General features: G+C 42.8%; 1 protein-coding gene across 1 annotated transcript; it reads left to right on the forward strand.

Moving 5' to 3' along the window:
- The first annotated feature begins 20912 nt into the window (after window positions 1-20912).
- SRD5A2 (steroid 5 alpha-reductase 2) lies at window positions 20913-46315 on the forward strand. Its single transcript, XM_053973676.1, has 5 exons — window positions 20913-21202; window positions 41341-41504; window positions 43291-43392; window positions 44330-44480; window positions 45016-46315. The coding sequence occupies exons 1-5, from the start codon at window positions 20919-20921 to the stop codon at window positions 45080-45082; spliced, it is 768 nt and encodes a 255-aa protein (XP_053829651.1). The 5' UTR covers window positions 20913-20918; the 3' UTR covers window positions 45083-46315.
- Window positions 46316-66966: the final 20651 nt, after the last annotated feature.

Raw genomic sequence — 66966 nt, forward strand, 5'->3', positions numbered from 1 at the left:
ACAAAGCCTTTTAGATGAACTGAGCCTAATGCAGCCTGTGCCCCCGTGTGCCTTTGGTCTCTAGGATGAGCTGAGCCTAACACAGCCTGTGCCCCTTGGTGCCTTTGGTCTCTAGGATGAGCTGAGCCTAACACAGCCTGTGTTCCCGTGTGTCTCAGCTGCCTGGTGTTGCTAGTGAGATAATGCAATAAATCCACTCTTCACATTTCCGCTGCATTTTGGTGGTTGCCATGGTTTCCTCTGTGTGTCAATTCACATGGTGGGTCAAAGAAGAGCTGGTCTTCCCAGGCTCTTGACACTGCTACTTGCCTTCTGTGTCCCACACTTTAGCCTACAGCAAAGCAGAAGGGAGCTGGTGCAAAAATTTGGGAGCTCAAGCCCAGACCACTTACCCCAAACTTTGTCATACCACACCTCCTGTAAGACTGATTTTGCTATTTTGTACTCTTGCTAGTGCCTAAGGCTCATCAAAAGACTGATAGTGTTAGTTCTATGCATCCCAGAACTTCCATGTGCTGCTTACAGAAAACTATTATTCACTTTCATATTTCTCAATATTGCCCAAATGGAGAAGAAGCCATCCCTCAAAAGAAATCCATCTCTTTAGGAGAAATTCCAACAGTACCACAACTACATGCTTTATATAGGGTGAGTCATAGAAAGTCATGGGAGGAAAATGTTTGAAATAAAACATGAGCTATGAAGCATCAGTTCAAATTCTTATCTACAGCTTTGTTAGAGACAATAAAGATGGAAAATAAATCGTCTACCATTGTAATAAAACCTGTCAAATGGCCCACAAAGAGTGTGGCACCAAAACACCATAAGTTTTACTGTCTTTCCTTGGAAAGGAAATGTTACCTAACATTAGCCAAGGCTAAATTACTGATCAGAGAGGATGCAGTTCCAAATGTTTTCCATGTAGCATCTAGCTAAGAGTGTTTCAAATCACTCCCCCAGAGTAAAAGGTCAGGAATTAAACAGTTTGCCAAAAGAACAGATACTGTCTATGGAAGAAACATAAAAATTAAAGAGATTACATTGATCAAAAGAGGCACTCAAAACACCAATAAACAACCTGGAATTACTTCCTGAACAGAAATACAATCAAGACAAAACTGCAAGTTCTACAACACAACTCAGGAAAGCTTCCCTTCCTTACTTAGTAAAACAGTCAGTGTGACTGTGTCTGCCCAAGTGCACCTCTGGCAAAACATAAATCTGTCAGCCCTTGGAACATGCACTATATAAAGAAGAGACCGACACTTTGAATAGTTCACAAAACACTTTTAACAGAAACTGAAAAGGAGCCAGTTGCTGAGCCTCAGACAAACTACAGAATCTAAAATGGTTGATAGTCACTAATCCCCAGCACCATCACCGGTCCAACACACACAGCAGTTTTCATTTTCTAGCCTGTATCATTTCCAGTTGCCAGGCTTTAGGTATAGAGACATGGACCTCAATATGTTGATCAGGTATGCAAAACAAGGCAAAATCCAGAAAAAAAAAATCAATCCTGTACCATCTTCAGATCATCCATAAAACCAACTGAGCATATCCTTCTCAGGGTGTGGTGAGAGCAAAACCATCCCTGATTCCCTCCTCCCAAGCTCAGAACTGTAACCCAAGATGGTTGTCACTCAGACCAAAAAACTCACAACTCATACACAGAGTAGACAGATATGAAGAACACTTCATTCACATTAATCACAAGAGAAGTTAAAGCAGCATCCTTAGGCCTTGCCATTAAAATTAGACTTCTCACAACTCATTTCAAGAGAAGCCCCATGTAAGTTGCAAGAGTGCCAATTTGCAGGTTTTTCTGATGCACTCAGAACCAGATGCTTTTGAGGGACATTCTTTTATGTAGCAATTCCTTCCCTCCTAAATAACATGATGGAAATTTGCCTTGGATATTGAGGTAAGACATGGTGCCAGCTTTTGGCTAAAACAATGCTGACACGTTGGTACAAAGATGTGCTTGAGTAAATTAATTTTAAACCTTGTCTTTTCAGCATCAAGTAAATTTATAGCATCTAAACTCATGCTTAGTGCAACTATTTTTCTGAAATAGGCTTGAGGATAACCACATACATTGAGATGGGCACTCAGAAACACTGAGGTGAGTCGGAAAGAGAGAAATGCAAGTTGTGTCACCAAATACCATGCTTTGTTCCAACCACAACCTCTGTCATTTGGATGATGACCCTTGGCAGACAAACCGTGAAGTGGAATGTTTTGATCACACACAGGCAGGGAGAATATTGACGAGCACCTGATCTGGTGCACAAGGAGGCCATTGTCACTGATGCTGTGAAAGTGTGACAGATGGCATGTGGCTGGACTTTGATGCAGATGGATTAAAGCCAAGGCATGTTAGAGGAGGAGAGACATATAAATATGGTGTGTAAAATGGCAGTAGACACCTGTGTTTAGGGACCTGCCTCCTGCCCTTCCTGTATTTCCTGGGTTCCTCTAACTGCAATGGTATCCTGACTTGAAGAGAAGGCAAAAGGCTATGAGATATTGACACTTGTGTTACTCTGCCTCTGGGCATGGGTGGCCCTTCCAGCAACCCAGTGTCACTCTGGCTGCACACTGTGGCAGCCCCTACTGTATTTTCATCACTATTTATGGCAGCTGCCTTATTTGAGGCTGCAGCTGCCAGGACAGCTAACAAGGTGAGTGTCACAGTACTGCTTTCATGAGACTTTACAAGGTGTTGTTAAGACTTGTTTGCTCTCACAAAGCACAGCGTCTGAACAAGATGTAAACTCTTCTGTGGAAACCCAGCACAAACTGCTGAGACCCTGAGATGCCAGTAAAAGAAGATGTCAGGACATGATCAGACCCTGAGGGTGCAAGCAGGCCCCACAGAACTGTGTTTACTTTCCAGCGAGTGTGTGCGTGTCCACAGGGCACATCAGTGGGGATTACAGTGCAGCAAGGTCTCCATCACACCTCTTGCTGTGTCTGCTGCCTCAGACTCACAGGCAGGGATGAGGCTGGCTGTGTGCACATCACAGCTCAGGGTACTTTCGTGTATAATTTCCTAGGAAATTAAAGTGGCCTTGCATTCTTTTTTACATCTTTTATCTGGAGGAAATATGCAATGAGATGAGATTTCCCAAGCATAGGAGGAGCTCCAAGAAGTGAGACTAGCCAAGAAGGGCACTGAGTGACCTGTGCCACTAGTTTCAGTACCTGGAAGAGCTTGAATAGGGGGTAAGGAAAGGCTGGCAGAAGGCACTCTAGAGCTGAATTCAGTGACCTGCACTTTACCTGCCTAGAGGCAAGTGAGGTCCCAGTAAAATTCCTCAATATGGGGTAGATGGGTACTACCCGGGTTCAGACAGCCTGGGATGGAGATAGCACATCTGTCTGCAGATAATCTGCAGTCAGTTCTCTGGAATCTGATGTGAGATGCAAGACCTGTTACTGAGATGATTAAGCTGTGATCAGATTCCGAGCTGGTGAAAAAATAAATTAAATCCCAAGGCAAATTCTTACATTTTGAATCTTGTAGACATAGAAACAGCAACACTGACATAGACAGGCGTAGACAGCAACATTCCTGACATTAAAAATTGCAATGCAACAGTGAAAGGGAAATGGGAAGGAAGAAAATAAACTGAGGGAGTTGGACTGTAATCTCCCATTTTCATTTTAAGTCATTCAAGTATTATTATTTTGAATTTTTTTTTTTAGAATTGATACAAATGAATGACATTTCAGGGAAATTGGTTTTCCACCTGTTTTTAAAATAGTGGAGGAAAACAACATTTAGTTGGTAGTAAGTGATATCACAGAGTCCTTACTAATCTTCAAACTTGCATTTAAAAATGTTGCATGGATGAAACAAACTCTTTAGGAGGAACTGATTTTAACTGAGTAAATTCCTGTTCATGCCAGCTGAAGCCATAATTTGGGTCAGATGTCTCGGCAATTTACAGCTTGTAATAGATGAAGAATTGTTGTGATTCACTTTGAAACACACGATGGGGTCAATTTCAATTGTCAAAATTCTTGTAAAATTGAAGCAGGGTAGGTTCCTGCTGACCAGAGATATTAATGAAAAACAGCTAGCAGCAAAAGAATGGAAAAAATGAGTGGCAAAATGCAAACCAGGGAAATAGCAAAAGCTTGAAGAGGAAGCCCAGTCCTTGGGAAATATTTTGACACCCAGAGTACGAACCTATCTTCAGTGGGATCTGTTGTCCCCATATTGTCAGGCCATGGGTGCTGTCAGAGCAGCAAGGGTTTTACATTGTCATGCACCAGGAACGTGTCACTGCTCCTCGAAGCAGCACTGTTCCCACGCCGAAAAGAGAGACAGTCTGGAGCCTGCAAATGAGAGACAGCCTCTGCTGGAATGTGCAAGGACAGCTGAGAGCTGCTTCATTTCATAAGTGTCTGGGATCTTCCAAGGCACCTTGGGTGCTTAGGTACCCATTTCTCACTGGCATCCGTTGGAACTACGGCGCGCGGCCTTCCCGCATTCCTTACAATGCCTTTAATAGTGATGGCTGGGAAGAGGCCATTTATTTTTGGGGGCAACCTGTTTGCTTCTCACATGGAAAGGAATATCAGCTTAAAAATATTCTCATCAAGGAAGGACAAAGCTACATGGGCCTAGCAGAGCTCAGCTGCCAGGGAGCCCCAGATCCATGAATACCCAGTGTCCAATAATTAGCATGAGTGTCTGTGGCATTATCCCACATCTGTCCCTGCACCTCAGGTCTGAGCATCCCTTTGGCAAGACTATCCAGGGAGATGCTCACAGGAAGGGAGTCAGCAGGGTTTCCATGGGAGCCAGCATGTTGTAGGTACACGTACTTCATGAGTCACTGCTCCAGGCAACAGGAATACAAAGCAGAAGTACACCAAAGCCTCCTCCCACACAGGTATCCCTGCTGGATGCAGGTCTGACTTTCTTAGACTTCCCTAAGAATCCAAAAGAAAATACTTCTAAAAGCACTTTAATTTCAGAAACAAACAAAAGCTGCAAAGTCATCCCATGCTTAACATCTACTAGAACTGGGAAATCTCCAACCTCACTCAGCATCCTACCATACACACCAATTAGAAAAATTAAGCTTCTCTGTGGTGGCAAAGTTTGCTTTGACTTGTAACAGTGACTGCTAGATGCCAGTCTTTCAACAGATGACAATTTCTTTGATGTCTTTCAACTGAGCAAAGAGCATGGAAAAATACAAAAGGAAACCCTATTCAGTCCAAAGTGACAGTGATATGGCAAGGGAAAAGACTTTACAAACCCAAAGAAAACTCGAGTTGATGTTCCCAAAATAAATCTCACTATTGCTAGCCACTGTTGCATAAAGCAAAGAAATGCTGCCCTGAAATTGCAGTTAAATTTAAAACACATTTTAAATTTAAAATAAAACCAAGTTAGATTACTTTTTTTGCTACAATGGTAGTCTTGGTTTTCATCCAGCACTTATCTTGTGAACCTTTCTGCTGCAACATTCCTTCACTGCCAAATCTGTTTTACTTTCTTCCACAGAGAAAAATGCAAGAATGCGGCGATGTTTCAATCAATTGTACAACAGACAGAAGTGGAAGTTCAGTGACACCATGGCTGAAGGTATGTATAACTTGTCCTTTAGGAAATGAAGACAAGTCTTTAAATGTAATTGTGCTAACCAACAAATGTTAAGCAAGTGCTTAGGTCTAATAAAATTTGTTCTTACTAAGTTTTGCATAGAGAAAGATGAAAAGGTAATTGGCCAACTGATCCACATTTGTAAATGAATAGATCAGTGGTAATATATTTGTCTCTAATACGTTTAATGTACTTTTGTCACCTTCCAAAGTTTGTAACATAAAATTAAAAGCCCATACTGGCTGAAGCTATACACCACAATAACTTACTGTAGAATAGGCTGCTGCGCTTTTAAAACTTGATTTTGGTAACATAGAATTAATTTTCAATACCAACTTTTATGTTGCTTTTTACCCAAATTCTCAGTTGGGAACTGTTACAGAACATAGCTGAGAATGTTATCTCTACTGTCCAAACAAACAAACTGGCACATTGATATAAAATATCTTCTTCTCATTACCTTTTACTATTAGATTCAGAGGAACTAAAAAAATGGGTACTTTTAACCTAAAAGGAATGATGTAGAATGAGATAGAGTAAGATGGAGTGTAAGTGCAAAAAAGAATTTAAAGTGAAAGAGAATAAGAAATGCCATACAGCAGGCAGCCTCAGGTAGAGATAAACAAAAAATTGGTTAGTGTTGGTTTTTTTTCAACAAAATAGAAACTATGTAAAATAGGATATTTAAAAATTTTTGAATGATATATTAATTAATGCTTTACAAATTTTAGCAGCTTCAGCATTTTTTCACATTTTAAATCAAAACATCCTTTTGAAATGCATTATTGACTTATGCTGACTAATTTTTTTCTCTTTATTTGCTTCTCTTCTCTTGAAATATTGAACTGAACCTGAAAACATGTTTCCATATTTCTGTCCCTGAATTGCTTTAGGCTACATGGTCTACACAGTACTGGAATAACTTCTCATGCCAAGATGTTTCAAAGGTAATTTGGTTGCATATATATTGCATCTCCCTCACTTTCCACAGCCTCACACTGCAGACATTAAATGGTCTGTTAGTACTACTGTTATTTTGATTTTATCTGCTTTCAGGATGACAGGCTTCTCAGTAAGTGGAAATCTGAGAAAGATCTCTTCTGAGCTACAGACCCATTTTTGAATAATATGCATGAATTCTGGAAGAGGGAAAGAAAAATGGAAACATGTCAGACATGGCTTGAAGCATTTGAGAAATTTTTGCCTTGTGTAACCAATGCATATTGTATTTTAGAATCTTCTAAAGGCAAATGTCTACTCGGTGGGTGGTGGGACAGCAGAAAGCTCCTCTTAGCAGGGCAGAGAAGGAGAGAAGGAGAGGAGAGGTGACTGCTCAGTGCTTCTGTCAGCTGGACAAGTGCATGGAGGCACTTCTATCTTCAAAACCAGGGTGCAGAGGTATCAGGTGTGACCCAGTACTTCTTCATGCACCAATTCACAAAAAGCCCCCAACCCTTTTAATGAGCTCATTATGGCACATTGTCGATGTTGAAGCTGCTGTACACGTGTTGTTAGCATGCTATGGTATTTGTAATTGAATACGACCTTCTGTGACATTGAAAATTTGCCTGTCTACCCCAAAAGGCATCCACATGTTTTAGGAAGGACAAGTGTGCTTCAATAAACCTTTTAATTAAGTACATATGCTCAAGAAACAAGAAAGCTTTTCTTGATTTCATAAATAGCAAGACAATGTCAACCCTGTGCAAAGCAAACTATTGCACAGCTTACTGAAGTCTGTGGTACGTGTGTAATGGAGAATGATAGTTGTGTGCCAGAGGGCCATTAGTGGTCTCCTTGTCTCGGGGTTGGGACCAGTGAGACAACTGTCTCTTCCTTCAGCTCTCTGTGGGGTTGTCATGGACTCCCTGCACTCAGGCAGCAGCTCTGGAGGACAACAGGAGCAAAGGGTACTGTGATCATGTTCTGCATCTCTCCTTCATGCCCATTTCCTTACACCGTCTCTCTACAGTTAATCTCTTGACTGCTTTTGAAACACCCTCCAGTTCTTTTGGTTTTCATCCTGTAACATGTGTCTTGTATTCCAGTCTTTTAGTCATGTTTGCCATCTCCTGGGAATGACTCATGAGATCAACACAGATTCCTCTGCAGGCCATGCTCAGGCAGGGGTTACCAGAACAGAGAAACCACACAGCTACATGGCATAAAAATGTTAGCCAACTGCCAGCAGCACTGCCAGATTAAATGGGTTTTTTCCCACAATTTTTTTTTTCAGTTTTTGAATTTAATTTCTTTTTGAGCTTGCCATTGTGGGGAGTGCCTGAAAATGGAAAGGCATTTTTCCAGTTAAATCTCCTGGCAAATTTCTGGTACCATTGTTATGTGTCCTAATGTAACACTCCTTTGTCAGATGAGTTCCATTGGAGATGTTTTGATGATTATGAATAGATGATATTATCCTTACTTCTTTTTGTACAGTCCTAATGCAGTTCACTGTTTTTGTCACAATACAGGGCATATTTAAGGAGTGGCTGTTTTCCCACTACTCTTGATATATTTTAGCATTCTGTGATTGCTGGGAAGAAGCCAGTGGGAAGGCATGTCTCCATGGCAAGACCCCTCAAGGCTGTTAGGATAGAGTTTGATCCTCCATCAGGCCTTCCACAAGCTCTTTGGCAAATGTTAATAACTTTCAGAGAAAAGTGGGGCTTACAGCACCAGGCTGTGACAGAACAATATATGTACATCAGCAGGACATTTTTACATATTTTACTTTCAACTCCTAACAAAAGAGAAAAAATCTTTCCAATTATTTCGAGAGAAAAAAAAGTGTTAAGTTGGGAAAAAAATACAATATCAGTAAAAGTCTTTTTCCCCCCATTTAAAAAAATCCTCAGTTATGACTGTGTTCTTTTGTAGTTGCCTCTAACATTTCAGTAGCATAAATTTTCTGTTCAAGTTATCATATTATAACATAGATGAAGAAAATTAAATTGCCTAAGTAAAATAAAACATAATGAAAAAGGGCATAATAGACCCAGCTTGTTTTTATTATTCCAGAAGATAAGCACTAACAATAATCATGCCTCTGCCTAATGTTACTGGTTCTACTTACTTGTAGAAACACATATTTACAATTTCATACATGCTGAATTGCCTAGGCATTTGTAAAAATACATGCTACTTTGACATGTAATACATGAATTCAGAATGTTTCCTAAGAGGCCCCAAAATTTATTTTGAGTTGTTCCTAGGTATGCACTAATTTAAATGCTCATTCTACTTTTAGAACTTTAATTTAAGCTCATTTGAATTCATATTCCACTTGCTATCACAATTAGACATTTTTAGAAATTCTATAAAGTTGAAAGTAGACATTTGCTAAGTTTTAAAAGTGTATGAGTTCTGTATGCTTGCCAATATGTAGAACTTCTTAAGTTATGGGACTTGGCATATGGCTTAATGCAGGCAAAGTTGTTTCTCTCCTGACATTGATGCCAAGCCAAAATGTTCTCAGTTTGTTCTTTTTCTTTATGTAGGTCAGCACTTTGCTAGAGTTGTCCTCTAATTCTGCCAAAATCATGTTGATCTTACTCTAATTCTCTTAATAAAAGCCATAAATTTTAATTTTAGCTCTAGGTAATGATTACAATACTTCTAACTTGAAAAAATGTACGTGGGTCTTCAAGAGACTGGCAAATGGCACATTTCTGAAACAGAGCCTAGATTCCAGTACTCTCAACAGCCGTGGAGAAGGCAAAACCTAGAAAAAATGTTAGAATATCACCACAAAGAGGTTATTCCCCTACTCTTCCCCCAGCCCATGCCAAGTCTCAGCATGCTGTGTTGAGCTGTGTTGGCTTCAGACCAGTCCTGTAAGATCCCTGTGAGAGGAGAGCACAGCTGATAGTGAAATGATCGAGGAAAGCTACATCTTCTGCCACTGTGACCCAAGAGGAGACTTGGCAGGAAGGACCTCTTTGCTCTGCTCAAGTGTTCAAGCTGAGCCAAGCCTCTGGAGAGGGCTGCTGGCAGCCCTGCTTTACATGGGAGGACATCTGCTTATAGGGAACAATGTGACTTTAGAGCTACTACTCCAGAGATGCAGTTTTTGGTTCACATGCTTACCCCCTCCTGTTCCTTTCCACTCACTCCACCTTTGCTCCAGCTCCTCAGATGTTCCCAAATGGACAGCAGGATGGATGGTATCACTGGATACCCTCAAGAGACACAAAAGGAGCACAATAAACAACATAGCAATCTAAAACAGTGAGTGTAAGCTTGATATACCTCTTGGTACAACCAATCCCTTAGGAAGGCAGGCTCAGCAGCTCCAGAAAGGAAATAATCAAAAGCCTGGAGTGCTGAACATAGAGATTTTGACTTCCTGTAGGATGGTCAGAGCAGCCTGGCAAAACAGAAATAAAGAGTATCATGGCCTCTCCCTTATCACTAGTGATATACCAGGCTTGCAAGTACACAAAAAAGGAAATAGAAGAACAACCAAAGATGCTTATAACTTAAGCAAGAAGAATGACAAACTATTCCTTAAAGAATACTGCCATGAGTAAATTAAAAGAAGTATGTTTCAACAGCAGAGTCACAAAGCCAGTGTGGCCCGTGGTGTTTAAGGTCAGGCCAGGAGTGTGCAGGCTCACAGGCTGTGCAGTCAGCAGTGCTCCATCACAGGCACAGCTCGCTTTGCCCCGAGGACGCGCGGGCTCTGCACGAAGCGCTGCTGCCAGCGAGGGTCTCGCAGGGCTGGTGATGCACGCTCCCCTCACTTGGGCTCCTTGGGGCTATTTTAAGCTCTCAGCTCGCGGTACTGTAGCGCTGAGGGAAGTGACAGTCCCCAGCACGCCAGCCTGCTCACCAGCCAGGGAATCGTGACTGCATGCAGTGCTATAATTGCCGTTTGACTAAACAGGCACACAGGGAGAAACTGACTGATCAGCTTGCTCCAAACTACCTGGGGAGTTTCTGGCAGATCTGAGAAGTGAACATAGATCTCCTGAGCACTGGGTAAAATATTGAAACAGTCTTTCTCTTGCTAAACTTCTGTTCTCTCCTCAGGCATATACTTCAGAGCAGCAAAATCTGAAGAAACAATATGAGAAAACAAACATCCCCAGGATCTCCTCTTGCATGATACTAATGAAATCTGACACAAAATGGTAGCTGATTAATATTCTCTTGAAATCTAAGGAAAGGTTGTATTCAACTCTTCTGAAGTCAAGAGGAGTCTTGTCAAGTAATCTCAATGCATTTATGATGAATTTAGATGGTGGGGAGGAGGCATGTAGCAAACAGAAAATAAGTGTATGTTAATCAGATGCTATGCTGATTAAACTATAAAAACCACAGATGTGTACATAAAAAAACCCACAAGACATAGCATTTGGTGTTAGCTTACAGTTTAGAGAATAGTCCTTTTTGCCGCACCCTGTCCCCTGATAACTACACTGAACACATACTTGAGGTACTTCAAACATCCTGTTTTAATCCACAAACATATTTAATCATATGTTCAGTTCACATGCTCTGCCTCACATTACACCTGTCCTTCCTCACATTTACCCCTTGCAGATCTAGCAGCCATCAGTCTCTGCTCAATTCATGACCAACCCTCCTTGTGTCTCCTCTCCAATTCCTGCTGGCACTTCAGGCACTGGATTTCAGATCTTTAGCTGTAATGACAAATATAAATTCTGTGTGCCTTTCATTATCCAGATGGCATTACCCTGATTCTTACTGTAACTGCCGGACACAACTCATTCTCATTCTGCACAATACTTTCATAAGGGTCTATCCACTGCTTATTATATTGTTAGAAGTGGAAGTTAGTAGACACTGGCAAATAGTGACCATGCAGCCAGGCTTTCAGTAGTTACAACACAGCAATGTGTGGTTCACTGTTACTAGTTCAGTGCCAAAGAATAACAGAGCCAAAAATGAAAACAAACTGTGAAGATAAAAAAATACACTGAGAACCAGTTGGAGATATAATCAAGAATATGAACTTTTAGCAGACCAAGTCTAAGGAGGCTGGTTTTCCAACTTCTACATTGTGCAGTCTTTACTGTCACCATTTTCCTATTTAAGATAAACACATTGAATGATTTACAAGAAGGTGTATAAACATCAGCAGCAAATTCAACGATCCAACTCACTAACTAATCACATAAAATGTCTTCATTAATCGAATATCGTATTAGTTTTACTGTTGCTGCAAATCTAATCAAACCATTCAGTTCAGTACATGAAAAGCTGAACTCTAAAGGCTGGGCTGTAAGTCTGTGTGTCCGTAGTTGTGTTGGTAGCTTTGTGCTTCTATTTATTTTCTCTGGCTTCTGTTGGAGAAGCTCACCCATGCTCCATATGACAGGTGGAAGTGGCTGGGTTACCGTGTCACACTGTTCTGGAGAGCTCTTTATTTCTAGGCTCTTTGCTGACTTCCTGAATGGTCAAAGAAGTGAAGAGTATTTCTGGTATGAGTAGCACAGCTTCATAATCTCATGCTTATAACTTGAACAGAAGAGGATTTAATAGATCCGGTAATGATTTCCTCTTGCTTCTCATAGACTCGCACTTTTCGGGGCCAGAAAGTACCTAATTCATCTTCTCTAAGTACCTAACAGAGGCCACTTCATTTTATCCAGCTACTCATGTATTGTATTCAGTAATTATGCTCACCTGAAGTACACTCCCTGGAAATGCAGACAGTCTTACTTGGAAATCACATTAAGCAACAGAGAATCAGCTACTGCTCTTTCAAAGTTCATTCGATGATAGTAATTTCCAGCTTTAAAAATCATGATTTTTGATTGGCATTGTCTGTTTTTTAACTCCACATATTGTTTTTTGTTACACATTTTTCTGATAAGCTAGAGAGTCAGCATCAAGTATTTTACCCCATGAAGGTATTTTCACATGTATAAAGTCACCTCTCAATTTTTATAAGTAAGTAAACTTAAATTATTGATGAATTGGGTTTTTTTCAACCCTGGAGTATTTTATAGCTCATTTCAGAACTTTTGGAAACATTCTTTATAATAATATTAATGGCAAATTTTGAAAAATAATTACTCTTGCAAGCGGCACTGTAACTTGTATGGATTTAAAAGAATCTGAAGCAACAGGGGAAAGTGGAGACAATTGAGAAGGTGAAAACACAACTGCCCTGTTTCATGTGAGGTCAGGAAACGAAGGTCCTCATCTTACAAGTCATCCCATTAGGTCCCACCTAAGTATGTTTATTTGAGACAGTTGTATGTATGTGCTTTAGAGACATAAATGAAGGGCTGATCTCTTGTAGTTTGTGAACACCAAACTTGCACAAGATGATGAGTAAAAAATAAGCAAGTAGTTGCCCTGTCAGGAGGGAGGATATCCAGGTTCCAGGAGTCAGTTTAACAGATGGCACCTGAGTGGCTCTGCAGATATTGAGACTGGAATGACAGCCATCCATAATTACTCCTCTTGCTCAGATATATGGTTCAAGGAAAAACTTCTCTTTCACTATTTGCACTCTGCTGGCTGGCTTATAAAATTGCAATTTGTACAGACACTTCAAAATCATAACAAAAAAAATGTTGATTTTTGACTACAGAATTTATTTGAGAAGCTGCTAATGGCTTCAGACAGATGTAGCGGAATAAAATAAAATTAAAAATAAGTATGTTCTAACAAACTTTGGCTGCATCTACACTGCTGACTTGGATGATGCTGTGAATGGCACTAGAGGGCAACTGTTAAATTGATCCTTGGCACAGTTTTGGCCTAAACCAAACAACCTTCTGTTGGGATTACAATGCGTGCTTTGGCAGTTACTATTGGCAAGGGTCTGTTCCCTGTAAACATTTTACATGCAAAATGTGGCCATGAGTCTACAGACTGCCTGGAGTATTGTCACTGAAAACACGACCCGCTCCATTCCTCTCACCGGGACAGATCACAGTCCAAGATACGCTTGCAATTCACACGCCAGTTATTCTCAGCTGTGTCACCAATGCTTGTTTCGGTCCTGGCTCGGATGAGGCTTATGCACTTGCCCAAACTAAAGTTACATCCATGATACAGCATCATCATTTTAATATTATTATGTTGAGTTTTGTCATAATCCCCTAAATATGGGGATCAAGAGTTTACATGAAGACATTAGATCCATTCAGTTCTTGTAATTCTGGAAGAGTAAACAATTGGAAATGAAAAACAGAGTACCACAAAGGACTAGCAATCTTAAATATAAATGTGATTATTATATGTGATGATAACCACAAAATCTGTGATAAAATCAAAAAGCACTAAAAGCACAAACAAATACATCCAGTTACTGAAAGAAATGTGTTACTAGCATTCAATGGTTCACTTGGTAACTTCCCTACCCCAATTTAAAAGGAGCTGCCACAGAATTTAACAGAATCACAGAACAGCTGAGGTTGGAAGGAGCTCATGGATGTCATCTGGTTCAACATGCATGTTCAAGCAGGGTCACTTAGAGCAGGCTGCCCAGGATCATGTCCAGACAGCTTTTGGATATCTATCTTCAAGGGCAGATATCTCCACAACCTTTCTGGACAGCCTGTGCCAATGCTCAGTCACCGTAACTGTGAAAAAGTCTTTATTGACATTCTGAATGAGCCTGCTGTGTTTCAGTGTGTACCCAACGCCTCTGTTCCTGTCACTGGGCACCACTGGAATGTTCCTGGCTCCATTTTCTTTACACCCTCCTTTCAGGTATTTGTGTGCATTGATGAGATCTGCCCTAAGCCTTCTCTTCGCGGGGCTGAGCAGTGCCAGCCTCTCGGCCTTTGCTGACACGGGACAGGTGCTGCAGGCTGTGAACCAGAGCGGCCTTTGCTGGCCTCTCTCCAGGAGCGCCATCTCCCTGTCACAGCTGGAGCGCACAGCCCGCGCTCCAGCTGTGGCCTCGCCGCTGGCCGAGCAGAGGGGCGGGATCACCTCCCTCCTCCTGCTGGCAGTGCTCCTCCTAATGCAGCTGGCACAGCTATATAGCGCAAACAGGTGATCGTACAGAAATATTCATGACAATGGGTCGCACTGAATTATCCCAAACATCCCTTTTTTTTTTTTTTTTTTTTTTTTTTTTTTTTTTTTTTTTTTTTTTTTTTATTTTTTCGGTTTTGAGCTACCCTGGTTTGTTGCAGGATACGGAGAGTTTGCTGGCTTCTGGGGATTGCTGCAGGTCCCGCTCCACCTGTGGAGTCTCCCTTTAGGAGATAATTTGGGTACTGGAGTGCTTAAAGGAGCCCAAGTGAGTCTGGTGCCTCAGGGCAGAGCAAACAGGCAGAACAAAGCAGCACAGCCAGCCAAGAAGGTGCGTGCTTGTTGTTGAGAAAATTTTCCACACCTCCCTGTTACAGAAAACAATTGCTAGAAGTTTAGCAAACCACAGACCTAAAGTATTTAACAAACTTCCTGTTTCTGAATTTGCTAACCACCACAAGAGCTCAGAACCAATAGGCTCTCTGATTTACATGGTTGAAGACAGGTCCTACACAGGCAAATGAGGTATAAAATTGTGTCTGCAGAACCTGGATACTCAGGAGTTGTTACCCAGTCAACTCTGTATAAGGACACCAGACCTAATCTGTCCATGTCCTGCTCTCTTCCTGGATTCTCCATTTCCAGGAGGAGAAACCCAGCAGCATCAGCTGGAAGCCGTGGCACAGCTCCAGGCAGGTCTCTGATGTTAACTGGAAAGAGGTGAGGTTCCCCAGGGAAGGCATCTGGCCTGCAATCCAGCATAGCCAGAGCTTCCACACGGAGCATGCACTGCTAGCTCACACCACACATGCCACCAGCCACAGGCTGGGCAGGCAGCAGCAGTGGTGCAGTGGCAAACCCTGCTGCTGGGCTTCAGCCAGAGAAACATGGCAGCATAGGGGCTGCTCTACCTCATTTGTTACTTCCATACTTGGCAGGTAAGGGAAGAAATACCAAAAATCATGATGGATGCCTGGCATTTCCCATAGTTTGGCTCTGTCTTGTGATGTTTTTAAATTTTCCAGCTCTAACCATACAGTCTGCCATTTTCCAAGCTTGGTGCCTGCTCAAAGTTTTGGAAAAGGTCAGCCAACCATTCAACTGTTTCTGAAAAGAAAATAACTAACCGAGCTAAAAGAAAAATGGTGGCATTTTCTTTGAGCTGCTCTAGAACCTCCAAGCTTTGGAGCATTCACATGAAATCTGTCAGGAGGTGGTCTCCCCATCTGGGACATGTCAAGAAAGAAGTCATTGAAAATATGTGGTTTACAAGGGTCAGGAGAAACATATTACAGTTTCTAACTAATTTCCCCAGAGAAACTGTCTGCAACAACAATGTCCCAGCTTCTGGCGAGCACAGAAACTGCAGTTCTGTGCTGTGTGGGCTCTGTGCTTTACACCAGACACCAGATGAGGAAAATTCTCTTGTGCTCCTCAAGCTCCCCCTGCTTTTCATTCTGTGATTCTCTGGCTCAGCTTCAGTGAGTTCAGACAGTTAACCTCAGTGTGTTTCCTCATCTTGTAATATTGAGTGGGTAGGATGTTTTAGTGCTAACAAACTGGAATAGGTGGGGCAGTGTGGGTGTAAAGGTACTGTCGTTCTCTGCTGAAAGAACTGTGCAGAGATCAGAACGTGGAAACCATAAATCATAGCAAGAGTAAGCACCAGATAAAAGAAGACTAATTAAAGGAGGTGGTGTCTAACTAGGGTATCAGATTCTGATCTCATGGCTTTTCTATATAGATACTGTTCAAGAAAATCTGAAGTAAAAGAAAAGCCTTTAAAAGCTCTAAAATATTAAACCTCCATCTATCCTTTGTGGGCTTTTGTTTGTCATAGGTTCTCTATTTTTATGTTCATTCCAGTAATGATGTGAACACACTATTAAAAATAACTTGCTGCAAAACTCTGTGTGCACTAGGTTAAAGTTAATTCTGTAAAAGATTTATTCCTCCTTCTTCACACACACAGAACTAATCTGCCCTGTCTTCCTCAAAACCTATTCTCACACTTTCATCAGTGTTAGGAGTACAAGTAACAGTTGCTTATTAAATTTCACTAACAAAGTTAATGCCCACTTCTCCTGTTTTATTTGCTTCTTTACAGTTGCTTGCACAACTCAAAGGAGAGGCCTTTAAAAGAGTTATACTAACCACATGTTGTTTGGTTCCTGCTCTTCCTATGTACAAACATCTTTGACTGAAGGGAAATGAAAATAATTTTCTCTTTTCACCTGCTGGATCTAACATCTAACACAAAGTGAAGTCATGCAGCTTCTTATGTCAGTGGATAAAAATTCCTGCTAAGTAGTAAAAGACTACTTGTGACTGAGAGGGAAATGTCTATATTGGATTATTAACTCAGTGCTCTTGTGGAATTAAAATTTTTATGAGAATAGCACAATAGCAAATGGACCAAGAGGAAATGGAGAGTTCCTTATTCAGCACAGGATATATATGATGCAAACCAAACAGTACATGGCAGTTGATGGTTCCCAGTATTTCCTAAATTCAGTCTAGCTACATTCATGCCAGCACTGGAAAGAGATTTGTTCAAAATTGCCCCAGTGCACAGGGAGATCTGTGATAACTACCTTACACAACTGCTGTCCTTATCGAGCATTCTCATTCAAAACTTAATCCTGAGCCCTTCCTAAAGATTATACCTGTGCAACTGCATTGTGGTTTAACCCCAGCCAGCCACCAAGTACCATGCAGCCGCTCACTCATGGAGTGACACCCCTGGTTGTACCCCTTACACTTAAGCTCCAGGCCCTTTTGGTAAAAGGGACAGACCACTTTACTTCCCTGTGCTCTGATCCTGGTTTACAGGAGCTCTCCCACATGAGTTTCCCTGGGCCCCAGGAAGGCTCTCAAACAGAACCAGTCTGTTCTCACGCAGAGCTGCAGGAGCACAGACGCACCATGGGGTCCAAAGAGGCACAGGCGTGTCAGAAGGTGACAGGCTGAGCTTGGGGAGTGCTACACCCCACCCATTCTGGGATTCTACAGTGGGCCACAAGGATTCTTGGCTAACTCCTGAACTTAGGGAAAGAGACCCACAGTAGCACAAAATTACCTTGATTTTCATCTGTAATTTTCTTCTGAAAAACCTCTGTAGACCTCTAGGTATATAAATGACCCCAGTTTTTCTCCAGGTGACTCATATGTATAAATATATACCTATGACATATGTAATTTTGTACCTCCCACACATTTTGAACAATTCAATTCTTCGGAAGGTTTGGATTTTTCTTTTTAAAGATAAAACAAGCCAAGAGTTCTGAAGTCCTATCAGACATGCCAATAAGGTATTGCCTTTACGTTCTCCTCCTCTCCCTTCAAATTCAGCAGGCCTAAAAACACTTTATTGCTGAAGTACATTTTTAACAAATACTCCCACTGAATTGTTCATTGTTGAGACAATAAAAGCATTCAGAATATCTTTAATTTACTGGAGGGGAAAAGAGTCTGAATTAAATGGTCTGTGTTTTGTAGCTTGATCATACTGACTTGGGATAATTTCAGGGCAGGATTTATTACTACCTTGTGTTCCTTTGGACTGGTGAAACAAATATCCAAATATGCTTCATGGAAAAAATAAAGCTTGGTTTAAAATAAAATTTTTTGGTAATCCTATACAATCCACTTTTTTTTTCAAAAAAAAAGGAGCATGGACCTTGCCACTTTCTTCAAACCCATGATGAATACAAAGATTTTGCAGCACTGCTTTCACCTTTCTCATCACAATCCCTCACATGGTACTTAGGCAAGAAGAAGGAATTCTCAGAAGATTTGTGCAGTGGTTGAATATGATGAATAATCATGCAGTGTATGTTTCCAGCAATGAACATAAATTCCATGGTACTTAGAGGAGTGTCTCTTCTGAACCTTAATTTACAGAGCAAGAGTGGGATTTAGTTCTCCTGACACAGTTCTCTGGACATCTTTCAGAGCCAGTGGAGAGAAACAAGCTTTTCTACATTATGATTCATTGATCATACCTCTCATTCATTACCTCTTTGGATGAGCTGAATCTCACCTTAAAGGTTCCTCCTTTTCTCCATGGACTCAAAACAGTTTCTGTCTGAGTTGCTCACTGCTTCACCACTAGAAGCATTTCTGTTCATTAGTCTTCCCCGGCAAACAAGTACAACTAGAACCCTTCAGCTTGAACCCAACCACCCAGGATGATGAACAGGGGGCTGCCTGAAGCTACCAGTGCTGTTTGGGATCACACCCTCTCTAGTTCTTATACTGTGCCTCTTTTAGGGTTTTACTTTGAATACAAAGCATTCTTTTGAAGTCATCCCCAACTAACTATTGAGCTTTGATATGGTTTTTGAAAGTCTGAGTCCATCACTGGTTCTCCTTCAGAAGGCACAATGGCAGAAGATTCACTCCATAAATGCCCCTAATGTGCTTCTATTGCTAGTGTGTCTTCAATTCACAGGGTCAGGCTAGAGGCAGTAATTCCCCATGAAACTTGCATATTATGGTTGACAAATTCTCATATTCAACTGTTTTGCTACACAACCATTTGTTTTGGATTCCACTTCTTGGTAATCAAAATACAGATGGAGATTTCTAAAATCTGTCCTACAAGCACCTTCCTCCACTGATGGTTCACAGCCAGGAACCATTGCTTGGACACAGGTACCACTGCTGCCAGCCTGTGACCATCTGAACTGTTTTATGGCTGGCGTAGCTGGCACAGTTCTGGTCCTGCCCTCTTTCATACACAGCTGGGAGATGGCATGTACCAGAGACTGTGAGCAGAAGGCAGCCTGCAAGCAGGCAGGCATCTTCTGTGGGGGAAAAGTGCTCTGGTATGTGGCTGACAGCCCTAGCATGTCACACATCTTGGAGGCTAAAAAAACCCTGACCTGTTTTACTCACTGCAACAAACATGACCTTAGCAACTACAGCACTCTACGAGGAAAAGGGAGAAATTGTCTATGACTGCGAGTTCTGCTCCCCGAAGTAGCTGCCCCAAACAGGCAGCATAACAGAACAAACGCCCCCCCTGAACTACAGGACAGACTACAGCTGGTGGTTTGGTCTCCCTCTGCAAAAAGGGAATCCCCTTAAGCAGAATGCAATTGAACCCAGATCTCCTACATCCTAAATCAGTGCACTCACCACTCAGACCTTGGATAAAAATCAATTACCACCTCTGCTCCAGAAGAGCAGTTTTGTGTGGCATACAATCCTTTGCAGAGCTGCATCCAACTGCTTTCTCAGTGAAGCTGCAAAATGACATGGATGACACTGTAATTTATGGCCTTGAGGTGATATGCTGTAATGGCCAGAAAAAATACAGAGTTTAATATTCTGCTAGCCCTCCTGCTGTAATTCAGCATCTTGTTAATCCTTACCAATTGAAGATCCCTGAGGAAACAGGCAAAGAAAAGGACTGTAGTTTTAGGCAAACTTTTCAAAACTACTTCATGTGGTTCAGACCAAAGGGTTCCTGAGCACACCCCAAATCTAGCGCCTACGTTAGGACCACCTTCATTAAAATTTGGGCCACTTAAAAAGTTTCAGCATGCTTGGGTTATGTCAAACGTGACCTAACTTGTCAGACTCGTGGCTCTTGGACTGTGTTTTCCGAGTCCTACCGCGAGCATCTACATTTGCTCATTTTCATCCGACCTTTGGCATCTGTCTGCCTTTACTCTCCACCTGCCCGCAGTGGAGCGGCACTGCCTGGCACCAGGCGGCTGCTCAGCCCTGGCAGCACAGATGGCCGGGCAAGCCGCGGGGCACGGTGACACACTGGGGCAGCGGCAGGGAGCTCCGCCGCTCGCTCCCACCTCGCCGGCAGCGATTGCCTCCTGCGAGAGTCACCCCCGCTCACCTCCGGGCCGCGCCCCCGCCTCGCCCCCGCTCGGTGCCGACCGTGCCGCCTCGCCGCCCGCCGCCCTCCCTCCCTTCGCCCGCCGCCCTCACTCCCGGGACGGACCGGACCGACGGCGGGAGGGGCCGGCGCGGACCCCGACAGTGCGGGAGGGACAGGGAATTGCTACCCTCCGGGTGGGATGGATGGTGGGGATGGAGGGGGACAGCTCCCCTTCGGGCGGAGCAGGAGAGAAGGATGGAGGGGGACAGCTCCCCTCTAGATGGGACGGGAGGGAGGGACGGAGAGGGTCAGCTCCCTTCCGGGCGGGTCGGGGCGCCTCGCCCGCTCCAGCACGAGGGGCTGCGCCCTGTGACGAGCCCGGGCGCTGGGAGGCAGCGCTGCGGGGCGGGGTGACGGCCGCGGCTCTAATAAGGCCGGGGCTGGCTCTGGCCGAGGGCTGTTTGCCCCCGCCCACCCCCGAGCATGCAGTGCGTCCCCGGGCTAGTGCTGGCGCTGAGCTCGCTGCTGGGCGCCCTGGCGCTGCTGCAGCTCTCGCTGCACCTGCGGGTGCCGTCCCGCTACGGGAAGCACGAGGAGCGGCTGTGCCGGCCGCGGGGCCGGCTGCCGGCGCGCTGCGCCTGGTTCCTGCAGGAGCTGCCCTCCTTCCTGGTGCCCGCGCTGCTGCTGGCGCTGCGCAGCCCGCCCCGCCTCGAGCCGCTCGGCTGCCGCCTCCTCTGCTGCCTCTTCTGCTGGCACTACTTCTACAGGTACCGCCGCCGGGCACGGCTCCCTGCCGCCTCGTCTCGGGAAACCAAACCAAGGGAAGCTGCGGGATCGGGCGCAGCCGGAGCCGGGCGGGCGGTGCGGCCGAGGCAGGTCCTGGCTGCAGCATCGTTCCGTCCCGAGTCCGGCTGGCCATCCGCGCCCCGGACTCCGCTGGAAGCGTAGGGACCGGCCGGGTGGGCATCTCTGCCCCGGTCCGGCCGCCGGGGAAAGGAGCAGGTGGTGCTCGGGTGCTTGAAGCAGGGGAGAGGATGGATGCTTTGAACTGTTCTCTTAGGGGGAGAAAAAAAAAAAAAAGAAAGAAAGAAAAAAATAAAAAAGAAAAAAAAATGTTTCGCTAAGTTGAAGCAAAGGTTTGGATAAAACTCATCCAAACATTTTGTAAAGGTACATAGGAAGCGCTTGTTGCGGGCAGGAGAAGCGCCGCGTGTGCGGCGCCGGGAGCAGCGGCGGCCGCCGAACGCAGAGCCGTGGGAATACGCGCGAGGATGGCCGAGAGCAAACCCACGGAGCGCCGGGAGCGCACGGCTCTGCCCTCCGCGCGGGGCGAGCACAGGCGCTGCGGGCGTGCGGTGCCACGGCACCAAAGTTGGTTCTCTATGCTCGATTCGTCATTCCCGCTCCACTACCGAAGTACCAATTTATGTTGGGTTTTTTTTTTTCCTTTTCGTATATTTTCTTTTTAGAAACCTGGTCTCGTCAGAGTCAACGAATGCTGTAACTGTAATTAATTCTGTATTTACTGATCAGGAGCTCAATAAATAGTAGAGTTTCTATCTAGTGTTGGTGATAACTTTGAAGAGACATAGCTCTACAATTGTCACCCAGTTCTGCAGTCAGTGGGACTTGGTTCTGGAGAATATCACCAGAATCCATCTTCTGCTCCACTTCCATTTTCTGTGGAGTTCTTTGATGAGAAAGTTGAATTTTGGTTATCTGTTTATGGAAAAAAAAATGGCTTTTATTCACAAGTGGCAATTGCATGTGAAAATGTTATGCCATTATGTAGTAAAGAGCAATGTAACTTCTGAGGCAAAACTTTGACTTGATTTGCCATTTTCCACCATCACTCCTATATCTGTTTTTTTAGTTTGCTTCATAGAAATAGAAAATATTCCTGTAATATTTGGTCAGAAATTATTATTTGCTACTCAACCAAAATCAATATATTGAAAATCCAATATCTCTACAGATAGTTTAGGGATAGAAACTCAAGGCTGTTCTGGAGAAATTTAAAACACAGAATGGTTTACGATGCTAACACTATTTTAGACATGTATTTGTTATCACTCCCATTGTCTTTATTGCAGGAGTCAGCTGGCGGACAAACCCATAACATATTTGGCTTCCAGAAAGCTAGATGTATTGATTATATGTAGTTATACAGAATTTAGTTTAATGCATTCTGTTATCAAGAACTTCTGATTGTTTGAGAAACACAACTATCAATGAACACTACTAGACAACTGAAAGAAATGTTACCCTACCAGTATGCATACAGCTATTGACTCTGTGACTTCTTTCCCAAATTTACTGCTGGACTCATGCAAAATCACTTTGTTTCCTTACGTTTTATTTCCCAGACAGTCCGGGGATCTTCTTGTCTGTTGCTGGAATATACTTATTCTCCTGTAAAAGTAAAAGCCCTCACTTAACCAAGTCTGTATAAAACTTTTCTTTCTAATACAGCATGTTATTCCAATATTATTCTCACAGGCTGCAGCCCCTTTTCACACAAGCCATTCTGACATTCTGCTGAATCAATTAATATTTGAAATGTTGTATTAAATATCAATACTCTGCCGTTGTGTAAAAGAGCAGCAAAATCACAAAATATAAGTTTTTCTTGGTTTTGCCCGACGATACTATAATACAGGCAGGTTCTTTGAGGGATCCTTGGTAGAATGACCTATGGCCACATGGTTTATGATTACAGCCTTCTTGATAACATGAAAGTTTTAACAATCAGCACAGATAATTGTTATCTACAATTTCTAGCAGGTAGGATAATTTGTTGTTACAGAGATTTTTTTAGACTGTAGCATATCTTACAGTTAAAAAGAATTTCTGCAGCTTTCTTCTTTTCCTGACTTTTTTGCTACCTTGACTTTTTAGTCCTTGGACCCTCTGCAGGCTGGGTCAAATTCTTAGCAATCAGTAAGTGACACAATAACTGTAATCTGGATTAAGCCTTTAACTAAAATAATGGGATTTACTCAGTCCTTGGAGGAAGACAACAGCAATGGAGGAGACATCCCTGATCACTGGGCATTCACAGGTTTTGTCATTCAGAATCAGCTCCAGTCTAAGCCCACCTGCAGCTCCTGGATTTTCTAGGTAGTACCTCATGGGAAATTAGGCTTCCCTGTTCCATGCTGAGTGCCACCACATCCTGGTGACAGTGCTGGTGGGCAAGCTGTCTTATTGCAGAGATGAAAAAGGGATGGAAAGAAGTGCACTTACATATTATGTGCACTTTCATATTATGGCTGTTTGCCTATAAAATGATGCTGAATAAATCATATTACCAAGGGCTACTGGTGACACTGCATTAGAATGTTCGATTGCCATACAGTGTTTGAAAAGAGGTTCAGTAATTTGACATAACAGTCAGGATCTAGTTTGAATTTTTTTTGTGTGTGTGTTTTTTTTTTTTTGTTTTTTTTTTTTTTTTTTTTTTGGTTTTTTTTTTTTTGTTTTTTTTTTGTTGTTGTTGTTGTTGGTTTTTTTTGTTTTGTTTTGTTTTTTTGGTTTTTTTTTGTTTTCTTTTCTTTTTTCATTTTATTATCTTTACTTGGAATAATCTAACAAGAGTTTTAAATACTTTTGTGATTAAACTTCACTGCAACGATAATGAGTAAAGCATTAAATCAATCAATAATAAAATTGCATTTACCTAATGGGTGTAACCTACTGCATTTTCTGACTTTAAAATTTTGAAATTAATAAAGGTGTTCCACTCTTAATTATAAAGGTATTTTTGTTAATCCACTCCTACTTTTAGTACTGATCATCTGGTATCTGTACTTAAGCATTCCTCTGTGTTTGTATGAAACAGTTTCTTTGTACATAGTTGCATAATTAGTGACTTCTTTCTCTCCACAGGGGAGCTTTTATAATTCCTAATCTTGTCTCACCTACTATAGCAAACATACATGAGGAAGGGAAGTTTTCATTAGAGGTATGCTCAGAAGGACATTATAGTCCGTAATGGAGAAACACAGACTTTCAAAAGACTGCTGTGATTAGCTATTCTACCTTCCTTTATGTTCTAGCCAGCTGTGTTGCCCCAGTAGCTTCTTTTAGACTGAAGTACATATTTCAGTGTAACTTCAAGTCTAGACCTGAAAACTCCTGAAAATGAAAAATCCATAATTTTTTAAATGGAAAAATCCAGTGTTTTCTTTGGTAGTGTTATCTTCTGAATTCTTTTACCCTTACTTAAACATGTCTAAAATGTCTTGCCTAAATTTGAGTGGTCTTGATTTTTCTCCTAGTGGGCCTTGTTCCTTCTATCCACCCTGTGCTAATTTAAAGCACTCCCTAGTGTCCTTCAGTATTCTCTTACCATGATATCACTTACACGGTACTGGATCGTGTTTTAATTTGCTTGTTACAGAGCTGTCAAGTCCTCTGTCAGCATGCGTTTGATCCAGATAATATAGGAGCACACGATCATATTTCTGGTGCATTAATTACCACACATGATGTGGTATTTATGCTGAATTTATGGGCTTGTTGTGGATTTATGCCAGATATAGGGGAACAGACATTACCTGATCTGACATGGAGTTAGAGTAGTGCAGACACATGATACTTCATCCGACATGAAGTTGGTCAGGATAAAATTACCTTTTCATAAATTTAGGAACAGGTTTAAGCCACCATGGTTAACTTATCCTGCTTTTGGACATGTTGTCAAATAGTTACAATATTTTTTTATTTGAACTGAAGTACTGTAGACTAGATTTATAATATCATTGAACCACAGCAGACCCTCAATGCAAGACTTTTTTTCCCCTCTCAGTCCTCAGATAATTTCTGTGGCTTTTCTTCCCTCTCCTTTTCTTCTATATCCATTTTAAAATGAAGACATCAGTGTGTGATATATAATACAGTGCCAGAGTTGTAGCAGCATGCCTAGAGAGAACATTACTGCCCTGTTCCCCCATCCTACTCTGATGTTTACAGACTGGAAGAGCGCTTTTCTGTTTGGAGTCATAGAGGCACATCCTATGTTTCCGGGCTACTTAGAACACTCTGGAGCTGGTGTAACCTGGATTGTAACCAAGGTTACAATCTATCTCTCCTTAGGAGTGGTTTTCATTTATATCACTTTATTTCCTTCATTTTAAAAGAACTTTTTTATATGGGCACACTGCTTAGAAATGCTGTCCTGCCCACATTTTTATTCACTGCTTGTCTAGAATTTGTGCCATGAGCAGCTTAATCAGTGGTAATTTTGTATTTATTGTCAGGCTCTTGAGGAATATGCTGGAGCCTTGAAGGGACCCCCCTAATACTGGTCTGGAGACTGGGTTAACGCTGCTGGTGCCTCATTGACAAGGACTTCAGAGGACCTCTCTGCTTGCCTGCAGGAGTCCTGTGAGCCCGTTCTGGCAGGTGCTATGCCCCATCCAGCCCACTGCTGACAGAGAAAGGAGATGGTCACCTGGGTACTGACTGCTGGCCAGAGAGCCAGCCTTCCCCTAGTGCTGCCCAGAACAGAGTGGATTCTGGATTTCTGCCTGAGTGGATTCAAGAGGGAGGTGGATGGAGCCAGGAGACCTCCCCTCCATCCTGCCTTGTCCAGCGGTCCGTGGTGAACCGTGACAGCAGAACGCTTTCTGCCTTTGCCACCGCTAGGCAGCAGCCTCTCTCTTTGTGGCTTTCAGGAAGGGATGAAGGCAGACTGCTGCTGCTGCTGCTGCTGCTGAGGGGAGGAGAAGGAAGGGAGGAATCCCAGCCCCGGCCTCTTTGGCTGCTCTCCTTAGTTAGCCAGCTCTTTGTGTCTCAACGTGCACTTTATTAGCACATGGCGTGAGTTTCATCAAATTCAAATCTGAGTTTTCACGTCTGTTTTCAGTCAGCTCATAGCATCTTCACTTTCACAGGGTAGGTTCTGTGGTTGCAGGGGCCTCCAAAAGTGATGGGGTGGGAAGGCAGAGAAAAGGAAGAAGAAAGTGAGAAAAGAAGTGACTGCCAAGTCTGCCATCTGTATATGCAATCTCTGTGGAAAGCTGGTCATGAGCTGAAAATGATGAGTGGTGTAAGATGTTCGTACAGGAACACTTCTTGTGATAAATGACTTACAAAGTATTTTACTTTGAAACATAGTTTGTAATATGTAATATGTAATACCCCTTTCCTGCTGGAGGGGCTGTGCTGGGAATGCCAGCAGAAGCCCTCAGGTGGCGAGGAGAAACCCGTTTGCTGCCTTTCCATTTTGCAGTCCAGCTTCAAAAGCCAAAGATGGGAAACATAACATGAGGCAATGAGAGGAAACATTTGCAATCCAATCCCGTATAAATCTTAATGCTGCATTTCTCTTGCCAGTGAGGAAGACAGAGTGGTGAGGGAGCAGAGGCGATGCCACCGTGCGCAGTGGCAGCAGGTCCCACTGACTTATAAAGATAATCCTGAAGACAGAGGTGTAAAAGACAGGGTGCTGCATCTGCCCCTTCTGTGCCACCCTTAATAGCTGGGGCACAAGCAATTTAAAGAGGCATTTCAGTTTCAAAGACCACCTAGAATTACATTTACTTATTTATTTTCTTCTCTTGAAACTTTGTTTTCAATTAAGTCAAGTCTTTGTTTTCTATTTTACTCTGTTAATATATTAACAAACCAAACTGCTGTTTTCATTTCTGGAGTGCACTGAAGTGAATCTGAGAGACATTAAGTAAGGCTGCTCTTTGAGATGCAGCTGGATCCCCAGGCTCCTCTGACTGGAGGTGACCCATTTGGTGCACCTGTAGTTGATTTTCTACAAATTGATATATTTCTAAAGAAATCAGGAAATGCAGAATTTTGTGGCAAGAGAATGAGAAATGAGGAGCATTTGAAAACTGCATCCTCACATAAGTTTTTAACACTTGTCTTGGCCAGTTTCCCTCTCTCTGGTACTAAGCTGAGAGGAGAAAGAAAAAGGCTCTTGCTCTCCCCTGGCTCTGCAGAATGCAGTGCCTGCCTGTACTGCCTGGTTGGTCAGGCAGGTGCTATGGACACATCTGGACTGGTCCTTTTTTCAAGTAGGAATACATACTTGTGATCAGTAAGAAAAGCAGCTCAAGCCTCCAGAGAAATGCTGGAGGATGGAGGCTCCAAAGTTGTTTATAAATTAATTTGCTCATAATTTTTAGAGGTATTCTGTATTTGTTAATACAGAGTTTTAGTTATGCTTTTTGAAACATGAAGTGGATAAACAGAAATTAGATTAAGTTTGAAGGATATTAATATATTTAAGTGGTAACCTCCTTGCTAGTACTGAATATTACCAGACCAGATAATAACCACCAGGTCCAATAGATCTAATCCAGAGATTATTTTTTCCCCCACAGAAATAGTTATTTTATCCTTTGATCTTAGAAAGTTAACATTATTAAGTGTCAATAACTAAAGACATTTCTATTGTTGGCCACTTGAAACCTTTATAATTAATCTCCCAATACACAATCTGCAGGTATTTGACAAGTAACAAATCCTGTTCTCTTTTCCTTCATCTTGATGCTTTGGAATAGACCCTGACCAGATTCCTTTTGGCCTTCATCAGCTACACAGTAGCACATTTGCATCCTCTCTCCTGCTGTTTGGCCTTGGCAGTAATTCTAGATCTGTCAGCAATATCCCTAACAGAGACTGGCCATTTGCTCTGCCTCTTCTATGTATTCCTTGCTCCCCAGGCACCCCAGTGCATTACAGTAATGCTAATATATAATCTCTTCTCTTCCATGAAAAGACTGGATTTATTGCTGGTTTTTTTCCAGGCTCCTCAAATTAATGTATTAATAGCCAACAAAAGCATCTCTTGGTCTGCTTTGCCTCAGAATTGTAAAATGCTCATGTACCCAGTACTGGTGTGGAGTTTGCTTCCTTGCAGTCTTCTCTAGCATTATGAAATACCTTCCTAATTTTGTTCTCAAAACAGAATACTGTCTGCTTGCCTTCCTAACAATTAGCACAAAATATCCTATCTATACACTCCTTTTCCAATGGAAAGTGGGCTAACATTACAGAAACCTATTGGTTTTGCCCAGCCCAAATTGTACCCATGTGATTTTTCCTTTTGTCTCTTGGTCTGGAAGATTTTCTGCAGAGATAACTTAAGACTTTTTTCTTTCTTCACTTTTCAATACAACATGCCTCTTAGGAGTATCTTTATATCAGATGCTAATTCACTTGTGCTGTTTTGTTATTACCAGGCAGCTTTAAGTGCACTAAAGGAGTATTCATGCCTGCTCTGAGACCTCACTGTTGCTGTTAATTGCAAAATGACTCGGTGGGTGTCAGTCCAGCTGCTCTGCAGTGAACTATCCAAACTGCAGTTCCAGGGCAGACACCTGAGTCCCAGCCACCAGGACATCACCAAGGCACAGGAAGGTTGCTCTGATCTCACCTGTGTGAGGCTTGAGCCCACCGAGGAACTTAAAGCACTTGCTACCCTGTGAGGTTAAATCCTGAGAGGACAATAACAATCTGAGCTCCAAACCTCATTAGGCTTTGGTAAGAATGGCAAGGATCTGGTAAAGGTCTGGATTTGCATCACCACATTCCCAGTGTTGATATCAGAAAAGCAGAGTTATAAAGGGTTATACTAAAACAGAGAGAGAAAAAAAAATATATACAGGAGTTTCTGTAAATGTTTTTACTTGAAAATAGTAATGTTTTTATCAAAGAAGAAAATTATTTGTTTTAATCATGAGATGCCTGCAGTATTCCCTTATTTGGGCTACTCTTTTAAGTAGGAAATAAAAACCAAGAGAAAAGTGTTAAGGTCCATTCCATATGCCCAGTGGGAAATTTGTGATGCATCTTGCTCCTTCAAGATCCACAAATCTGATTTTTTTTTTTTTTAATTATTTCTTATCATAGTAGAGGCAGCCATTAAGGAGGAGGTCAGACTTTCATACTAAGCCAATAAATATTGTTTAACAAAAGGACACACTTTAATACACACTTTAATACACACTTCGTGTACTCAAAAGCCTGTATAATTAGGTAATTTGCCAGTTTTATGGAGTTCCGCTAAGAAAAATAAAATAGTGAAACAACCTCCTAGTAGTATGGTTATAAATCAGTGTCCGTCCCAGACATTGCATATTTCCCTTGGTGTAAGTTATATTCTTGGTATCTCCTTCAAAATTAATTTTGGTCAAGAAGGGTTATGATAAAGAAATACTTTCAAACTTAAATTAAGAGACAATTCTTAATTTATACATCTCACAAGTGTTCTTCTCTGTCCAGATATTGATTTAAATGTGGCAGGTGAATTGATCAGTAGGGTGATCCTTACTGAATTTGGTCAAATCATTAAATTCATGTACATCTACACCCATTTAAATGTAAGAGCTGTGTTACTCTTTGCTGACCACTCAGCTGACATTCTAATTATTTTTGCAACATCTCATTGTTACAACAATAGCAATGGGATTATTCTGTTATAAAACAAAAAAAACCCAAACAAACAAACAAAAAAAACAACCAATTAAAACTGAGTTAAAATATTCCATGTAGGGAAATGGGAAAAGGCAACTCCTAAAAAGAAAAAATAGTAAATTTTTCTGCAGGTCCAAAGTTATTTTAAGAACCAGCTAAATTCTATCTAGCTGTGAGCTTTTGAAGCACCAGTTGCTACTGTATTAAAACCTAAGGATGGGCAGAAAGTTTCACCATTCCTAGGAAGGTGTATCCAAATGTGACCTTCAACAACAATGAAAAAAGATCCTGTTTGAAGGAAGCTGAGTTTGACTTCCTCCTTACTAACTACCCTTTATAAACACATAATAGAGTAACATCCACTGTCAGCTTTACCATTTTCCTTACAACAGTGCTAGAGTTCACCAATTTAATCCAACACCTGCCATGCTGGGAGACTGCCTCCCAGAAATGGCTCTGGAAAATGCCACCTTATCAAGGCTGTCTTCAGAGAGATGTGTTGTCTGCTAGAGAAAGAGGGTTTGCCTATGGGAGATGCTAAGGAACAGATCAGTTCCCAGGCTGATCTGCTTTGCTGAAGCAGATCCTGAGGCAGGGTGATGACCTGCAGCTCTTTGACACACTGGTAAAGATGGGCTGGGTGACTTTACCTAGATCAAGGAGCCTTGGCTTTGTAGGAATAATGCCATCATTCAGGGTGGGCAGGAAGGCTACAGAGAGCTCTGAATAAGTTAGCTGTGCTACCCAAAGAAGTATAGTCACGTTAGCATGGTCTCCTGTTAGAGATGCACATGCCAATACCTCCAGACAGTGTGGTCCTGAGCAAACCTTCCAGTGACTCCTGTCACACATCTGGGGTAGGACAATGCATGGACCTCTATTAAACTTCTGCTGCTCCTGAGAGCAGGAGAGGAAGAAATGTTGAGAAATTACAGAGAGGAAGAGAATTACTTACATTATGCTGTTGCGGGTTTTTTGCCTGTTTGCTTCTCTTTAGAACCTTTTTTTAAAAAAAAGAACTATTAAAGCATTCACATTTTAAAACTTGGCCCAGATTAAGGTTACTAAAGTGAGACATGTCTTTGACTCTTCCTAGGGAAAGCAATTTAAACTTGGCAGAGTTGTCTGAGAAGTGTATTTGTATCTGTTCAAACATAAAGGTCGTCAGCTAACGTTTTTAGAGTCTGTTCCTCTGGTTCATCTCAGGCTCTAAGGACCTGAGATGGTCCTTATAGGACCACAGCACACAAGCCTGCAATCCAGCCAAGTACGCTCTAGGCTGGCACTGTAGGGACAGAGCAAGGCTTTTCTGGCTGCTGGGATAATCAACAGGGAAGAAGTAGTCTCCCAACTAGAGTTCTGGAACATGGATTAGGAAAAATACAACATGTCTTGAATGCAGAGAAATAAAAACCATTGTGAGGTTTACAGTCAGGGCTACAAGGTGGGAAGAGACAGAAATGTCAGCTGAAAGAGCACAGGAAGGGACAAGTAGGAGAGTTGTTAACAACAGCTAGGGCGGTAGTGGGGCAGGAGTAAGACAAAATGGGAAGGAAAAGGTCATGATGTGAGAGGGTAATATCCAGGTGTCAGGAGATGATGCTGACATTGCGCTGAGTGATTCACTCAGCAGCTCTCAGTGTTAGGTAATCTTTTGACATATTTTGGGAGGAAACAGAGACGATTGTGACTCAGAATCAGCCCATGGCAATTTTGCCTTAGGAAGAAAAAAGAGACTTCTAAGTCCTCTGATTATTTTAATGTAAGCACAAACTCAGGATCTGACCTGGCCACTTCAAATTTTGTTCCTCTCTATGTGTATGTACTGCCTCGAGTGCCGTGAGATCAGAGAGGTTCAGTATGTTGGCTGAATATAATTTGACCAAGATTTAATGTTGAATAAGGATAGTTACCAATTGTCTGTCTTCCTTTGGTCATTTCTCAGGCCCACACAGGCAATTTATGGAAAATAATGGCACTTTATCTGGTAAGTGCAGTTGTAAGAGCACAGTTCTGTGCATTTTGTGCCAGTTTTTATGTAGATGCATCCTTCTGTTCTGCTCACGATCTCAACCTCTGTGAACTCTTAGAACTCTGCTCCAGTGGAGCGGAGAACTTTTTGAAGTGCACAGCATAGTGTCTGATTAAGTTACTCTGGCATGTATTTCACACTTTTGGCAGACCCCCACAGTTTAGCAATGGGAAGAAAGTGATCTGTTTTCATAAATATCAAGTAGTTATTTCTGAAGAAGAAAAGAGGGAGATATCTTTGGCTGGCTAAGGCTTTGACACACTATTGCTTAGATAAAACAACAAATATTCTCATAACCTCTAAGTACTGTTGCCCTTTAGATACTATCAATAGTAGAGGCAATCATGAAGCACTGTGAGATCTGCACATTTGTCATCACCACAATCCATCTTGAACTTTAATCCCCATACAAGTCATCCTGTCCTCCAATCCCCATGAAAGTACAAATCTGGACCAAGTTTAATTAGGGTTTCAACTGTGATAGCTGGCCTGGTGCTGAGTCCACCAGAGCCTCTCTCTGACTAAAACAGCACTATGTTCCCATTCCCAGGCAGTTCCTGGCCACATACAGTCCTCAAATTTTCTTCTCATTCCTGGTGGATATTTGTCTAGTCTGTCCTTAACAATTGCTGCTTATTGAGATTCCTAGTATGTTCCAATGTTTCACTATCTTCCCCTAATAGCCAAGCTGCATTTTCTATACACCTGTTCAGGCCTGTTGCTTCTTACTGTGTTCCCAGCAGACAAGGAGAATGCTTGACTCCTTTCTTCTTTGCAGGAGCTTTTTATACAGTTGCAGATTGTTATGATGTCTTCCACTGGTTTTCTCTTACTTATTTTAAAGAGCCCTGAGTCCTTCTGTCTTTCCTCACATCGCACTTCCTAGACTACAGCTGTTTGTCTTTGGGCTGCTTCCACTTTGTCTTTTATAGAGAGCTGGACAGAGTATCATTTAAGTTCCCACTTAAATGGAGTTCCTAGCGCCATGCAAAGGGGAAAGATTACCTCAGGTGTCTCCAACAACATGCCCATTCTCACAACACATTTTAACATTTCTTTTTCACAATAGCTTGACCTCACTGGCTTATGCTCAGTTTGCCACCTACCAGCATGCCCTCTCCTGTCCAGCCCTTTCTTCAGCTTGTCTTTTACATTTGGTCTTAATTAAGTGTAGTATTTTGCCATTGTCTTTATTGAATTAAATAAGCTGTTTTAAAACTATCAAACAAATATTTCCAGACTATTCTAGACTCTGGTCTTCATTCTTGGTGTGCTCAGCATCTCTCAAAGCCATGTCAGCCACAAACATTGCAAGTATTTTTTCCCCAGAGGCATGATATTAATGAAAAAACTCCTGAGTAGTACCAGAAGAGTCTTTTGCACAACCTCCCTCAAAAGATGTTTCTAGTTTGATAGTAAACAATTGTGAACTATTCCTTGATATAATTTTTCAATCAGTTTTGCTGCCACTTAACATCCTCTAAACCAGGGAGCTCCAAGCTACTTAAAAGGTTGACATGTGATACAGTAAAAAATCTAAGGTCAAGACACAGGACATAGTCTGTTCCTACCATCCCTTTCCTATAATATATCCAATTTATGTCAATTCCTTCACTCAACAAATCTACTTCATGACTAAGTTACATATGGAAATGAGTCCTGCCCCTGCTGTTACAGATACACAGGACTCTGAGTCAAAGAGGCTGTTACAAGTATTACTGCTCAGACAAGAAGTCGATCAGGCTGCACATTCTGCACTCCACTGACTTGGCTGTGTTGTGTCTAAGGACAAACTGCCAGTTTGTAGGGGATGGTACTGATTTCAGCAGGGATCTATACAGGGGACATATTCCCTTTGCTCTGTTAGCTCCACTTCACCTCCTTTGGCTATGAAAGAGAAAAGTACTTTTTAAAAAAATCCCCATCTTTCTGATGAATATGCCAAATTTGACAAGTGGTGGTGAGAAAGATATTAATATCTGGTTCATCTGGCTCTTGTTTCAGTTGCCTTTGGTTAAGGGCAGTCAATTCATTCTTCCCTTTGTTTAGTTCAGCTCTCATTTTGATCTCCTTTCCACAATACAAAGATAGAAAAAAAGTGGCTGGGTAATTGCAAATGAAAATAAAATAAGATTTTAAATTAAGAATATTTCAAAGCTATTTGATGTTTATACCGAAATATAAACATTTAAGAAACAAATATGCTGGTATAAATGTATACTGAGTGTAATTTGCTGATGGATTGTGACTTGCTGAGGCAGCTTGGTAGTGCACCAAACCAGCATTATCTTCAGAAATAATGGAAGAAAACCAAGAGGAGTAATGAAGTAATTTATAAACAAAATTGCAAAACACTTTTGAAACCTGGCCACTGTTACAGTGAATTTAGAAGAGCAAAAAAATTTTGCCTTGGAGTCAAGCCTACACAATTCTTCTCTACTAATTAAAACCAAATACCCTTTTTAAGGTCTTATTCCTTTCCTTTTTCCTAATTTGTTTTCCAAACACTTATATTTTATTAAATATAGCACATTTAATAATATCTGTATGCAATGTGAAGAGGACTAAGCTTTATCTATAAACTGTATTTATCCTTCTTACTTTGCTAAATGCACAGCATGCTAACAATTTATATCAATCAATGAGGCATTACTGACTAGTTCCAGCTGGTCACAATGACTAGTTCAGGTGGTTACAATGTTGGAACTGAGTATTACATAGCTCAGATTCCTTAAATTTATCCAAGGTTAAATGCATCATGGGTTTTTTTTCTTCAGTGATTGACAATGATACAGAAGCACCATTTTTAGCCTTTCCCATCAGATACTCATGCTTTTGAAATTATTTTTTCCTATAACCCCCCTTCATTCGAAGGCAGTTGTAAGAAATGAAGCTTTTCTGACCTGTCACCAAGGTTTAGACCTGTTTTTAGCTCTGTGACCACAAGTCAAGTGCAGTTGCTGGTTCCTTTGACTGTTCTGAAAGTGCTGTTATCCATGGTGTCAGCCTTCCTGGCACAGCAAGTACCACTCTGGAGCTTTACTCAAAAATGCTGGTGTTAAGCAACTGCTAATCTATTCTAAGGAGTTTATCATCTTTGAGATGTTCAGTTTGTATAAAATGTTAGATGAGTCATGAGACATTATGAAACCCTGAAGGTATCATGCTGGATTAGAGCAGAGGTCCTTCACAGTCAGCACTCTGTCTTGGCAGAAGCCAGCGTCAGATCATTCAAAACAAAATGCAGTAAATGGTGGTCAATTGTCCTCAGCAGCTGCTACCTTCTGCCTCTCTTCAATGGAATATAATTTATCCCCTGAAATATAAGAATTAATATTAATTCCAAATCTTTGTCTTCTCTTTATTAAAGAATCTGCTTTTGTCTGTAATTTCTGATTATTCTCCCTCTCCCAGTACTCTTTACTTCATTGTTTTTTCTATATTACATTTAACAGAAATCTCCTTGCATTCAACAAACTAACTTCCTTTCAGTATCAGGACAACTGTTGGTCACAGCTATTCAGCTCTCCCAAATAAGTTATTTTCTACTATTGTGTGTAATTTCATATCTGAAATAAATTTATTCTTATTAATCTTCAGTACATGTTCAGCAGTCCCCATGATTCAGTATGGCAGTCTCTTACAAGTCTCTTCTCATTTTCCCGCTGAATCCTACTGTGTTTCTGATGTCTTTGCATTAAATCAGTGCTGCCCAGACTTTCTTTTCCCATTGCCTTGCTTCTCAGGAACTCCTTGAAGCCCAGTTATGGTGCCATGTGTCTCAGGGTTTCCTCAGTCCTTCTCCCATCCCTTGATCAGATGTGTGCCTCTATCTCTTGCCCAAGAAAGGTGAGTCTGCTCCTGCCAGAAGTCTTCATCAGCCCTGGACCTGACACTAAGAGACCACAAAGAAAGACTGTCCCTACAATTACAGGCTTCAGGTTGGATTAATCTTGGAAATGAACCACAAACATCCCAAGCATAGTAGATTGACCCATTTTTTTTAGATAGACTCCTCAGAAATTAACCTGATATGGCAGGTTTAGTATTGTTTTATAAAGCTGAAGCATAAGATTTTAAATCATATATCTATCTTTCTTATTCCTTAAATTATAGCCATCAAAATTTGTCCAAAGATCTTTGGAGGAACATGGAAGTAGGGTATTTTGCATATGGAAAAATATTGCTGTCTTGGAAAAGAGAGTTCATTCTAACTTTGTTTTTGTCATCACTAGATAGATCAATCTGTATGATTAAAATAAAAAAGGTAGCTCTCTTGCTCCCCTCACTGACTCTGTTCAATGATTAAAGATGAGCTTGCAAACTGGGCCACAGTCCAGGAAGCGATTGCAGTTACCTGATGGTTTCACATTGTCCCAGTGATGCAGGAATGAGGAACATTCCTGCCCCAGTCAGGAAATGTGCCCTGCAGCTGGGATCACCCAGTGGCACTCACAGCCACTGCACACCCCTTGCACTGGTGGGCTCCTCAGGCAGCTCTGGCTGGACATCAGCTCCAGAAAAAGAGCTCAGCTCCTGAATTTATGGCTTCCTTACATCAGGAGATGAGACACAGCTGCAGTACAGGAGATGAGGTGTGCTGTCTGTCTGTCCTGCAGTGGGTATTGCCAGAGGCTCGATGGGCAGTCCTTGATTCCTGCCTGCTGGCATTGCTGGTGTGTCACCTGGGTGCAGCCCAGATTTTGTTCCCAAGTCTGTGATAGAACATGTCTCACTGTGCAGACCCTAACAAAAGGGACATGGTCCACCCTGCACAGTACAAATAGCTGCTAATAACCTACTTTTCATCTAAATATTCCTGGCTGATGATGTTCTCAGTCTGTTGCAGAGTAAGTGGAGAAGGGAAGGGTAAAGTATCTCAGGGTTTGAGGAGAGGAATATGACAGGTGAGGAGTTTCTACCTGCATTGTGATGCTGGGGCATCTGTAGATATCATGATGAAGGAGGGTTAAAATGCTTAATTTCACTTTTGAAAGTATTTTGGAGTATTTTCTTTTACTTTCCTTTTAAACAGATAGTAAATTAGCCTGCTGCTTGGAATTGAACATTTACCCATCACATTTGTTTTAACCCGGTCTGGGATAACTGAAAATTTTTAATTTGCCATAGGAAAATTAGGTGCCAGATTGTGTCCTGGCACCTATAAATATCCAATATATACATATAAATATCCAATGAGAATTAGTGTAACACAACTCAAAACTAGTAAAAGTTTAAAATTACCTCAGAGTGCCTTTAAGCTCAGAAAGTATGTGCAGACTAATCAGCAGCAGATGTCTTTGGGACATCTAATTTGGCATCCATAACTCTCCAGAATAATTAGAGGCTTTGTGTAAGGCATCACAGCCACCCCAAATAGAAGTCCATCATATTTGTGAACAACTTGAGCCTTTGTCCAAGTGGTCAGGTATGCTAAGGGTGCCAGCAGCTCCCTAGTAATGTGATTCCAGTGACAACCTATGGTGTTAATTGTTGGTGCAAATAGAACTGCTCTGTGTAATCTCCCCAGGTTTGGACACCAATCTTGTCAATCTGTGCACAAGAAAGACTGAAAGTAAATCCATAGTTTGATAGCAGGCCAATCCTTTCACGTCTGTAGTTAGTTTAACACAAATCACAGGGGTTTTCTTATCACCTGAGATACATGTATTTGTACAAATAAGAAAATGAAAACAACCCCATAGAGAAGGAGGTGCAGCAGAGTCTAGAGACCTGTCCTCTACTTAGAGAGGTCTTTGTTTGAGAAGGTACCAGTAGAGTGGTGAGAACTGCAGACAGCGCCTCAGCAAGGAGTTTTCAAGGAGTGAGAAAAGGGGGTGCAACATGGGCCCTCGATGGAGCAGGGTGTCTCACCTACTGCATGAGCCCTGCAGAACCACACAACACCCGCCTGTCTGTGGAGTGTTTTCCAGTGTCAGCTCAGTGTGCACATGGGCTGGGAGGTCTCTGAGGGCATCACCCTCATGGGAGGGCCTGGCTGCCTGCCCTGACTTGAGCCACCAGCCCTCCCCACCTTTTGTATGTCTGGGTGGGACAAGCGAGGAGCCAGAGCAGGTGGAGCCCAGACCGTGGGGCAGTGGTTCTCAGGCACCGTTTGCCACGTTGGTTCATCCTCACCAGGCATTCAGGGCAGGCTCTGCCCCCCACAGTCCAAGGAGAACCAAAAAATTCCTGCAAGGACTCAGAGCATTCCTGGTCAGGAGAAGTCCATAACTCTCTTCTGGAAGCTGGCCAGGGTCACAGGGGATGGGCCAGGGCATTCAGACCGTGCCCCAGTATGAGTAGGACAAAGCTGGGTTATGGCCAGCACCTGCTTTCAAGGAGAAAGGCACCACATCAGCCCTGCCCACCTTGCAATCTTTCTGCTTCCTAGTCCTGTGTTCATCCTGGTTAGACCCAGAAGAAGGCCTGGTGGCAGAGGCATAGATGGGCAGACACAGCAGGACACAGGGCTGGTGGCCCACAGGCCTGGAGGGAGCCAGGTGTCCTCCATTCTTGGCACCCTTGACCCAGTTGCCCCAGGTGTGAAACACCTTGAGCTGTTACTGTCTGAAATGCTGCATCTAGGCCCTGGAGGGGAGAAAACACAGCAGGAGCATAAACATCTCTGACTGACAAGCTGTTGGAGGACTGAAAATCTACTCTTAGTGGATTCTGGTAACATTTGTGAAAAGATTTCCACCTTCTGTGGAAAGAAGAGCAAACCTATACTTTCCCTGGGTTTAGGTGAGAGTCTCTGGAGTTTTCAAGAAGCTGGACTAATACCTTTAAGATGAAATTTGATGCAATGTCAAATGATTTTCTCTTCAAAACATGTTCTTTTGGAAAATAAATGATGGGGAAGAAAATTAATAATGCATTATTCATTCATTTAAAAAGAAGCTGTTGGCAATGGTTTAGTCAGATGCAGTGCCTTTGGCTGGTAAAGATAATAAAGGAGTAATGAATTAGTCATCAATACTGCACCAAAAGTAAAAGGTCAAATTTGTCATTGGACTAAAACCAAAAGGCCAGATTTGTTCTGTTATTCTAAAATGGTGGTCTTCAGGCCTTTTTTTGATTTTCACACTGCAAAATAGTTCCAGCAGAGCTGCAGACTCTTCCATGGAATATTTTAAACTATTAAATGTCCCTGCTTTATCTCTGTTGCTTTTTCAAATCTCATCAGGAATAGTTTGTGCACCCTCAACTAGCCATGTAGTGCAATCTCATACAGAGAACTGAATCTGGCCTCTGGTTTAACAGACCCACGGAGATTTCCTTGGAGAATTTGTTCCACAACAAAGATTCTTGGATGAAATCCTGACTTGGATTGTCCAGACTGCTATGAGGCAGGATTACAGTGATGCCAGGATTTTAATACCTCAACAACTAAACAAAGCTGATGCCTCCTGGCTTCCCTGTCATTGTACTTTTACTTTGCATGCAGATACTTTCTGTCCTGTGTGCACTCCATGGCAGAGAGGTTTGTGGCCTCCTGTTACTCCAGGATAAATCACCTTTCAAGGGCTTATAACCTCTACAGCAATAGCAGCACCAGGAAGCAGCACAGAAACAATCAGTGTTTCTGGGACCTGAGAAACTTCTGTTTGCACCAGCTGTCAAAACCCAGAGACTCTTAAACCTGACTGGTTTAGGCAAAGGATAAAGCAGTGCCAATCCTACTTGAATCTGCTGTATAAATTCACCCCCTAAACTCATTTTATGTGGTTTATATCATTTCCTCTTCTATACAATTTGCTGTCTTCAAGCCTGCATTTGCAAGTTTCACACTTTTTCTCGTAACTGTTCAGGTCGAATTTGTCAATATGACTTCAACAGCAGATCAGAATGCTAAAATTGGCCTTGCCTACTCATAACTCCAACATCACATTCCCAAAGGACAAGATCAATAATAATTGGTAGCATTACTGCAAAGAGCGTTCTTTCCCATTCTGTAATAAATATGACAAATGTGATACCACTGTCTGAAGAATATTTTTCATACCTCTTACGTTTCTCTTTCTTTAAGAATATTTAGCACTTCTGCATCACAGCTGCCTTAATTGCTGGAAATCTGTCTTGCTTTGGAAAGCAGTGAATGCATTAACATGCTGCTGCTTGTACTCTGCTTACTCACTTCGAGACAGTATGATTTAATCTAAATTTATAATACTATGAGATTTTATGCCTCAGCTTGCTTAAGTTGACACTTGCAACATGGAATGTGAATTACTGATCAGCAATGCTTATATACTGGTATGATGAGCACCATCCAAAGCCCAAGAGGGCAAAAGAAAGAAATTCAGAGTGTAGATTTTTCCACTTACAGAACTTAATTGGCCAGGTAAGAAAATACTTACTAAAAATGAATATAACTTCTTTGTTTCACTCTTCCAGGGATGATATGGATTGCCTGAAGTGCCAAAGGGGATACTCCCACCTGGAGCAAACATATATATAAATTAAAACTATACAAGCACCAATTATTTGCTCACACAGATGTTAATGCTACTGTGAGCACAGCTGTTGTCTAAGAAAGCCCTAGGTGCTGTAGCTGCATGGAAATCTTGGTGTTCAGTATATTAAACTTAAGGCTGTAGCTCTTCTTATTTTAAACAAAATCTTGAAAGCATGGAGGGGAGGCAGGGACTGGAGGCAAAGCAGCTCCCCAGGCAGGGAAAAACGGTGCTCTGCCCCTACATGGAAGTGTCCAAGCAGAGCAGGAGAGAGCTGTTGTGCATTAGAGATGCATGGGGGTCTCTTTCTGAGTGAAGTGGGGGAGGCTGGGAAGGGAGATTACATTTTGGGCTGTATACTGCAGGGGTGAGAGAGCCAGAGGGGTCTCAACACTGCCTTCAAGCCCATCTGCCACCATGGGTTAAAGCCCTCAGGGATCAGGAATGTCTTCTCCATAACAAAGCTCCTCCACAATGCTCCATGCTCATGGCATAGTAGTCCTTGTTTGGAGAATCACTATCGAAGTTGGTGCTGCCCTTCACAAACATCACTGATGTCTGAACATCATGTCCCCATGTCCCTCCACAGCAACCAATTTTTGCTTGGCCCACTGGAGCATTAAATCAAGTCTTGAAATGAAAATGCAGTTTGTGGGCACAAATTCCTCATTTTCACCAACAAGCACAGAGAAAGGTACAGAGACATTCTCAAAGCATCAGTGAATCTGGATGAGCTTTCTAACTTCCCACCTTGGGTGCAGTGATGAAGGACCAGAAAAAGATGTGTATCTGTAGGATTTCATGTTCCAAATAAATTACTGATCTTATATTGTTGCAGTTCTTTTCAAATTTTTTGTCTTTATTGACCTTTTTTCTACTTTGTGCTTTGTTCAAGTTTTTCTCCCTACAGCATAGAAATTGCAAATACAATGTTATCATGAGCAATGTGCTGACTTTTTTTTCTTATCTACCTTAGGACATTTATTTACCCTTTCTTCACTAGAGGCAGACCTTTCCCACTGCAATTGCTTTTCTTTGGCATGTTATTCTGTATCTATAATGGCTTCCTCCAGGGGTACTACCTGATTTACTGCGCTGAATACCCAAACAATTGGTGCACGGACATCAGATTTACATCAGGTAATTACAGCTGCAGGATTCCCAAGATCTAATCTCCAAGCAATTTGTAAGCATTTTGAATTATGTCCTAATACTTCAGTGAACATGTGAGTCAAATCTGTTGTGATGGAAATCAGCATAAGACCTGTTTGTTGGCCCAGATAAAACAAGTAAATGTGCAATAACTTTTTTTTTTCTTTTCCTGCTAGGCAGCCACCTTTGAAGGTATATCATGTTATGTGTTAGTCTCAAATCACAAGCCTTGTTTTACTGACACCACTCCAGAGCCTCCTGCTGCTATGGGCCATGGAGATGCAATCTCAGGCCCCAGGTGCATGGGGGTGTGCCCTTGCTCACCCAGAAGCGTGCACCCAGCAGTGGCTGTGTGTGAGCGCAAGCTGTGGCTTTCTCTTCCCTGCCAGGGAGCTTTGCACTCGATGCAGCTATTCTGAGTGAGAGAGAAAAGCAGGGCAAAACCCCAGCATGAATGAGGCTTTAGGGACAAAGAGCTCTTTCTTCTCATGTAAGGCACAGGGGAAGATTACAGATCACGCACAGTCTGGTTGTATGTTAATAGGATTCCTTTATATTCCGTAACTTAATAGCCTAGCTGAATTTCACCCTGTAAAATCCCTCAGAGAATAACTGAACAAGAGTAGTGAGATGGCATTACAGATTTGCTACTGCACAGAGAGTGGTTTTAAATGTAAACATAGAAATGAGGATTAACATGGAGGTCTGAGGAAACGTTTTGGATATTACAAGTACAAACTAACCAGAGTACTCTCTGTACCATTTCAGACCGTGGATGCAAGTCCAGTCTTTTCACATAGCATCACATACTAAAAATTCTGGACATTGTGTAGTACGACCTCTCATATCCAACAAAGAAAACACCATATCACTTAATTTTCATGACAAATAAAGTATGTATTTAATGTTGAAAAAAAAAAAAAAAAGAAAAAATAAAATCAGCTTGAAATTAGCAGTACTTGAAATATTAAGGAAAAAACAAACAGTATATTCTTCCTCTACAGACTCTTACCAACTTTCTGTTGCTACTGGAAATGTGGAAGTTTTATCAGCATTTGTTTTTTTTATCTATACACTGTAGTGCACACACTATTTCTTTCCTTGCTTTCCCATCAGTGTCAGAGGTGGTTTTCTCAGTGTCCAATGTGTCACAAAATGAAGGGCGTGTCACCTGCAGACTTCCTCAATCAAATGCCTCTGGTTTTTCAGTTAAATGGAATCTGGTCAATGGATCACTCTGGCCAGATAATGTCAGCATCCTTCAGCAAGTACCTGCTTTCCATCCACGCCCAAAGCTCTGTTCAGGCAGCCTCAGTGGCAGTGGACTGAGAGGTGCTGAGATGTATGTTCCTTTCCCAGCTCCAGTGATGTGCTGGATAAGTTTGTGTCTCTGTGCTCCCCTTTCCTCAGCAGTTAAATGAGGGTATTGTCTACAGCTCAGTGCTTACTCTGCAGTCACGTGCACAGCTGTGGCTGGCTGTCATCAGCTGTGGTGGCCATGGGGTACTTCGTGTCCCCCCTTAAGTATTCAATAAATGGTGACTATGGTCACCTGGAAGTTCAGCTGAAAGTGCTCTGGTGTCACCAGTCACCTGTGCTTCTCCTGTTCTGCAGCCTTCTTGGTAGCAATGCATCTTTTGACTTGAAAAAGAGTCCACCCATCTCACATTATGACCCCTATGTGTCTGCTGCCAAGACAAACCTCACACATGAGCTTGAGTAGGGATATCTAGACAGAGCTGTCTTTCTAACCCATTTCTCGTTGGTTTCTTAGGCCTCCTCTTATTTCTGCTGGGAATGGGAATCAACATTCACAGTGATCTCCTGCTGCGCCAGCTGAGGAAACCTGGAGAAGTCACTTACAAGATTCCTCAAGGTATATTCTTATCCTCCCTTCCTTGAAGGAAATAGGGCAGCAGAATAAATAATATTTTCTGACTGAATTCACAGGAAAGTGACAATAATGGCAGAGAAGGTGATCTTGCACAGGTACTCGGTTCAGGTGCCCCCCAAGCTGCAGGGACTGGTGTGAGCTGGCTGCAGGCAGTCCAAGGAAAGCAGCAAGAGCACCTGGAAAACACAAACTGTGAGGAGAGATTTAGGAAACTGGCTGGTAATTCTAAGATTGAAGTGGACACAGGAAGACGATTTTAATTTTGCAAAAGGCAGCTGCAAAGAAGTAGTAGTAGACTTCTTACTGTGCAAAAAGTGGATTCAAAGTGTTAGCTTTAGGGGAAAATAATAACACCAAGGATGCAAGGTGCTGAATTGCCTTTCCAGGAAATGTCCAGCTCTGTAGAGCAACATGGATGGGGATCCAAAAATTTCTTGGGCTTGGTATTGACTCCTTCTGCTGGCTTATGGATGGTGATATGTCTCTTCCAGAGTTTCTCACCTCCAATATTTACCAGCCTCTTTTTAATGTTGCAAAAAACTGATATCCAGATTTTGCATTCCCCAAAGATAGTGAAGTTGCAAAATATTTTTAGGGCGTGAAAAGGATTGACTAATGCTAATTATTATAATTTAAATGTAATAATGGTCTTTCTTAAGCTATTTTCCAAATGAAAATAATTATTGTGAAAGTGCTGGAAACATCTGAGTCAGAATCCCCCTTGATTCTTGTATTTATACAAGAATTTCAAACAAGATCCCCCTTTGGCATGGCTCCATTGGCTTCAGGGAAATGCATTTAGGTTGCTGCCATGGGCTGAATAAGAAAGGGTACATATTCTGCTGCTGACTTCATGTGAAAGAACCTTCCATGTGCAGGAGATGACTGTAAAAATTAGATATTTTGTCTGTTGCTGCAGGAGGACTTTTCACCTACATTTCTGGAGCCAACTACTTTGGAGAAATTGTGGAATGGTTTGGTTTTGCCATTGCAACCTGGTCCCTACCAGCCTTCGCCTTTGCCTTTTTCACTCTTTGCTGCATTGGTCCACGTGCTTATCACCATCACAGGTATCAAACTGTTCCTTGCCATAATCTGCTACTTCCCCTTGGAATGCAGTTTGCAAAATGCCAGGGAGGACCAGAGCCAGGATTTGGGATAAAACTGAAATCTAATGCCATGTGCAGGAGGTGTATTGGCTTATTTGTGTAAGGCAGGCAGTCAGCTGGAGCCTCTGGCTTGACAGTCTTTTAATCTGATGTGAGCTGCATCACTGCTTCCACCCTGCTAAAGCCTCTCCTCACTGAGCCTCATAAATGTCAGTTTTCCTAAGGCTTCCCTTGCAACCTCTGCAGTCCTTTGGAGTAGATATGCTCTGAATTTCTAAAATTTCTACTTTAGGCCTGTTAGAACCTTAACACTACTATCAGTTAATTAAATAACTGGTGTAAATAGTTTCTGAGCTGCTCTTTTGCAGAGTAAAACACTGAGATAACAAAGAAAGGCAGCTTGGAGCAGTTTTAAGGTTCCTCAGCTGATCTGTATTGAAACTGTGCAGTTTCCCTCTATGTATGCAGGCTCACTGTCTTGCTTATTTTCTTTCAGGTACTATCTCAAGACATTTACGGACTATCCAAAATCAAGAAAAGCCTTGATTCCTTTTGTTTTTTAATGATTGAAATATGGACTCTTTGTTTTTATAGGATTTTTTTTTTCCAATTCCTAATTTTAACGCTAGGTCTGACTAGAATTAATTATATAGACAATATCCCAGGATTGTAACAGACAAGAAGGTAATTTGGAATGGAAGTTCTTGTTTTAATTAGAGGGGAAATTGCAGATAGCCGTGGGCAAAAGGACTCCCCAAAAAAACATATTTGCTTCTCAGTGTAGTTCTAGCTATGGAAAATAAATATGTACCTTCATTCATTCATATCAGAAAAAAAAAACATTGGCTAAATATTGTTGCAGAAAAGTAAAAAGTAAGCCCATTACTTTGGAGAAAGTCTTCAGCAGCCACTCCAATTTATAGCACTTTTGCAACTGCTCCTTCCTGCCTCCACGCTGCAGCACACGTGCCCTCGCTCTGCTGGCAGTGCCCTATGTGTTGCCACACTTTAAACCGGGGGGGGGGGGGGGTCTCATTTACCCCAAAAAATTACTCAGCCCATTATTTTTCATCTAAAAGCTATCTTAACTCCCAGAAACACAATGTAACAAGAGGGAACTTGTGCTGGCACAAGGCTGGGAGCAGTTTGCCATGGCACAGAATTGAGGTGAGGTACACGGAGATGGAAGCTGGCACTCACAAGCACAATGTCTGTGTTCCTTCCTTAAGTGTTACTTTCCTCACTGTCAGATGATTAATCTTCAGCCATCAGGGTTTGTTTTTTAAATGTACTATGTTATAGCAATTGCAGCTCCATTAGCATTTCTTTTCTCTTGCAAATCCAATCTTTTTTTCAGAATAAAAATTTTTCCACTCATTTGTTGCTCATAAAAAGATTTGAAATGGTGATGTATGACAAAAATTACAACAAATAAAAAGCTCTGTGTTGAAGAAAATGTTCTCTGACACTGGCAGTACATTTTGTCTACGGAGAATATTTTCAGATACTCTTATTAGGAAATGATGCAGAGATATTATTGAATTTTTACAAACAGACAGAATACCTCTTCCTAATTTCAGGGTAGTTAGGAATTTTCCAAAAAATGTCATTAACCCCAATAGGAAGAGATGTCCCCTTGGATACTGATAGTTTTAGTTATTCTTTAGAGCATAAAATCCTGCTAAGAATTATGCTGAGTAGCTGACAAGAAGAAGACCAGACTGCACATGTGAAACTTACTACCTGCTGTTGGAGTAACCTGATTGATTGTATACAGTTTCCTCCAAAACACAATAAAATTTATGTGAAACTCAGAGCTGTGTTAGCCTATAATTTACTGTTTGCAGAAACAAGTCTTTGTGACATTGCTTACCAAGTTCTGCTCAAACCAGCTTCCTCCTTCTGGACAAACCCTCCTTTCTTTGCTCATATTATCAATCTTCTTCACTACCAGAGCAGAGCAGCCAGCTGAGGCTGCACTGTACAGTCCCTCTACAGCCCACAGGAGAGCCATGTGCAGGCAAAGGTAAGGGAGGGAGAAAATAAGATGCAAGTAAAGTTGTGGTTGCATGGTATAAGAGTTTCTACATTAGCACCACAAACGTGTTTTCCTTTGGTTATCTTATTTAAAGCAAGGCTGGAGGCAATGAGGATACCAGGTTGGAGAGTATGACCCATTCCCCAGGGAGTGGATGCTGAGTATGAGCAGCAGCCATGCTCCCCAGAGCTCCTTCCCTCAGCATATCCTCCTTGATGATCCCTCCTTGCAATTTTCCCCTCCAAAGCCTCACAAGTGGTGAGAGAGCAAACAGCCCATGAGTGCCAGTGTTCCTAGCTGCTGTCTCCTTCATCTATTTTTGAGCCAGGGAAGAGCAGGGACCATGCTCTGCCTCACCCTTTTGACCAGAACAGGACTTGTGCAGACTTCTCTGTCCCTCACATCCAACCAGGACTATTTCCTGCATTTATTCTGTCTTGCCTAATATGTGCACCAGATAGTCTGTTATTGCCACTGTCAGTCCCAGATACCAGTGCATGGAGCTGGGGGTCAGAGTGGGAGAACTGGTGCTGGTCCAAGGTAGGAGATGCCTGTCTGCAGGCTGGAGGGCCCCACGGCCTGGCACAGTGCACTTGCTGAGCACAGGGTGCCTCCAGGTGCTGGACATCTTACAGAAGTAACTCCATCCTCTCTGTCACGGGCCTTGGACATGTTGCATGGAAAATCGTTGGTTGCAGGCAGGAAAGGAGCACATTTTCCTTCTGCCTCATCCCGTGACATTTTTGGACAGCAGGAGCAAGACACATATGCTTTAAACCCCCTACAAGCAATGATGGCAGTTAATTGTCACAGAGAGGTGGCACAGACTCTCCCCACATGGAGATCCTCTATGGGAGTGCACTGTCGTTGTTGAGGCAGGATGGGAACAGAATGACTCCAATTCAGAAGGCAAGAAAGAATTGATTTATTTCAAATGCACTGCTCTATTTATAGAGAACACCATGCAGACTAATTTCATTGGTCTTAAAGTAGCAACATCTCACACCATTGGTGTGCAGTGAATGATGCACAGTAGCAGAACATATCTATAACAGTGTGAACAACAAGAGAGATAGTGAATTATTTCCATTCTTTTCCAACTCTCTCCCAGGCTCTAGCCTGGTAGAAACTTTTCCTTTCCCTCTGACTGAACTGAGAATACCCATAGTGCACCAGGGCAGCATACCTCCTGAGAAATTTCTTTCATCATCCCTTACTTTTATAAGGAAAAATATATTCCCCTTGTCTGTGGGAGAAAAAAATGCAGCAGACATTTTTATATCCTTCTGCTCAGGCCTCTGGAAGTTATGTACACATATGATTTCAGAGCTGACTGTAGAATATTTTGCAAAGCAGTACTTCCCTGACTTTCTTTGCAATGTCCTTTTGTTCTGCCAAAACCCAACAGATGTGTCCTCTGCTGGTAAGCATTTTAAATAATAGCTTGTTCCTTTTCTCCCCCTTTTGCAATACTGTTTTTCTGTTTGGTTTCCTTCCATCATTCACATCAAAGCCTTCATTAATCTTCGAGGAACATTTATGTTTGGCTGCTGCTCGCCAAAGAGCCTCTCTCAGAACAGCTCTTAGTGCTGCTGCTCTGACAGAAAGACCTCTCTACAGAGCTGATAACCCAGCCTTCATCCCTGCCATCAGTCTGCTGGGAAAATGAATCCTTTATTCCCAGGACTCTTGTTAATGTAATTATTTTTGTACTGTTCAAGTGGTTTTTTTCAAAAGTTGACTTCCTACAAACATGCACTATACTGCTGTGGTACTACACAAATGGTTTAACCATGCATCTGACAGTTTCTGCTGCACAACGTGTTTTCTGCACCTAAGAGATCAGACAGGCCACTTATGAACTCCAGAATTTAGATATCTAATCTCTTCTGACAACCAAACCCAGAATTAAATGCTGTTCACTGGGAGGCAAAGGGGAGAACAATGGCACTTGCCAGCCCTCATTCCCATCTCAGTGTGCCACACACACTTCAGCTTTTGCCTGGCTTTAGTCCATGCTTCAGACAAGAGGTCACTCAAGACAATAGAATTCAGTTCCAGGCAATGTAGGGCACTCCTAGTTGTTGTTTTGAAGTACATATTTTATGTAATATATTTACACAAAAGGCAAAGCTCCCCCCAGTTTTGGCCCCTGAGTGACTGCCTTTCGGACAAGCACTCATCTGAGAGCTGCACTCCTGCTCCCATTACTCTCCTGGAATACAGCCTCTTATGCTTGGACAGAAGCTCTGAACATGTCTGCAGAAATATCAAACCATGGTGTATCCTGGTATCACAACTACTGAGGAACTCTCCCTAGGTAGGCAGAATACTCTATTGGCTCAGGCTCAAGAATATCAGTTTTGTACTGTTGACTGTGTCACTGACTGACTGATGCATTCTGCTCAGTGACTCACCACTTCTGGGGTCTTTCCCTTTCCCTTTCCCTTTCCCTTTCCCTTTCCCTTTCCCTTTCCCTTTCCCTTTCCACTTCCCCCTTATGAACCCATTGAACCTTATGATCATTTGCTGACAGCAGAGGGTTTGTTTGCGTGTATTTGATTTGCTTGTCCAATTAACAAAATCCTTTCTAATGCAAATCACCACAGGGTCTCATTTAAATCCAAGTATAGCTCTGGAAGCCTCATGTCCTCTCATCAGCCACCTCTGGGTTCTCCTGAACCAGTCTAATTCCTCAGAGTAAGCATTACTAGAGATATCTCCTGTCAGACTCAGACACTGCTGTCCCTGTGTGAGTAACGTGATCCAGGAAACACAAACGCCCAATACCAATTCAGAGCCAGGGCCTGCCAGCTCCTCACGAGTAGCACCATGCTCTGTGAGTAAAGCACTCACAGCCACTGACTGCTTGGGAACATGCCATTATTCACCTCAAAAAGAGGTAGCAAGTTTGATCTCTGCAGGATCAAAATTGGGGGGCAGACATGAAGAAGTGTCTAATAGCAACACCTGGAAATGTAAAGGAAGATAGGTGGATCTGGTTCAGGTCTATGTTACAACACGTTACTGCTGCCTCTCCAACAAACCTACCTTCAATGCTCTGAGTCAGAAAGGTAAAAGAAAAAGACAGTTTTCAGAAGTTCATTATCACAGAATCACAGAATTACAGAATGGTTTGGGTTGGAAGAGACATTAAAAATCATACAGCACCAACCCGCTGGCCATGGGCAGGGACAACTTATACTGGACCAGGTTGCTCCTGGTCTAACTTAATATGCAAAGTTAGTTCCTTTGCATATTAAGAGAGGAGACCGATTTTAACTGATTCAGTATTTGGAATAATCCCACCAGCATGCTTTTCAGGTAGGTGTCAAGGTCTCCCCCCTCCAGCAGAGTCAGTGGAGATGTTAGCTCCTCCAGGCAGTAATATACACCACCCAGGCTGGAAGGCTACAATCCCAAATAGGAGATAAGGATGCTAGAAGTACATCCCAGTAAGCCCACATCCATTCATTTAATGGCATCTGCATTGCATGTGATCAGATGGGAAACAGCTGTGTCTGGGTCCTCTGACCAGCAGACCTTGAGTTATCCTGTTTGAACACCTCCCATATCAGCTTCAGCATCACAGACACGTGACAGGTTGCATTCCAGTTTACTTGCCTACTTTTGCCATGTAAGATTACACATAATATTGTCTTGGCCACACTTCCCTACTACACCAAATGCACTGTGTCTGTTCAGGCTGAATATCCCCCTGGCCCGCAGTGTTGCTGCCATGAGGAAAGGCCCTTCACTGTGGATATGTTACATTTTTATGCTATGTGGTAAAAGAGGGGGTGGCTGATGAGGGGTTCATTTCAATGAGTTCACAGCAGTCTTGCCTGGGCCTGAACTGAAATCCATGTGAGGTGAGTTTGTTCTGCCTGAGTGGTGAGAGGGGAAACAGCTCCATGAGCCCCCTGTGCCCCCATTCTGTGCCCACCAGACCTTGGGAGCTGACCATGGGCTCTGGGCACTGGGTATCACACCTGTGAAGGGAAACTCAGCTTTATGAAAACCTTGGAGAGTCCTCCTCTGCATCCCCATCTTCATCTTTCTCATCCTCAATCCTCCCTAAAAGGGGGCTGCCACACCTGGAGATGTTACACCAGAGCAAAGCCCTCCTCACCCAGCACAGTCAGGTACATATGTGCAGCCCTGAGTGAACCTGTTTTCTGTCATGGAAACTCCTCAACTCCTCCATCTCCCTGGCAAGAGAGCAGCTCACAGATGATTTGGAAATCACTCTCTGCCAAAATAGGATCTCTGCCATTTGACCAGAAAATCTGTGTTTCAGATCTCTGCAGGAACAGAAACCCTGTCCTTTCACCAATTAGAAACTTGGAAGGCATTCAAGCAGAGGAAACCAAGAAAATTGTGTTCACAGTGGATGTTCTAGAGATGGGGAAAGCTGGCTCTGGCAGGCCTACAGGCAATTTTAAAATACCAGTAAATATCACTCTTGGGATAAAAAGCTGGAATTAAAATACATTTACATCAATGGAGTCTCTTGATCTAAATACTCTCTTCTCTCTGCTGGTAATTTATAACTGGTAGTAAATAGGAAAACATGTATTTCAGCACTGAATCTATTCATCCTGCCTTCTGCACAGTGGGGTGAATGTTACCCTTGCACATCCTGGCAGGCTTGTGCACTGAGAAATGTTTCTGGGGATGGTAACTGAGCTATGCCAGGCAGTCCTCTTACATGTGATACAACTTTGGCTTCACAGCCAGCAAGCCAGAGCCTGAGCCCTCAGGGTTACAAGCATTTCTGCAGATAAAGTCATAAACAGAAAAATGGGGACTCACAAAGCTGAGCTGGACACCCTAGAGCTGTGCTGATAACATTGGGCTGAACTTGGCAACCAGCACTTTGAAGGATGTCGAACAGCGAAAGTCTCCCTGACTTCAGCGAGGATCTGGTTTCACATGTGTTTTCTCTGCTCAGATGTACCAATGGTCTGTAGCCAGGGATTTTCAGCTCTGTTTCTACCCAGCATGTGCTAACCCTGGCAAGCTTTTTTTCATAAAACAATATTGCTGTTTTCCCTCATTTCTGCTGAGATGCTTTTTCACAGGCATTTCAGAATTTCTTCTCTTCTTAGGTCTTGGTCCTGGGCTCTTAAACATTTGCTACAAGGAGGAGTAGGATAGACTGAGTTTGTATACCTCAGCCTTCCCTTTCTTTTCCAGTGTGGTTTAGCTCCCAGCTCAGGTAGAGACTGCCATTCCTGCAGCCCAGCTAAGATCATCTGTTCTTCTGCAGCATAGAGGCCAACTCAAACACCTCTCCCTCAGCATCCCATGATGGCAAAACCTGGCACCATTTCATGAACTTATTGTCTGCTTTGGCTTTTTTTTTTTTTTTTTTTTTTTCTGTTCATGTGCCATGAAGAACCTCCTTGAAAGTTTCCTCTCCTTCAGTCCCTTCCAAGGTTTCTGAAGTTTTCTGAATTGTGTGGCATTCTGCTTGGGTCTGTGTCAGCAAGTTCAGTGTCACCATTCAGACTCCACCTGAACTGGCAATCCCTGAGCCATGTCTTGGCTCTGTGGGGTTTATGCCCTTCCATATCTAACTTTTTCTCTCATCCATCTCCTAGGCTTTTCCTTTTCTCTTTTTAAAATGGATCTAAGCATTTGACGCTCTGGGCTCTATCTGATGCTGCAGTTGGGAGATGCAAGCCTGTACCCTGCATACTTTCACTATGGATCTACCCACCATGAAGCCTAAACTCTCAGGTGGCAAAGAGAACCCAGTAGAGGAAATAAAATGGAGTTTTCTGCCCTAAAAGCAAATGAAGTTGGAAGAGACTAGAAGAGTGCTGAACTTCCACCCTTCAGCAGGTCATGGAGGAAGTGAATACAGAGACTTCCTAAATACTCTCTATTCCTTGTATGCCCTGGGAGGGACAAAAGGGTCAAGTCTAGGACTAGGGCAGGGAGTCCTTGGCAGGGCTGGCTTGCTTAGGAGGTCAGCCCAGGTCAGATGAGGAGCTCTATAGAAGGTTCAGTAACAGTAAGAAATGGGAAAGCTGTTGGCTGGGAAGGTCACTGGGAACTTTGGGAATGAAGTTCAGGATGGCATAAAGGCATCAGTGGGGCCAGTGCTTTCTGCTCAGACAAGTCATTCCCAGTCTTAGCACTTCAAGCTAAGGATGAAGGAACATCTCTAACATCAGCTCTGATGAGTATCAGTGGACTGGTCTGAATGTTCAGGGTGCCATCTTTGCTCTGAGCATGGTATTATTTTCTGTGAAGTGGGGTCGTGCTAGTGGTTGGTGCTGGGCTCTGAGTCCCCTGGGACTCTCTGTTGACCAGGGCTCTGTTTAGACCCAGTCTGTCTTTGACTTATCCAGACTAGATGAATGGGTCCTGGCTAGAAAGGCTACTAATAAGTTTACTAATTGTGCTTCCTTTATCAGAAAGGTGGATTCTAATGCTGGCTCAAATGTACCCATTTGTGCAACATTGTCTGGAGATGATGTCTAGATGTTCTGGTAAGCCAGACATCACCTGATTATATCCAAATAATTGTTTCCATTATTTTGAAACCACAACTTCTGGTTGAGCCCTCGCTTTGCAGGGCAGCTGGTGTCATAGCAGCATCTCCTCAGTTTTTCTTGCTGTGTGCACATCTTATTTGAGGTCTACTGACACTGTGTTTCTTTTGTTGCTCAGAGGACACAATGAGCTCTTGCCAGCCTCAGCCATCCCTGCTCCTCTGGTTGAAGCAGTGACTGGGAACTGAGTGAACTGGAATTTGAGTAAAATAAAGGAATGGGCTTGATTATGCCAGATGTCCTGGGCAATTAGAGTGTTACAGAGAGGAAAAGTTCTTAACCACAGCAGTGGGTCTGCCTGGGCATCCCCCAGGAGGTCAGGGAGTGTGTGATGGTTTCTGTCAAGAACACCATGCTTCCCTCACCTAACACATTTTTGTTTGGGGTTTTCTATTGTGCTTTAACTGTGAGAGGAGGAAAAGCCAAAGAGGGATGAGTCACAGCTGTGCTGGAGGCAAGGCAATGACTCAGAGGTGGAGCTGGCTTGCAGTCCAGCTGCAGCCTTACATCACAGGGCAGTGGTGGGGCTGGAGAGGCTTTCAGTGTACTCTCCTTATTAGCAGCCCTGACAAAGGATGCAGTGACTTCTTCTTGGCATCTTTTAGCACATTTTCTGCCAAAATTGCCCCATATGTTCACCTGCTTCCATCTGACTCAATCTTCTCTGAACACAAGTGACCAGGCTCAGTCCCGGGGTGGCAGGCGAGGCCTCAGTCTCTGCCTTTACGCAATAGCAATAAAGCCTCCTGCAAATGCCCGGCCTGACGTATCTGACAACAGCTTTTACCTTGATTTACATCTGTATCACACTGGGGACTCATCATAGTCCAGGGGTTGATTAATGCACCACAGAGCCCAACCATGACACCTCCTCAAAGGATCTCTGTGTGACTTGGAAGGACCTCCTAGGCAGGCTTCATCCAGCTGCAGAGCTGCTCAGCTTTAGCAGGTGATCCTTGCAAGAAGCAGCTTGTTAGCATTGCCCAGCCAGATCTGTTGTAGGGAAGCTGTTGAGAGAGGCAGGTGCATGCTCACTCTCATGAGGTGGATGCCACGCTCTCCCCATCCTGCTGTCTGAGAAAGTCCTTCAGTATGAAAACACATTGTCCAGCTGCCATCAGGGGAAATGGCAGAAAGGGCTAAGAAAGGCATGCAAAAGAGCTCAAAGAGTAAAGCAGACTCCTTCCCCAGAAAAAAAAAGTACACACCCAAGATGGGACACGAATTTATTCCTCCGCTTCCTTGAGTTGACAAAGGTAACAGAAGCAATGATACATGATCTCATGTGGAAATGGTGAAAACAAAGGTGCTTTGGGCCTGCTTGTCTTCAAGGAGCAAGGAGTGAAGAAGGCAAGTGGCTGGAGCAGCAGCTCAGCCATAACACTGCCTGAGCTGGGCTGGGCACTGCACGTCACCTGCTCCTGATGTCAGGCGCAAAACCCTTGGGTTTACTGTCTTTTATTTCTCCTCTCTGGAAGGATTTCTCAATCACAGCAAAGTGTGTTTTGGTGATATTTTTGTCCCTTGGTCTGAGGACATGTTGGCAATCTCACTTCCTATCAACTGCAACACTGCAATTGCTTAATGCAGAGTGTGGTCACATTACTAGTTTATCAGACAGAGCATTTCAAGTTTTTAACCTCTCATTCAAATGATTTGATGAAAATGCCACAATAATTTTTTTGCTATAGCCATAAAAATCAGATGCTGTGTAAGTTTCAGTCCAAACAGCCTAAAACCCCATTTATTTCAATAAAATTACCATCAGTAATTTGTACCTTTTCATTTGAGAATGTGTTCACACATGAAGGAAATTAACTGTTTTCAGATAAAATTACTTATTTCCAGCAAATGACTATTATTTTGACTTGCACTAACAGTTGCTAATAATGCAAGATGGGGAGGGAGAGGAACATGTGTCTGTACCAGCTGTTGTCTCACTCTTATCCAAAAAAGTATGAAGATGTTGCTGGCAGTAATCACAAAAAGATTTTCTTGCTTCCTCTTCAAGCACAATTTTAACAGCTGCTGCCTCTAGCAAGTGTAATGTTTGCCCTGTTGATGCTCATCCCATACAGAGTTTTATAACAGACCAAAGAAAAATAACTCCCCAAAATGGTAACAGCTGTGCAATGAATCAAACTTGTTTCCTATGGTTGACACTCAAATAAGAAAAAAAAAAACAAAACCAAACTGGCCACGTGAAGATGTAATGACCCTACACCCAGACCTGTCCCATATGAAGAAGGGCAGGAGCAGCAGAAATTACCACCCTGATCTCCTGGTGGAGCACAGCCTCAGATTTTCCCACAAGTCCTTTTCTGTTGCTATATCAACAACTGCACTCCTTGTCTCTGTGGGCAGCAAGTCTCTTTCTTGACAGAAACTTTGTTTTCTTGTTCCACACGGGGCCAGTTCCACACTGCCGTCCTTATGACAAGGAAGTGGCACAGCCGGGCTCCCTTGGGCGAGGCTGCTCCCTCTCTGCTCTCTGCTGTCCCTGGACACTTGCAAGCTGCGTCTGCTTCAGTAGCATAATGTCTCCTTACCTGAGCTGATGAAGTGGATGGAAACACATCATTTTGGGGGTGTACACTGCTTTTTCTTATAATGCTGTAGTGTCATGGCCACCAGTTTTCACAGGGGAGTCTCTGCCAAGCCAGCCTAGGTACTACAACAACCAGCAACACATATAGTGCTAGCTCTGCAGCACAGCTAAACTTTTGCTGGGCAAACCCTACTAATCCAATCCCTACTAATATATATCAAAGAAAGAAAAAAATCATCTTCTCAGTACAGGCAACCCCTGGGTTGTGACTTTTCTCCTTTTTTTTTTTTTTTTTTCTTTTTGGCAGCCAGCTGCTCACTTACTGTCATCAGCATCACCTCTGATTTCCCTCCATCAGCTGTGAGGTTTTAACACTGTTCATAGCCTGCACAATTCCTTGTTCCTCTCCCTTTCATTTTGAGACCTCACCTTTGTCTCTCTATCTGTCTCACCAGTACTGTATTCTGGTACTGTCCAAAAAAGTTTCAGGCTGAGGTGAAATAACGTGGGTCAACTCACTGCAAAATACCCTTAAAAGAGATGTACTAGTGTAGAGAACTTGGAATCCCCTCTTTAAAATCCAGCAGATTAACCACAAGAGAACATACATACCTCTAAGTGCATGATCAGGGATCCAGTGTATCAGTACCCAGGGTAAGATTTCTTCAGTTACAGCAGTACTTTTTTTCCTGGCAGACCTCATGGGCAACATGGTCAAAAGTAAATTCTAGATCTAATACTCCTTGACAGGCAGATGCTTTTGATTAATAAATCAAAAAGTGAAGAGCAGCTAAAATCTCTAACATATGCAAGGAGCAAAAATAATATGTGATACTTTGGGACAAACCTCATTCATTCAGAAGGGAATGGGCTGGACAGGAGGATCACTCACTCCTGTGATTTAATTTCAGCTGAAGTGAGAGGTGCTCAGCTAGCATGCAAACTGTAGCAGCATAATCTGTCATTCGACCAGAAGTCATGAGAATACTGAATCTGCTTCTTAAAGCTTGAAAAATCTGTGCATTTTTATTCTCCAAAGCCAGGGCCAAGTCACAACAATTATCTGTGTTATCTGACGTGATCAAGGACACATGTGGACTAGGAGTCAATGGTGCCCATTTGGCCCTTCAGTGGGTCTTGTCTGCTGTTAGCTTTACAAAATTCAGGGAATGTGATGTTCATCATCCAGCACGAGCAGCTGCTGCTGGAGCTGTTCCTTGGCTGAAGTGCTGGTCAGCCAGGGGCCAGCAGTTCCTCCAAAGTATATTTAATTTTGCAGTGTAAGTTTTTGAGCATATTTCTTAAGAGGCAGAAGCCACTGGTATGAATAAATACACATATCCACCTGCTAGCCAGTTTGAAGCAGGTCTCCTCAGATGCCAGGAACTGGGATAGCTGGTTAACATTTCTGGCTCAACTTTTGATCTGTTGCATGAATTTTGGCAAGGCGTTTCTCACTGTAGCTGCTTCCCTTCCAGTTTGTCAAGGTGTAAGCACTTTGTGTGACAGGAATTAATGTAGTCTTGTCTTTATATGAAGCCTAATGAGATGGGACTCTGATCTCAGCCAGTGCCCCTAAACCAAAGTGGTTGAATTTAGATTTTTTTAGTTAGGTACCTCTGAAAAAAAAAAAAAAATACTCAGGAGCCTGTTTGTCAGCAGCAGCAGATCCAGAGGCCACAGTGAGACTGCAAGGAAATTTGAACTCTCCTCTTACAGGATGAGTCACATAGCAAAACCAGGCAAAAGTTGCTCTCAGTGAGATCCCCAGCCAGAGTCCTGCCACTGACTGGCATTGTAATATCAACACTATGAAGTGAATTCAGCTTGCTCACAACCAGTTTTGGATCACACAGCTGGTGAGGCGTCTGGCAGGCCACGTGTGCTGGCTGCTTTCCCCTGGAAACCCCTGGCAGCTTTTAAATGTCCAAGCCTTTTCCAAATCCTATGAAATTCTAGATGAAAAGAATCCTTCATGGGAAGAAGCTAGATACCATGCAGCTTCCTGGCACCAGTGTGCCAGCCATGGTGCTGCAGCATGCAGTGGTGGCACCCAGGAGAAGGAGCTGGCTCTGTGGGAGGCACCGGTGGCAGGGAGGAGGCACCTTGCCCTATGTCATTATTCAGCTCTTGAAATAATTTCTACATTCATCCACAGTTTGAGGCTCAGCATCAAGAAAATATATTGTTTTGTTGTCAGCATTTTTTCAGGGAACTCCATGTTTTTCCCACGGGCTGATATTGGATGCCATACAACCTGCAGCAGAAATGTTTGCTAGCAGAAGGGAGAAAATAGTAAACAGACCTCCCTCATTAAAAGGAAATGGCTTCCTACAAGTGTCAAGCAACACAAGGTGGTAAAAATACTCATCTTAAATGCTCGTTGTAGGGCATCACCATCCATTTATTTCCTGAAAGCTGCACTGTCTTGTGTAATTAACAAGCTGCTGGTGTACTTTCTAGTAGAGGTGGGGAAACAATCCAGCTGATCCTTGCCTAGGGTGATGTGTTTCAATAGAGTTGGTTGGTGCTACACAGAAGCTGTGTGTCTTTGGAAGTAAAAAGACCTCTGCCCAGAAAGCCCCTTGGAGACCCAAGCAAAGAAGCCAAGTCTCATACAGGTCAGGTAGTACCAATTCTGGGAGCTGTCCCAGCCGTGCCAGGGACATGAGCCCAACACAAACCATCTCAGGCACTTCAGGCAGGGGCTGTTAGGCAGGAGGGAAAATCATGGGGTCTACCCATCAGAGGCTCACTTGAAGCCTGGCTGGGCATTGCCCCATGCCTGAGGCTGCCAGAGAGAACCTCAAGCTGGTGCCACTCAGTTAGATTCCATTATGCCACTTCCAGAAAAAACATTTTTTAGCTTTCAAGTGATGGAGAATGGGAAGCTAAAAGGACTATTTATTCACAGTAATTCTTTGTTCCAGCAGTTAATGAGCAGATTCAGCAGACTGAGTGATGTTTCCTCTAAATTGCTCAAACCAGAGGTCACAGTGGCTCTTTCAAGGGCACTGGCTTTGTGTTAGCTGTTTCTGTTTGCAGAGGATGGATCACCTTAATTTTTCAGTACTGGTGGGTCACAAACCCAACAAGGCTCTGATCATTTTCTGTAAGGCATCAAGCACGCACTGACAAATGAGATGTCTTAGCACTTCTCAGGAAGTGATCAGCCTCTGGCAAAACAAAACGGTGCAGGGCTGAGCTACCCAGACAGCCTACACAACAATAAATTACACACTGAAGTTGCTGTGCTGGCGAATGTATTAGTCACCCACACTCAGCAGTGCATCTTGCACAGCTGGGCACATTGACATTGAATCTTACCTGCACTGGGAAATGACTTTTTCTCTCAAATATTTTCAAGAGCCAGTCTATTGCAGATGGTTTGAGGAAACACAGATATCCCGAGCTCCCCTGCACAAGGCCATGGGCAATTTCTATAATTTGCTTTCTCTGCTTATAAAGGAACTGCTGGGTACTGTGTGCTTTGCAAAAATATGTCCTTGATGGTCTTTTCAACATATACGACCACATTCCTTATGAAAAGAAGGCAGTCTGAATTTTTCCAGATTGCATTTTCCAGTATTTTGGGTTTTGCTACCTAAGTTTGGACTTGATTGCCTCCAAGTTTTCTACTTAACACCTAATTGGTCCTTTGCCCTGAGGTCACACATGTAGAGGTTAATCACCAAAGAAAATGTCTAATACCAATAATGTCATTGTGGTCCTCAGCTCAGATTGTGTTGAATTAGGGAAGTCCAAATTTGAACATGATATAAAACACCTTACACACGCAGAATTTGCACAGTGATAATGAACTGAAGTCAGCACAGAGGTTTTGGTGCAAGTGGAATTGGAGTGTTTTTATTTTAGATCTCAGAAAGCATCTGCAGGCTAGTTTGCAGCACCTCAGCACAGCGACCCATTTCTTCAGTTCAGTGCACTGATGCTATTGCACTGCATCAACTGAGTTCAAACTCCCCCTGCACCAGAAATCACAGGGAAACTGTATTTCCAAGTTAGATTTTAAGATCTTATTCTTTAGGATTATGGGTAATGGGGATTTGTCAGAGCTGAAAGACAGACCAGAAAAGCAATGAACAAATTATCTTCTTTATTTTGTGCAAAAAGCTTGATTTTGGATTACTGATCATTGGGATTTATCAACAAAACCATAGGCATAAAAGCCATTGTGTTCAAATAGTGCAATTAATTTAGCCAGATTGCACATGTGCTATGCAGGAAATTCTGCTCCTTTCCCACGTAAATAAGTGGTTTGTTTATGCCATCGGGCATAAACTCCATGTTTCTCAAGACATGCAATGCAGCCCAGGTCCTCTAGAACATGAAGGTCCTTCTCTGTTGGCTGGTGGGTACTCATGTGTGACCCTCATGATGCACGAGGAGGAATATCAGTTATCAAAAAGGCTAGGCAAGTGAAATACTGCTGGTGAACTTGGGAATTTCTTGTGTGGTCAGCTAACAAAACAACTGAGAAGAAAGAAACTTCCTGCTCTGAATTGACTGGTGCAAGGCATGTCCACATCAGCTCTCCTTACCCTTGGTTTGCTTTGATATGTTGGTTAGTTTAGATAAATTGAAGCAAACATCCACCTTTACCTGCACAAACCTAAAAATAAGCATAAAAGGAGGGATAAGCAAATGCAAGCCATGGACTTCCCTACAAAGAACTGCAGAATAGAGACTCCTGTGTCTGGGGAGTTATTTTGCCTTTCATTTCATGATCAGCATGGATAATTGGAAGGTTTTAGAGCAGTCTAACAAGCACAACATTTGGGAGAAGCTTGCTTTACGGGGATTTAATTGGCTGTGCACTAAAGAAGGTGTGTAACCACAGCCACTTCCCAACTGTTGGTGAACAGTGATTCCTGGCAGCCCTAGGTAGCTACCTAAAAGTGAAACAACCTTTCCTTGCCACTTGTCTAGGTTCCCCCTAATCTTAGAGGGAGAACCAGGCACCCCAGAGGGTCTGACCTATCCAGGTGTCTCTCCCACAAAGGACAAACAAGGTCTGCTGAAGTGCTACTGTTTCCTCCAAAAAAAAAGGAGAAAAGGGACCCAAGATAGCTTCTTTAATTTATTGGAAGTGATGCTGTAGATGGGACAGGGTAAGGTACAGGGTACTGCAGGGCTGTCAGCAAGGGAAATCTGACTTAGAGATCAGTCAGCACAGTTGAAGGAAAACAGTCTATGGGCACACTTAAAGTTGATACTCGTCTTTCATACAGCTGAAGTCCGATGAGATAATCCTACCATAATGGGCAGTTTGTTTCTAGAAGAAATAATCTCCCTTCAAGATATATCTGCATACCTTCTCAGCCTTGTTATTGACAGAACCATATGAATTTTGGGTTAACATGAAGGTTATTGTATTGTGAAGAAATGCATTGAATTTGGGGGGAGGGGGGGGGAAGAGCTTATGTGGGCATAAGACATACCCATATGTAAAATATTTGAAATCCCTTATTTCCTCACTTTTGAGTGCTTTGTGCAGATTTTAATGAACGACATGATGTCCATAAATTATGAAATGAAAAGCCTGAATGGCATTAGCCAAGCTACTTATATTACTCAGAGGTTCCCACCTGCCTGAAGGTAGAGCTTGCAGTGTTTGTCTTCTCTCTGCGGCTCATTTAGGAACACACGTATGCAGACTAAGTGTTCGAGCAAGCACAGGTCACACCAAACCCACTAGCCACAGAACTTCCCCAGTTGCTACACACAGCGGCAGGATGGCAGAGGACCAGAACAAGAAAACTTTCCTGTCCCAATCTGATTTAAGGGAAGAAAAGCTATGTTTTCAGTCTGCAAGAGGAAGACATCTAGGCTTCAGAGTACAATGGAAAGAAACCCAACAACAACAATAAAACGTAAGAAAAAAGAATTCCCAAACTTAGTAATATGTAATGCTGTAATGCATAAAATGCAGCTGGGAATAGGTCTGACAACCAAGCTGTAACATTTTCTACAGGAGAAATGGAAATGTGATAATACTCACTGCTCTGAGTATTAACACTCAGAGTATGCTGCTCAAGAATGCAGTTTTCAAGGTCTCCTAAGGTCCCTCTTTTTCTGTTTAAACTGAAATGCAGACACTTTTCTCCCTTCTTATTTTTGTGACTGCATGACACTTCTGCAACTGCAGTTTCAACCCCACTACAACTTATTTTTTTATTTCTCTGGAAAATTCTGGAGTGTGTCTCTTCATATTAAATTATTGCTGCTCTAGTGGAGAATAGAAGAGATCCTGTTATATTATGTTCGGTTCATTAAGTTTCTAATTACTTTGATTTTGATACTTAAAAGCTCTAATTAATTCTTTTACTGTGTAATATTACTGAAGACTTACAATTGATTTAATACAATTTTAAAGGAAAAAATAGTAAATATTTATTCCTAATGAAATATATAGTAGAATTAAAGGATGAGAATACTGTAATATTACTTAAGAGTAAGAGATGTATAGCACTAATTGCTAGTATATCATAACCAGGCATTCTGAGTCCAGAAAATTAAATTAAGACTCTTAAACCTTACAAAAATCTCAGCTGAAACAATTCTATCAGCTGAAACAATTCACAGTGAAACCTCTTAAAAAGCCCAAACACTTGTCTTTTGTGTCTGAGTCTTTTTAATATTTGGCTTTAAAGACACCACATACACTGTCAAAATAGATTCCTTCTCTGTAATTGAGGAAAGGCAGTATTTAATTCCTTGTTTTTAAACTTGTACCCATGTAATTTGGATAAGTATAACCACACTGCTGAGCATCCTGTCTCTATAAAGAATCCTGTGCTTGAAAATAATCATTGCACCACTGCAGCATCTTCTTTGTTTCACCTTTACACCCCTGATATATGCCAACAGTATGATCTTCATTTTAACACAGGGCTTTCTTCATCTCAGTATTTGCTTACTTTTGGTATAGCTTACTGAAAATGCCAGACCACAAGGACCAAAGAAGTGCTTGCAGAGGGTGCTACTGCACACTCTTCACAATGATTTGAAAAAAATATTATCAAGCATGCAATACCTTCCATTTTAACTTTTTGAGGCAGAATCACAAATACTCAATGCAAGACAAATGCAAAAGTGGATGCCAACTGGATACACCAAAGCAACAGCCACACCACAGTGCTGGGGCAGCACAAAGCAGCAGAGTGCTTATGGGTCTCACCCATAATCAGATATCGACTTATCGACCTGGGAGAAAGGGTGTGCTGCCCAGGACATCACTGGGCAAACCCCATTTCCAGCTCCCTGTAATTCAAAAACTGCTTTTGGGGTCTCCTCCCAGCTTTCCCAGGGCAGATGGTCTGACTCAGTGGGGAAGGCAGCAGTGCTGGAGCCTTTCCTTGCACCCAGTGCTGTGTTCCAGGCTTCCCAATCCTCTGGGGAGGGGTATTGCCAGGGCCAGGTACCCCAGCGGTGCATCAGGACCTGGTGTCCAGACACCCACAGCTGTACAGCAGCCAAATTGGTGCCTGAGTCTGGGGAGCTCCACTTCAGAGCTGCTGTGCTGCTGCAGCTGTGACTCCACTGGTTCCCAACCCAGCCTTAACAATTAGACTTGGCAATCATTAACTTAGCTGAGTAAGAGCATAAGCTTTCTAATACAGCCTGTCCGCCAGGTTTTCAACAATCTTAACTGCATGAAACCTGATGACATCTTGTACACCAAGCAGCCTAATTTTTCCAGCTGAGCTGAACATTTTCCATTTGCATACACTTTGCATACATTTTCAGCTGCAGCATCTTCCCTCTTCACTGCATCTTCCTTCCTGCTTCCCTCTCTATTTGCAGAACATCTCACTGCTTTCTTCCTGTATTTTGACTTTGCAATCTTTGCATCTCAAACCCACTTTCACTTATCTCTCTCCCAGTCTTTGCTTTTGCCACAGGCACAGAGCTCTCTTCTTTGGTTTTTCCATCCTGCTCCTTTTCTTGCTGTTGGTTCCACTTTCTCTCATCTCGTTAATTGCCCCATGCTCATTTTACCTTGTTAATTGCTCACTCTTCTCTGGCTCTTTCTCATGTCAATAAATGCAACTATTAATACTTTCATTGTTTACAAGCCACCAACTGCTCCATCATTCCCCTCCTCAGATGGACAGGGGAGAGAAAATACAATGAAAGCTCGTGGGTCAAGATAAAGACAGGGAGAGATCATTCACCAGTCACTGTCATGGGCAAAACAGACTCGATTCAGTGAAAAGGAATTTAATTTCTTAAAAATTATAGCAGAGTGAGACAATGAGAAATAAAAGCTAAATAGTAAAAAAAACCTTGCCTCCACCCCTCCCATATTCCTGGGTTCAACTTCACTCCTGATTTTCTCTACTTTCTCCCCTTTCTGCAGCACAGAGGGATTGGGAATGGGGGTTGCAGCCCCATTAAGCACACATTGTCTCTGCTGCTCCTTCCTCCTCAAGGGAAGGACACTTCAATGTTCCCTCGCCCCAGTGTGGATTTCCTCCCAGAGGAGACAGTCTTCCACAAGCTTCTCCAATGAGAATCGTTCCCATGGGCTGCAGGGCTTCATGAACTGCTCCAGTGTGGGTCCCTTTCCAAGGGGTGCAGTCCTTCAGGAACAGGCTGCTCCAGCATGGCTTCCCTGCGGGATCACAAGTCCTGCCAGCAAACCTGCTCCAGGGTGGGCTCTTCTCTCCATGGCGTCCACAGGTCCTGCCAGGAGCCTCCACACTCCAGTGTGGGTTTCCCACAGGGTCACAGCCTGCTTTTAGGCATCCACCTGCTCTGGCATGGACCAGAGGGGAGTGCAGGGGGACAGCTGCCTCACCATGGACTTTACCACGGGCTGCAGGGGAATCTCTGCTCCAGTGACAGAAGCATCTCCTCCCCCTCCTTCTGCACTGACCTTGGTGTCTGCAGAGCTGCTCCCATCACACATTCTCACTCCTCTCTCTGGCTGGAATTGCGCCTTTTCTTACTTTCTTAAATCTGTTACCCCATAGGAGCTACCACCATTGCTATGAGCCTGGCCTTAGCAGCCAGCAGGTCTGTCTTGGAGCTTCCTGACATTGGCTCTGCCAGACACGGGGGAAGCTTCTGGCAGCTTCTCACAGAAGCCACCCTTGAGGCTCCTCCACTTCCAAAATCTGGCTACACAAACCCAGTACAAACATGTGCCTCTATTCTCTTTGCTTTGTAAACTCAGTGAAAGGCTGCACTCCTCCTCATGAAACTCTTCCTCCCCCATAGGGCACCTGCCCCCACATTCAGTCAGCATAGTTTTTGTGGAAGCCTCAAAATGGCCTCCTCTTAGGCAGCTCCAGCTCTCCCCTACATCTCCCACCATCTGTCAGGCACTTGCCATAAGTTAGCTCTCCCTGAGAGGTTATTCTCTCTGTCATTCAAAGCTCTACCCTCCCCTTTCCCTTCCCTTGCGTGACCATCATGCCTTTTGGAGACTCCTCTTTATCTCGCTCTCCAGACTCTATAGAATGGGTGGTATAAAACTGTGCACTTGTCCTCTTTCTCTTCTGTGCCTCATCTCCATGTAATCCCTACCACAAACATAAAATCACCTGCCAAGCAGCTTAAAAATCCAGTGCTCTATTCAGATGAATCTCTAAAAGAGAGATCAACCCAACCAAACTAAAAGGGTACAGCATAGATGTCTCTACCTACAATGCCACCTAGGCTCCCATTACAGCTAATCCTGTAGGAGGTATCTAGAGCCAGCCAGGACAGGCACTCAGGAAAAAGCTGTTTCCTTTCCTCACTCAAAATGGGAGTCCAGCTGAATGCATTGATGACTGTAACGTAGACACGTAAGACTGAGCAAGATGAGTCATAGACCCTTTTTTCCAAACCCATCCTTGCCCATGATGCCTGTTCAGATAAGCTTTGCTATCAGTTGAAGCTCAAGCTTGGCTAAACCAGCCCACTTCATCCCACAGCCCCTCAGCTGCTGTTTAGGCCAATGTTCACGTATGCCTATGACGGGGGGACAGCTTTGGTCCAGACTTCTCCTTGTGTCCTTATTCAGATCATACCCAAACCTTGAAGGCATTGTTCCACAAATAATTCCTGACATGAAGCCCTTCTGTCTCCATGCAATGGAGCTAAGGCTCTCATCCACGCTGAATTGCCACTTTGAATTGTGCTTACTGCCAAAGCTCTTGTCCTTCCCTCAATAAATGCAGCCCTGTCATGCACACAATCACTCTACACGTCTTTGCAAAGGATAGAGGTCTAGCTGGTCCTCGGGTGCTGCCATGCCTATCTCTGCATTTCTCCCTTAGCTTCCCACTCTCTGTCACATCAGATGAGAGCTGCTTGTCCTTGCTTTCGAGCCCTTCTGTAGCCCACCCCAGATCTGTCTCTCTCACACAGAGCCTCTCACGTGTAAAAGTCAGCTCTGCCATCACCCATCAGCTGGTGGCCAGGGCCAAGCTTCCATCCTTGCAGGAAAATCCTGTCTCACCGACACCCCAGGACTTGTGCACAGCCTCCCCTAAGGTCAGGGGCCGGGCTGGTCTGTGCAATCCTCTCGCTTGGCATGGTGGGTTCCTTCTCTGTGACCTGTGCTCTTGTATGATACAAATGAATAGATCTAAAGTGGCAACAGCAGCCACCAAGTCACAAAAAGGATATAATAATATAAAGAATGGCCACTCAACATTAAGAGGCATAGCTGTAATTTAGGAATAATGTATGCTGGGAGAAAATAAATGCCTTTGCCACCCCTTTGATGATGCTTCCACTGCTTAGAAGCATTGCAAATTGCATAGAATCATAGAATGGCTTGGGTTGGAAGGGACTTTAAAGATCATCTTGTTCCAACCCCCTCTGCCATGGGCAGGGATGCCTTCCTCTAGACTACTTGTTTATCAATACCTGAAAATGTTTTTTGAAAATCAAAGAACATTTTGACCACATTAAAATATATACACTGAAAGGAGTAGCATTAGACTTGCACTTTTGACTTCGTACTTACTTTTTCTCCTTTTGGTGACTAACAGTGTAACATTAATTTTATATTAATTTATTGGGGTTTTACATACAATTTCTTATTAAAATTAAGAGGAAAACTGCAGCTAAATAGCCTACCCCTTTAAATCCTTTTAAATGGGTGATCTAATGACTGGCCTTCCAGTACCTGAAGGGCACCTACAAGAAAGATGGACAGGGACTTTTTACAAGAGCATGTTGTGACAGGAGAAGGGGGAAATGGATCCAGACTAAGAGTGTAGGTTTAGATTCGATAGTAGGAGGAAGTCTTTTACTGTGAGGGTGACGAGGCCC

Source organism: Vidua macroura, chromosome 3 (genome assembly GCF_024509145.1).
Source record: "Vidua macroura isolate BioBank_ID:100142 chromosome 3, ASM2450914v1, whole genome shotgun sequence".
Lineage (NCBI taxonomy): Eukaryota > Metazoa > Chordata > Aves > Passeriformes > Viduidae > Vidua > Vidua macroura.

Bases quoted from the DNA above. Each gene is read 5' to 3' on its own strand.
- SRD5A2 (XM_053973676.1), top strand. From the start codon at position 20,919: ATGCAGTGCGTCCCCGGGCTAGTGCTGGCGCTGAGCTCGCTGCTGGGC. The intron at 21,203-41,340 runs GTACCGCCGCCG...TATCTACCTTAG, and splicing joins TGCTGGCACTACTTCTACAG to GACATTTATTTACCCTTTCT. The intron at 41,505-43,290 runs GTAATTACAGCT...TTGGTTTCTTAG, and splicing joins GGACATCAGATTTACATCAG to GCCTCCTCTTATTTCTGCTG.